Source organism: Dioscorea cayenensis, unplaced genomic scaffold, assembly GCF_009730915.1.
Source record: "Dioscorea cayenensis subsp. rotundata cultivar TDr96_F1 unplaced genomic scaffold, TDr96_F1_v2_PseudoChromosome.rev07_lg8_w22 25.fasta BLBR01000054.1, whole genome shotgun sequence".
NCBI classification, from domain to species: domain Eukaryota; kingdom Viridiplantae; phylum Streptophyta; class Magnoliopsida; order Dioscoreales; family Dioscoreaceae; genus Dioscorea; species Dioscorea cayenensis.
In genome coordinates this window covers 6,484-78,572 of record NW_024086445.1, presented here as the reverse complement: position 1 = coordinate 78,572, position 72,089 = coordinate 6,484, and the positions used below count along the sequence as shown (strand labels likewise).

The window sequence follows — 72,089 nt, the reverse complement described above, 5'->3', positions numbered from 1 at the left end:
GCACGGTGGACTTGGGGTGTGACAGTCAGAGTGCAATTCATTTGGCTAGAAATCAGGTGCACCATGCTCGTACGAAGCATATCGTATCGATGTCTGGTATCATTTTGTGCGGATGTAATAGAATATAGCTCTATCTCCTTACTGAAGGTGCACACCAGTGACAATCTTGCAGACATATTCACCAAAGTGGTTCCAAGGAGCAAGTTTCAATATTGTGGATTCCAATTGCTGACCCCATGGAGACGGAGGCAAGAGTGCCGAACTCCACGTAATTACTGTGTCGTGGTTTGTGTGTGTTTTTCCTTCTTTTTCTAATATTGCCCTATCTTTACATGTGTTTTGGAGACTAATATTGACGGGTTATTGGAACATCTACGGGTGTGTTAGTGTTTCCGAAAGGGATCTTAAGTGAAGCCTTAAGTCCCCCCAACACCTTTCCATTGGCAAACTTACTCAACAACTATAGTGTAGAATCCTTTTCACAACTGAATTTATACTTTACCCTTCAATGAGGAGGCATCTAGTTCTTAGTAAAATTTTCATTCCAGTCTGAAATTCTCTTTCTAAAATTTTCAATTCCCATAAACATTTTAGTTTCTCTTTGGCACAATAGATTGGGTCATTAACCTTTGAATAAAGGCAAATTTCATTACCTGGTAATAATCAAAATTCTGTTGCTTCTATTTTTTGTGATGTTTGTTCTTAAGCCAAGCAACATAGATTGTCTTTCCCACATAGTGAAATCCATACTACCACAATTTTTGATCTAATACATATTGACATTTGGGGTACATACCACAATCCTAATCATGATGGTTTCAAATATTTTCTCACAATCCTAGAGTTCATCGAACAATACATGAATAGTGTGAAACATATATGTATAAAATACCTATTCTTCATGATTTGCTTGAGGACAAGAAAACAATTAGGTGTTGGGACGTTTGATAAGCACCTATATGTATGTATTTTATACATATATTTTTCAACTATTCATGTGTATTTTGTTGAATCGATGTCGTTTTATGGTTTAATTGGTTCCATTTGTGTTGCAGGCCACAAAGAAGCAAGCCTATGTGAGCTCAACGAAGCAATTTAGGAAGAAATCGGCAACAAAAATGATGTTTTAGAGCCCGGGTACTGTAGCAATAATGTAACAAGTACTGTAGCACGAAGGATTGAAGAAATGGCAAAACCTTTGCTTGCGGCTGTGAGAATGCCGCAAGGCAATTGGAATAATTGTGTACCTATTTCTGTAGCAGGTTCACCACAGCATTTATTGCAGAACTTTACTGAAATTTTTGCAGAAATCTTGAGGGCCTTGCGGGCATCCTTGCGCCCCCAAGCCAGGCAGTGAGGAAAACCCGAGAAGACTTTAAAATATGGGTTAGGGTATTATTTTGGGGAGCTTTTTGTTCTTTGGCCTCTTAGGCCACTGCCCTACCCTTCTTGGGGCCATTTTCTAGCGATCTATTGCGCAACGCTTCACCAAGAGGAAGACAAACATTGGTTGAGGAGATAGGAGGAAGGTCCAAGGCATCAAAGCATCGTTTGAGGAGAGATCCCGGTGAACCTTCAAGATCTTCATCCATCCAAGGGGATCTAAAGTTAGAGGGAGTATTTCATGCTTCTTTTCGTATTTATTTATTCCTTGGAGTTATACAAGTGTTCTTCATTCATGAGGAGCTAACTTATTTATGATTTGGACTTGATGAACTCTAGAGTTGATTTGTTGTAATTTTGGATGATCTTATTGATGTATTATAGGATGTTGGATTTATTTTATAGAATCTTGTTTTTTGTTGTTCAAGCTTTGTGTTCTTTCATGTGTTAGATTGCATGAGAACTCTGTAGTTCAACTTCTAAGTTGTACTTGGAGGTGTGTCCAGCATCCTTGTACTAGACTCACTTAGCTTGAAAGAGATTCATGTATGATGAGTACACTGTAACCATCGGATATTTTGTAACCCTCTAACCATTGGGGATGAATCTAGATATTGTGTTTGACCCTAATTAGAGATTTCTCTAAGCGTAATGCAATCATATGAGGATTTGGTCGGAAACAATTCTGAACCAATACTTGTTTGGGTTTAAGGTTTATCGTCGAGACCTTCAGGGTTAATTTACTTTTGGAATCTCTTGGCCCCAACTACTATTGCAACATATCATCCTGAGTTCAGGGCTTAATGACAACCTTAAGGAGATTCCTTGTCCAAATCACCCCTTCTTGTGTTTGGCTCTCCCTTGAATACCAATTATGTGTAGTAGTAGTTAGGATTTCAATTCAGCTAGTTCTTTCTCTTTTTGTAATTACTATTCATCATTTGAAGTGTTAGGCTAATGAATAGACGAAAGGGAAGTAATAGTAGCTCCTTGGCCGCGTGGAATATGACCCCTGTGTCACACACGGGGTATTGCTTGACGACCCCGTGCACTTGCCGGTGATCTCATCATTAGGCAATAAAAGAAATGCCTTCTCTGTTCTTACAACATTTAGTTAGATTGTTGAAACATAATTTCAAGCCAAAGTTAAGCAAACTAAATTAGACAATGCGTATGAATTAGGTTCTAGTTCAGAATTTAAAAAATTTCACTGAAAAAGCCATTCTTCATCAAACTATCTTATGTTCACACTCCACAAGAAAATGGAGCGGTTGAAAGAAAGCTTAAAAATCTTCTTGAAACCTCTAGGGCTTTACTTTTTTATTTTGAAATTCCTCTTAGATATTGTTGGGGTAAATGTGTGCTTATAGCCACATATTTGATCAATATATTTCCATCAAAAGTTTTACATAAATTATGTTTGGTTCTCTAGTAAAATTTTCTCATTTAAGAACCTTTGGGTGTTTATGTTATGTTTCCACTTTAGAAACATAGAAACAGCTTACAACCAAGAGCTAAACCTTTTGCTTTTGTTGATAATCTATTTGGTAAAAAGGCTTATTAAGTCTAAGAGTTAAGTATATCTCAAATAATAGTTTCTAGAGATATTATTTTCTATGAAACAATTTTTCCCTTCAAAATGCATGTTGTCAACCAGTTAAATTATTTGATAATCCTATTGCAAAAAATTATGATTTTGCTTCAGAAAATCTCATACCAATTCCTCCAGTAGAAAATCATCTTTTTCCTAGCACCTTCACTTCTCCACTGGATCTCCTACTATAATTCCACACAACTCAAATTGTCGAAAGTCCACTACAGTAAACACAACTCTTCTTATCAAAATGATTACTTTTGCAATAATGTCAAATCCAATGACTCTCAAAATTTGCTCTCTTGTTTTGTAAAATATTTACACACTTACAAATCCTCATCCTATACCCAGTCATGTCAATTTTGCATCACTACAACCCACAGATAAAAAATTACTTCTGAAGTGATCTCCTGCAAGTGTGCGGGGTCGTTAAGTAGTACTCAGTGTATGACATAGGGGTCGTATTCCACGGGGCTAAGGAGCTACCCTTACTTCCTTTTCACTAGTTGTTTAATCAACATATACGAATGCAAGTGTTTTAAACTATTGCAAAGATTAAAAAGAACTAGTGGAAAATGTCTACATGACAAGGTGATTGGGTGAAAGATCTAGGGAGGAAGATTGTCATGGATGTGGATTCCCATGGATGCTAGGGTTATAAAACAATGATAGTTTGGGCCTAGAGACTCCTAAAGAAGGTTAACCCCGAAACCCTTAGTAATCAACCCTAAATCCCATACAGGTATTGGTATGGAATCTCTTTCGACTATATCCTCCTATGATTGCATTAAGACTAGGAAAATCTATAATTAGTGTCAAACACAATATCTAGGTTCATCCCTAATGGTTGGATGGGTATAAAATGCCCGAATCCTTCAGTATTCATATATGGATCCCTTTCAAGCTAAATGGGCCTAATACAAGGGTGTATCCCGTGCATCCAAGTACTACCTAGAAATTGAACGACAGACTTCTCATGCAATCCAATACATCAATGAACACAAAGCTTGAACCACAAACCAAACCAATTGCATTAAAAGTACTCAAAGCATCCAAACAAGCAAGTTCACCGCAAGCTTCACTGGCATCCGCTGACCTTGGGATTTAGCCATCCATACAACCAAATAACACAATTAAAGTCATACAAACAACTAAAATAAGCATAACAAACACTCCTTCAAACAATTAGAAGAGAATGACGAGCTAGAAGGCATGGAAAGTGATTGAGTCATCGCACAATACTCTAAAAAGAGAACATACGAATCCCCGGCCTCAAATGCACGTGTCGTCAAGTAATAACCTCTCACACAAGCACGAGAGGGTCATATTCCCAAGGGCCCTGAGATACTATTACTTCCTTTAGGAGATCATTGTCTAGTCGATCGAAATGGAGTTGTGGCACGACACTCTAAAAAGAGAGCATACGGCTTCTCGACCGTAAGTGCATGGGTTGTCAAGTAATAACCTCTTGCACTAGAACGAGAGGGTCATATTCCCAATGGCCCCAAGATCTAGTATTACTTCCTTTTGGGGATCACTGTCCAGTCTATCAAAACAGGGTTGTTGTTTGTAAAAATAACAAGCTAAACAACACAATCCCGAATAATTGCAAGGATGAAGAAACCAAGTGTGAAGGAAGGCCTCAGGCTAGGATTCCCCCAGGAGAAGACTATGTGTGGATAACAATGAGAAAGTAGGCGCAAGGTTGGCTTGGTCTTGGTCCGCTAAACTCGGATGTCGACTTCCCCGGAACCTCTGTTGTGTAGCCCTAATCCTGTATGGGTTCCTCCATCTAGAAGATACCCCTACAATGTCTTTAGGAATAGGGAGTCTTGGTTAGAGTAATTCTAATGCTCACTTTTGGCTAAAATTGCCATAAATCTTGCGGGGAGCTACCAATACCTGGAACCTCCAGTGTATTTGGTACAATGAATCCCCCTTCAATCATCATATGACCTAATACAAGCTAGCATCCTGCCAAACAAGTATTATTCAAAATCAATTCCACGAAATCCATCCATTGTAGAACGAACAAGATAATGATAGATTGAAACTAACAACACAAGCCTAGTATTTAATTCAAACAAATGAACATCATCCATATATAGTCTCCTCCCAAGTTTTACTGGAAGCCTGGTGGCCTTGGGAGTCTAGTTCGACATGGAAAAATGAAAGAGCTCAAAACACAAATGAAGCATAGAATAAATGATGAGAGTCGTCAAGTTCCTTGATGCTCTCCTTGATCCTCCCATTCTTTTCTCCTTCAAATGTTCTCCAAAATGGCCTCCTTGGATGATGAATTCTATAGGGTTGCATGGAGGCAGATGGTGATGAAGCTCCCTCTCAAAGCCCTAAGGATGAGCTTATATACTCGTTCATGTGTACGGGCTACTGTGCAGGCAAAACTGAGCCCGCACAAGTCTTTTTTGTCTCCAAAATGTCTCATCCCGAGCCTGTGCAGGCTGGTGTGTGGGCTGCACACCAAGTTGCATAGCTCTCTAGTACAGGTGTGTGACCTTTATGTTGTCCGTATAGTGGCCACACAACCCTCTATCTGGGCTGTGCAAAGCCCGCTCGGGGATCACTTATCTTAGTGCGGTTTGTTTGGATTTTGTTTGGAGATTGTGCAAACTTTGTTTCTTCATGAATTTTCTCCAAAACTACTCGAGTATGGCTCACCCTCTCATAAATTGCATGTCGATGTCCTGAGATAAAATAAAATACATAAAGTACATAAAAGGACATCATCATTAATCAAAAGTGCATGAAAGTGCAAAGAGTTTATAAGTAAAATAAGGTGTATGTAGACACTTATCAGGAAGCTTCCATTGACGCCGCAATGGCCCTTGTCATCTTCAAGCTTCCTCAAGTGAGATCGAAGAAGAATCTTGCCAAAATGTGCTTCTCCACTTGATTTCTACCACAAAGCATCCCCAAATCTGGTCCTCCACCTTGTATTTTGCCTTGGATGGTTGGAGAGCCAAGTGTAGAAGATGATGCCCCATAAATGATTTAGAATCCCTTTTAAAGACCTTCTTGGGTTTTTTCTTCACGGCCTGGCTTGCGGGCGCAAGGATGGCTGCAAGCTCTTCGGGATTTCTGCCAAAATTTTGGTAAAGTGTTACAGTTCTGGTACACAAACCTCCATCTGTCTTGTGGGCATTCTCACGGCCTCAAGGTTTCCGTCAAGGAGAACCCATGGATTTGCCATTTTCTTCAGTCCTTCGTGCTACAATACTTGTGACAGTGTTACTACAGTACTATCGCTCTAAAATGTCATTTTCACTTTCAATTTCTTCCTCAAGGTTGCCGTCAAGGAGAACCCATGCTTCTTTGTGGCCTGTAACATGAATGGATGCAATTAAACCACAAAATGGGCATCGATTCATCAAGATACGAGTGAATAGTATAAAACTTATACATAATAAAATGCATACATTTAGGCGCTTATCAAACATTCCCACACTTAAGCATTTGCTTGTCCTTAAGCAAATAAACATGAAGAATAGGGGCAAGATGATAAATGGCTAAATGTATGACTATTGTCACGCCGCAACCCTAGCCGGGCACGTGGCAATCGTGACTACAAGGAGTGGACCCTACAGCGTCCCACTTCCTTGTCACCATAAGGCTCAAAACAAACCTTCTATCACAGCAACTATACTGGGAGACAAAATCCACAACAAACCAGCTAGGGTTCCAAATACAACTGAAGAAATACAAAATACAAGAACAATACACAAAAGCTCAAGCGTAGTGGATTTGTAGAGTTTACATGCACACTACAACTAACTCCGACAAGGGAAACAGATAAGTAAGTCTACTGCATGCCCAGAACAACCAAGTCAAACATCGCAGTTTGAGAAAGAATAAGGAGAGTGGTGAGTAACAAATGTTACCTAGTGAGTGGTGACAGCATAGATATAACAGAGTGATAAAGCATTTTCAATAGTAATTACCACAATAATAATATAAAAAGGTAGCCCCAAGTATTCAACAGATTAACAGTTATTACAATGATTTATAAATAGTACAGGTAAGTAACATTTTCCCAGTAAATATAAATTTTTATGAGAGACAACCCTCCTAAGAGTGACAGTTGGGCTTCGCCCCCTCATCATAATCCAAAATAACATGTTTTGCACAACTGAATGGTAAAACCAATCTCAAATAACTGGCCTAAAAACACTCCCCGACTTAGCCGCCGTCGCTACTAGGTTGAGAGCCATTATTAAGGTATTCATAACCTTGACGTTGGCCATTGAGATCCCATGTAGTGCTCCCAGGTTTCTTACATAAAAGAACCCCCTGTCAATGGCTCTACAAACCTCTTTGAACAGGGCGAACTCAGGGTGGACCAAACCACCTCCCATCAGGCCGGACTGTGGGACCCCCACCGTAGTGTCAGACTAAAGTCCGCAGTCACCATCAAAACCAAATGCCACAACGTAATTCTTTCCAATTGCAACTTACAGAATACACCATATGATGTTTGAATAACCATATTCCATTTGCATGTAAATACACACACATGTAAACATGCTTCTTTCAAAATAAATATGTATAAGTATTCTAGGTTCAACTCTGCCAAATAAATTCATGCTCAAAATATACATATATCAATGGAATCTGCTTTATCATCAAATTTATGTTATAGAACACATAAAAAAATACTATAATACTCTTATTAAATCTATGTAATTATGAATTTAACCACTCACAAAACCAGTTGTCTCGCCTCGAGACGTGCTCACTGGTTGGCAATTTTCTTCCCCTTGGAGGATGCTTCGCCACCTAGATACAAGCAAGGAATCAAAGAACCAATGAACACAAGAATGAAAAACTAAAATGCATGCGAATGCAATGTTACATGTCAAACATGTAACTCTAGGGTTTTGGGGCAAAACAACGTCATTTTGGACCCAAATGACCTCGAAAAGGAGTAAACCTAGTTCTAATGAATTCCAAGTAAGAAGGGCTTCAATTTGAACCAAAGAAATACAAGAAAAAGTTGAAAATTTTAGGTACTATAGTAAACTCGGGATTGCTGCGGTAATCAAGAAATAGCTACAGTACCCGGCCCTTAAACAATGGTTTCTTCCCGATTTACTCACCAAATCATGAAATTTCTCACAAGCATTCACACAAATGAATCACTATGACACTGACTTCGATTTGAGCCTAAAAATAACTCAATCCATGGGGTATTCTATGTTTTCAAAGATTTTTAAATATGATTAAATACGAGGAAAATATGAAAGAAAACCTTGGATTGAAGTTCGTATCGAGCTCAAGAGGATTAGTGGAAGAAAACCTTGGAAGCTTTGATTCGCCAAAAAAGCTCGCCGAAGATTTTTTTTTTCAAGGTGGGTGCTCGTCCGAATGAAGGAAAGAATGAAAACAAAAGAAGAAAAAAGAATGAGAGAAAGATAAGAAGCTACATTGCTTTTATCCTCTTTTTTTTAACAAGAGAAATGACCAAAATGCTCTTCTAATAGAAAATTAAAGAAAATGGTCCAAAAGACTGAATTGCTCCTAGTTTTCGGCTGGTTTTCCCACAAAAGCTACTATGCAATCATGAAAGGATGCTACTAGTGCTAAATAACCATTTTATCCCTAATGCATGCACAAAAATCTAAAAAGGCCCAAAGTCTAAAATCAGGACAGGGTACAACAACTGCAATCTCAAAAGCGAAGAACTTCACAAGCACTAGTGAAATGAACTCAAGATAGTGAGTTGTAATGCAAGTAACCAAGTAAAGATGACTAGTCATGTTCCATATAAAGTGCTCCCGTGAGTGTGCGTAAACTTTCTACCTCACCCTCCACATTCACTCCACTTACAATGATTACTGGCCTTAAGAATTGCTAAAGACACCCTTAGTGATCAATCAAGAAGCTTTCGGCCCCTATGTAAAACTCTAGCCTCTATATGAATGCGAGATAGACTCCAGGAGATCAATAGGTTTTTTTCATGTGTCCGATGAATGTAGACTGTACAAAATCTTTTTGGAGGATGCACATGCTGTTTAAGCACAAGCGACACCCAACTACTCGATTTATTACAAATCTACATATACATATTCATGCTTCACTAGCTTTTAGTTAAAGTGAATAGATAAATACTATCATAAACTCTCTTTTTTTTTCAACCTATCTCATGTATCCTAGTTCACTACCTACTACAACTTCACTTAGGGCTATAGAAAAACAATAAGGGAACCAAATGTTCTTAAATACTCATTGAGAATAGGATTTAAGAATCTAATGCCAAAATTAAAGTAATGGATCAATGGAAAATGCAAGGTGGAAGTTTTGTGACAAAAATGTGAGGAATACACTAGAGAAGAAACTTGACTTCCTTTCAAGTACAATAAAAAGTTACAACTCACAACAATCATTCAGTCAAGCTAGGAAGTTCTTAACAATGAATCATAGCTATCATAGGTGAATCAAACACGCAATTGCATAAAATGTCTTATCTGTACACCTAGAGTTGTACATTGCCCTCAATGTACATTAAGCAGCAGTTCATGGTAAAAAGAATAACAAATAAATACATGGAAGTGGTGTAAAAAAACTTCCCCATTTATTCAGTGAGAGATGTGCAATACGACATGAACATGGGGTAAGTTTCATCCTTGAGGGGCGGTGAGATTGGAGCTCCTTTCATAATAATTCTGCCAAGATCAAGAAGCCATCATAACTCAAAACTTATAAATGGGGAGAAGCACAAGAAAAAGTACTAAAATGACAAAGTATAGCACCGACTGAACCCTTTCCAATTACAAAGTATAGAATAATAAGTACAACTATAAAATGCAACAAAGTAACTATAACAACAACAAAATAAGAAACTCCTGCATGTTTGAGAATCAAACGAAGTGCTATGTGTTGGAAGGAAAAGGTGGTGCCAATGATGTGGTGGCAGTAGAAGTGGTGCCAACGGATGAAGAAGACCCTCGTATGAATAATAGGACCTCTGACATGTCCCTGGACATCTGGTGTAGTACTATAAAGATCTCCTGCTATCCTCGTCAAAGGCACTGTATCTTACTCTGCATCTCCTATAAAAGCTGCTCTACTAGCTCGGGAATTTCATCAGACTCAGACTTTGTCTCCTGTAAGGGAACGGTGTCACGCTCCCCAAACGCTGGCGTCCGGCAAGAATGTACGTGCTATCTCATTTCTCAACTATCCATATGGAGACCAATGTCAACATCCCAAGAAGGGCGGTGCCGCCAATAATATGCATGCCTCGAGTGCTGATGAGGATATCATGCCCATGCCAACTACACCACATATGAATAGTAATAGTTCAACTGGTATAGAAGAGGAAGCATATCAAGGACCAATTACACAAAGCCGTGCTAAACAAATCCAAAACAAGGTGAATGCTCCCTTAAGCTTATTTTTAAATTATATTGATATGGCGGTGTTTCCAATTTCTTCTACCTTAATTGTACTAAGGTGTACTATAAGTGAGGACATAATTCCATACTTAGTCAAACAAGAGGATAGCAAGAGAGAAGCATTTGGAGCTACGCCACATGTGGGCCTCACACTCACATGCATGTCGAAGAAGAAAACTGTGCCTATCTTTGCTGGGCCATGCAAACAAAGGGAGATGTAGCTTCCTTTTATGACAAATTAGTCAAAAATATCTTTTTTCTAAACCAACCCAATTTCTAGAAGGAAACAAAATCAAATCGGAATAAACCAAGAAATCAAGTATTCTAAGATTAAGAGTGGAGAGATTCGCCTGCCATCTTCACATGCTACAGTATCCATTGGATACTATTCCCATATTTAGCTTGATTTTCTAGCAAATTTTAATTTTCTATTTTTAGATTGTTTTCCTAGCAAATTTTCATTTCCTATTTTTAGATTGTTTTCCTAGCAAATTTTCATTTTCTATTTTTAGATTGATTCTCTAGCTAATTTTAATAAGATAGTTTTCTTGTATCCCAAGTTTAAGTCAACTATAAATAGCATCGTATCTTCTCTTTTGAAAAATAGAACTTTGATTATTATTCACGAAATAAGAGTTGTCTTACTACCATTGTTCTTGTGAGTTCTCCAGGATTCGTGAGATAAAAGTTTCGGCTTTCTCGTAATTCATGCTCTATGCTTCTAGGAGTTTTTTGTGGATTAGTTTTTGGTTTGTGGTATCGCGATTGTTTGGACAGCGGGTCGGCATTCTTGAAGCTTCGGATCATTTCTCCCCAACATACAAGTCGCATCCATCCCCGGCTGTTCGCAGCTAGTTATTCCTCAACCACGATCCTACGCAATGACGATTAGGCCATCATTTAGATCTCCTTCTTCTTCACCAAGCTGGAGCCTATTAAGTGTGCTCAATCAACCCCATGCCTAGAACCATAAGTGTAATGTAAGTTGCAATGAAAATTACCCCAAGGCATGTGAACTGTCCCCGATGTGAGAGCACATTGGCAAAAAGTTGTTTTGAGTGAATAGGGTAGTGCTAAAAATTGCTGTACATCATCAAAAGATCAGAGCATGACACAACTCTCATCGAATCAAGTCTATCTCCAATACCTCTAGTCAGGAGTGTGTGGATGTAATGATGAGCGGTTATCCATTTGGGATGCCTTATTTTTTCTTGACCCCACGATGGTAGCCCAATAAGCAGCAGGTGATATGTGTGAAAGGAAGTCCACGGGCAAATAGTGAAACTCAAGCTTTTGTGTGTAATGATTTTCATAGAACCCCAAGTAAATACCTAGTTGTGCATGAGTTATCATGTGCCGCTTCCCGAATGCTTGAAAAGATATTGTCCATGCTTGCCGAACAAAGTTGGAGTGCTTGACTACCTCTATCATGCTTAGGACTTTGAGAGTGAACTCAAGATAGCCAGCTTCATCAATGGAGAAAATCTTGTCCCATCCATCATGTCAAATGTGCTCCAAGATAACACTGGCCAAACCCAATGCTTCTAAATCATTCCAATTAATTGTCCAAATGGTGGCAAAGGGTTTACGCGCCAAAAGAGCATATCTTGTGTTGTGTGTTTCTTTCTGAAGCATGGTTCACCAATGATAGGTGTATTCATCCTTCCTTGCTCTCTTTGAAACTATGCATTTAGTTGGCATTCCTACAAGACAAGATTGTAAAATCAAATCACAAGCAAAAGAAGCAAGGGTTTAGTATTCTAGGGGTGTCAAGCAACTCAAAAGATGTTAAAGACCCCCAAAATTTTTTTGCAAGATTTCCCCTTGTACATAGAGCTTTTAAAAATTTTACAAAGCTTGCAAAGAGGTCAAAATACACAATTAAAACATAACCATTCATTCAATGATAAGATTTATACCACAAAGGCATGAAAAAACAAGAGAAATGAAGAAGAGAAGAGCAAACCTTATGTTAGGGCTTGTGAGAGTGCCCTAATGAGAACTTGGTGAAAATGATGGTGAAACTTCAAATAAATCACAAGAATGAGGTTGCTGGAGGTAGGAGAGGAGTTTAGAGCAAGAAAAATAAAATAAAATGGTGAAGAAATGAAGAAAAAAGAAGGAGAAATGATGGAGAAATTAAGCAGAACAATGGAGAAGAAAGTGAATAGTGAAAGAAACGGAGAGAGGGCAGCCCCTTAATGGCCGCCAGTGGTTTGCGGGCAGCCTTGCGCCGGCAAGGCTGCCTGCAAGGCCTCTGGGCCAAGGCTTGTAGGTGCCCTTATAGCTGCAAGCTTGGCCGCAAGCCCTGGAAAAATCAGCATTTGCCCATTCCCTTGTTTGCACCATTATGCAAATCAAAGAACAATATCTAGGACACCAACTTGAGCAAGAATTTGCATTCAAATGACACCAAATCAAAGAATAAACACCAAGAACTCAATACATGCATGAATTAAACATCAAATGCAACAATAAAGAGTAAAGACATGATCAACAACACAACAAGCAAGTAACAAAACACACAAAGAATACAAAAAAATTGAATACGAAGAGCTTGGGTTGCCTCCCAAGAAGCGCTTGTTTAATGTCATCAGCTCGACGTACCTTCTCTTACCTTCATGGTGTGTCAAATAGAGGAGAGTTGCCTCCAATATTCTTGAACATGTTGCCAAACAAGTATGGTTTCAACCGATGGCCATTCACTTTGAATTTCCTCCTATCCGGATGTGTTATATTGACAGCGCCATGCGAGAACACTTGTGAAACCGTGTAGGCCAGGACCATCATGACTTTAATTTTCCTGGAAAGAATTTCAATCTCGAGCTAAAGAGCAAAACCTGATCTGCCTCTTTAAAAGTGCTTACCTTGTTTAATGTGCCATTCATGGTACTCTTTCGATCTTTTTTTTGTAATATACCAAATCATTGTAAGCCATGGTGCACCATTCATCTAATTCACTTTTTTGACCTGTTAAGTGTCGATCAAGATTGAGATGCTTGATTGCTTAGTATGCCCTATGTTCAACCCCAACGGGTAGGTAGCGAACTTTTCGTTAACCAGCCTGTAAGGAGTAACCCCGGTGGGTGTTTTATAGGCGGTCCTATAGGCCCAGAGGGCATCATCTAAATGATCAGCCCAATCTTTCCTGTGATCAGCAACTATCTTCTCAAGGATTTGCTTTAATTCTCTGTTTAAAACTTAGACTTGCCCAATAGTTTGAGGATGATATGGTGTGGCGGTTTTGTGAGAGATACCATACCATTTCAAAATCTTCTCAAATTGGGAATTACAAAAATGAGTATCTCAATCGCTAATAATTGATCTTGGTGTGCCAAATCTGGAAAACAATTTTTTAAAAAATTTCACCAGCGCCCTTGCATCGCTCGTAGGGAGTGTTTGTGCTTCCTCACATCTTGATAAATAATTGACTGCCACAAGGATGAACTTGTGGCCATGCAAACTAGGAAACAGGCCCATAAAGTCAATCCCCCAAACATCGAACACTTCACAAACTTGATCCCAATTTTGGGGCATCTCATCCCGGCAGGAGAGATTTCCTCCCCATTGACACCATCACATCTTATTACAAATCTTGTATGTCTTGGAACATAGAATGCCAATAGAAACCTGCATCTAGAATTTTTCTCGCCATGCAATTTACACTGCAGTGACACCCAGTTGGACCCAAATGATAGTGCCTCAAAATGTCTTGTCCCTCCAATTGTGAAATGCACATTCTAACAACCTGATCAAAGCGAATCTTGAAAAAATAAGGATCCTCCCATATATAGTTTTTCATATCCTTTAAAAATTTCTTCCTTTGTTGATAAGTAAGCCATTTTGGGGGAGTATTTTGCAGGCAAGTAATTTGTGAAGCCGGTAAACTATGGAGTTTCTTCTTCCTTGACCACCTTAATGCTATACAACTGCTCTCTTGGGAATGTGTCATTTATGTCCCTTTTTTCCAATACATTCTTGTGAACTTCCTCAAGGCGAGACAAGTGATCTGTAGCCAAGTTTTCCACCCATTTTTTGTCCTTTATCTCTAGATCAAACTCATGGAGCATAAGACCAATCGGATCAAGTGAGGCTTGGAATCTGATTTGTTCAATGGATATTTTAGGGCAGAATGATCAATATACACAACTACCTTACTCGCAATATAGATAGGGTGAAAATAAATGTCTCATCGTTGCCCTAGCATGGCCCCAACTCCATAGTTGCTAGCATCACACAATAATTTGAACAGCAAATTCCAATCGGGGGAAACTATGATCAATGTTCCATAATTTTTTGCTTAAGGGTGAGAAAAACAGTCATGCATTCTTCATTGAACTCAAAGGGGACATCTTTTTCAAGTACTTTTATCAAAGGTCAGGCAAACGATGAGAAGTTCTTGACTAATCTCCTGTAGAACCTTGTGTGGCCCAAGAAACTTTTGATAGCTTTCATTGGAGTAGAGGGGGTAGTTTCTAGATAGTGGCAACCGTAGATTTCACCATGAAATGACATATTTCCCAACTGAGGACCAGATAGGTATCTTCGGACTATGCCAGAACTCACACCAAATTTATGAGGCATAACTCAAAGGTATCACCGAAGACCGAAAAGTTGTCTATGAATACTTCCATGATGTCTTCTACCATATTTTCAAAGATTGCCATCAAGCAAAAGTGCCGTACAGACAAGTGAAGGTCATCTTCTCTTGGTATTTTGGGGCGATGGGGATTTGGAAATACCTAGAAAGACCATCTAAGAAGTAGTAGTATGAATGCCCTACTAATCGTTCGAGCATCTGGTCAATAAATGGCAATGGGAAGTGATCCTTTTGAATGGCATCATTGAGCTTGCTATAATTTATGCATACTCGCCACCCCGTGTCAGTTCTGGCTGGAACAAACTCATTTTTTTAATTGGTGATAACAGTCATTCCATCCTTTTTTGGTACTACTTATATTGGACTCACCGACGCACTATCAGAGATTGAATAAGTAATGCCTGCATAAAGGAGTTTGATGACCTCATTAAGCACCACCTCTTTCATGTTGGGGTTAAATCTCTGTTGAGTTATTGTTGATGGCTATGGTTATCTTCTATGAGGGGATTTTGTGAGCACAGAAAGAGGGACTGATCCCCTTTATGTCTAAATCCTTCCGAGCCATAGCTTTCTTTTGTTTCTTCAAAATGTTTAAAAGTCTACTCTTCTGTTCGACTGCAAAATCTAAAGCAATGATGATTGGGAGTTTTAACCCCTCTACTAGGAAAGCATATTCTAAGTGCTTAGGAAACTATTTCAACTCTATCTCTGGTGGCTCTTCAATTGGCAACCTCATTCTCCCATATTTTCCCAGATCTATATCCTTGAACCCTTTATTTTCCTCCGCTGATGAATTTCCATTGTTTGAATTGTCTCCCATGGCATGACCCCAAAATTTTGATGAATTTGAATCACTTCCTTGACATGACTTATTTCTTCATAACTATTAGGCCTTATATGACCTGTATTTTCCTCATTTTGCTGAATTAATCTAAAGGAGTCATCAAACTCATTCTTTGGTTTCTCTCTAATAAACATCGGGGGAAAAGCTGGAGGATCATGCTTTACTACCGAGGCGACCTCATGTGAATTCATAAACTGATTGAACAAATCTTGGGTGCTTCATTCCCTAAGATTAAAGGTGTTCGCCCTGTTGCAATACTGTGCTTTCCACAAACCATTCTCAATAGGTGAATGTGGGTTCTATGAATAATAGTAATTACTCCAATCATTATCTAAATCCATAATCACAAAGAAGAAAAAAAAATGTATGTAAAGAAATACAATGAGGTGATGAGATACAACAATGAAAATAGGAATAAGCATATATAAAACAAGAGCAAATAAAAACAAGATAAAAAAATGGAATAAAATAAAATGGCTAAATCAACAAGCTACATGTTTTACGACTATTCCTTGTAGTTCCCTGGCAAAGGCACCAAAAATTTGATGTGATCTCCCACAAGTGCACGAGGTCGTCAAATAGTACCTTGTGTGACACAAGGGTCGTATTCCATGGTGCTTAGGAGCTACCCTTACTTCCTTTTCACTCATTGTTTAACCGACAGAACAAATGCAAGTGTTCAAAACTATTAAAAAGATTAAAATGAACTAGAGGAAAATATTTACACATCAAGGTGATTGGGTGAAAGATCTAGGAAGGAAGACGGTCACTGACACACCCTTTGCGTGTGTGTACCGCAAGTGCATAGGTTGTTGAAGTAATAAAGTACCCTGGTGAGTGGGTAGTCGTATCCATATGGAATAGTGCTCAGAAACACAAGAATTTCTATTTAACTATAGTGAAGATGATTTAAGGGTGGTGTAAACAATATTGATGCAAATTAGAATCAAGAAAAGAAGAAAGAGATGCAATAGAAATAAGGAGAGGCAATCGATAGAAAATGGGGAACCCGGACATTGCTTACCCTCAGACTATTGTTTTAAGTGCAAGACTCCTCATTATGCCTCCTAAATGATTTTCAATGAGTCGTGGAAATCCTAAGACACACGGTCCCAAACCTAAGGTCAACCGTGACTAACCCTCATACTATGCCCTTGTGGAAAGGGATACTCTCGACGCCTCACACTGTGTGGGGTTGCAAGAAGCTCTAGGGACTCCAAGTGATAAACCCTATTCCCTAATATAGATCTAACCCTTTAGTCCAAGCGAAAGACCCCTAGTTACAATTAATCCCAGCACTAAGGATTACTTCAACACTTCACTATGTTGCTTGCGCAACTAAGCCCCAGTGGAGTTTGTCTCTCAGTACTTCACTCTATCATGACCGCAAAGAACTCTTGGAATGTGAAGGTAGGATAAATCACAACGGAAGGGAAAGGGGACGTTCCGCTACCTCTCGACTCACCCTCTCGACCCTCTCCAACCTTGCTTTGTCCAACCCTCATGGTGTGTCACTTATCTATAGGGATTACAAAGATAGATTCTCAACTCTAATGTCACTCTAAGGGAAAATCAATGCAATAAACATTCAAGGATGGAACTCAATTAAAACATCAATTAAAAAAGCATAATAAACGTTAAAGAAACAAAATCATCATAGGGTTTACAAGTCCAAGTACCCACCATGGGTTTAGCTCTCCGTGGAGCAATATTCAATCAACAATGAAGTTGAAAGTAAAAGCATGCTATCCATAGAAAAAAAAACCCTTCTAGTTCGTATCGATTGTCTTGTGGAGATGCCTCATCTTCTCTACGGGTTCCCTCGTCAAGCCTAGGGCACACCTCGTCGAATCAACGCCGACGAAAGCTCCCCCAATAACTCTCTTCTAAAGGAACGGGATGTCGAAGGCAGTAGAACCACTCCTAAGACCTAGCCTAAGCTTCTCCAAACCCTAGCCACGAGCGCCTCCAAGGATGGGGAAAAGATGGGAAAATGATAGGAAAGGAATCCCCTTAAAACATTTGAAATAACAGTTTTTATAAGGGTTGGAATAGGGCATCCACAGTGGCGTGTGGAATTTCCAGAAGTTGATTCCCTGCAAGCTATGAATAGTAAATGCTACAGTATTTCGCCAAAATACTCCCGAGTCCACATTTTTCATCGAGGCCACATGAATGGGCACACATCTATGTGGTAGATCGCATCGCGTCTTCAATTAAACCATATTGACGAAGATCTTGCTAGCATTGCACAAGTCGGAACACATGAGTGTGACTTTGTGCCCCTCCAATTTGCGTGTCCGCTCAAGCACAATGGAGGTTGGCACAAACTCACATGTTTTTGAGCACAACTTGTGTTTTCATGTTTGTTCACCCAAGACTTTATCAACAAATGCATCCACGATCTACTTTTGGTTACTTTTTTCCACAATTATCTCCATAACCCTACATGTACAAAAGAACACATATACACAAGAATAAGCAATAAAATCTGAGAAAAGTAATGCTCATTATAAGAAAAGAATACTTTGTATTACTTATACACAAGCACTTATCAGTCACAGATGCGGATTCCCTTGGGGTTACTAAAGCTAAAAGGATTCCAGGGTTACAAAGCAATGGTGGTTGGGCCAAGAGACTTCTAAAGTAGATTAACCCTGAATCCCTCGGCGGTCAATCCCAAATCCCATACAAGTATTGGTATGGAATCTCTTCCTACCAAATCCTCCTATGATTGCATTAAGACTAGGGAAATCTCTGATTAGGGTCAAGCACAATATCGAGGTTTATCCCTAATAGTTGGAGGGGTATAAAATACCCGAATCCTATATTCATATATGGATCCCTTTCAGCTAAGTGAATACAATGACACATCCCGCGCATCCAAGTATAACCTAGAAATTGAACCATAGAGTTCTCATGCAATCTAATAATACATCAGTGAACACAAAGCTCGAACCATAAACCAAACAATTATATATAAAAATGTATTTCCATTGATTCGGGCTAAATGTAATACATCTTGCTTCTTCTTTGACCTACTTCACCTTGTTATTTTTGTTGTTCTTCTTCCTCCAATTTACTTTCTTGTTGGAACAGTCGGCCTTATAATGCCCGAGCTCTCCACAATTGTAGCATACTACTTTTACAATGGGTCTTGACTTTGATCTTGATTTCCCTCTTTGCACCTTCCCCCTTTCATTTGACCTTCCCCTTATAAACAATAATTGTGCTTGCTCCTTGTTCACTGTTCTACCTGTAGCCATCTTCCAAAGATCATCTGATAAGAGTGATGTTCTAATATCGTTCATAGAGAGTGTCTCACACACAAGCATCAATGTCTGTACAAGGTTCTCAAATGATGGTGGCAAATAAAGTAGCAAAAGAATAGCTTGATCTTCATCCTCTACTTTGACCTCCACATCCTTCAAATTTGAAACTATCCTTTCAAACTTGCTTATGTGATCCCGGATTGAAGTTCCTTCATCCATTTTGCAAGTGTACAACTTGGCCTTCAAGTAGATGCGATTTGTCAAGGTTTTTGTCATGAAATTGGACTCTAATTTCAACCACATGCTGGCCGCTGTCATCTCATCATTCACCAAGAAGGAGACATCCCTATCCAAACATAAAATAATAACTATGCGTGCCTCCATATCAAGATCTTCCCAATCTTCATCACTCATTTCTTTCGGTTTCTTTTCCTTCCCCAACAGTGCCTTATGTAGTTTTTGTGATATCATCAAATTCTTCATTTGCATCTTCCAATAGGAGAAATCGTTCTTCCCATTGAACTTTTCAATCTCATACTTTCCAACCTTAGCATTACCAATTGAAGACATCTTTCAGGAATTTTGTCGAACACCTAGTGTGCAGAAATGTACCCAAGCTATAAACAAATAGCTATGATGCCAATTGTTGGGGGGACTTAAGCCTTCACTTAAGATCCCTTTCGGAAGCAGTAAGACACCCATAGATGTTCCAATAACCTATCAAGATTAGTCTCCAAAACACATGCAAAGATAGGGCAATAATAGAAAAAGAAGGAAAACACACACACAAACCATGATACAGTAATTACGTGGAGTTCAGCACTCTTGCCTACATCTCCACGGGGGTCGGCAATTGGAATCCACTATGAAGAATATCTTTGATGGCTTGAACAACTCTCAAGCTCGTCTCAAGAACAAAACAATAACAAAATCCTGACCTACAGTCCTCATCCTCAACACAATGAGAGATGATCTATAAAACATAAACGCATGTGACTAACATGCACATGCCTATAGGGCCCAACACCAAAATGGGCTCCAAATGGGCCCATGGATAATAAGAATGAAATTCTTTCCCATTACTGCCACTCGTAGTTATTTCTTATCATTGTTTCTCTTCACAAATCGAGATTATATTGGAAACTAGGGACCAACAGAACATCAGAAATTTGAAGATTATTAGCAAGTCTAATTGATCCAATTTGAATAACAGAAATTTCTGATCTAGTGGGGAGAGTAACATGTAAAGATTTAGGTAAAAAATTTAAGGTTTCAAAAAGTTTCACCATGCACATATGATTAGTAGCCCAGTGGCAATTATCCAGGCAGAAAAGACAATAGAATGATTGCAATTACTATTAAAAACATAAGAACCTTCAAAAAAAAATGCAAGAGTTTAGCTATTCTACCAGAAAGATTGGTAGAAGAAGAATAGGCAAAATTTGTTAAGACGAGTACGTACAATGTGCCTATTTTTGTTACTGAATTGGTGACCTTGGGGATTCATTGAGCAAAGACATCAATTTTTTGTACTGAGAAGCAATTAAATCAGGTAAATGACCTTGCATGCTATTATGTGTTGTAGTAGTGAACTCAGAGCAACCTCCAACTTGTGTAGCTATTTTTCTATCCTTGTTTCCCTTGACATTATTTGGGAAACCATAAATGTTACAGCATCTCTCCTTGATATGTCCTAATTTTTTGTAGTAATCACAAAATAAATTGTGTTTCTTAAGATCTTCTTTGTTCTTAAAAGAACCTTGCAAAGGTTTTCATCTAGTTCCTAGTACCAATGCTTGAACCAACATTCAAAGAAACAGCTTTTGAGGAAACCTATGAGCCTAAGTATATCTCCCTCTATTTCTCTTCTTGAATTAACAAATAATAAGCTTGTCTTGTACTAGGTAATGGTCTCATTATCAAGAAATTACCCCTTACTGTTGGTAATGGTCATCAAAATTCAGTAGTTCTTGGATAGCTCCACAACATTGGGGTAAACCTTTCAAAGCTTTTAGTTTATCCCAAAGCCTTTTAATATGAAGTAATTCTGCTAGAACCTTGAGAGATTTGGCCATGTTCTTTCTGAACTTAATATAGTTGACCATTTGATTGCTTGAAATTTTCTTCAAATTCCATCCAAATTTCACAAGCAGTTGAGGTAAAAACAACACTCTCCAAAATCGCCTTATCAAGAGCATTTATTATCCATGAAGTTAACAAACTATTCCACACTTCCAAGCAAGGTAAATCAACATAATTAGATCTAAGTTTCCTGCAATCACCACTAACAAAACCTAGTGCATTTTTGGTAGACAAAGTTATCTCTATGTCTTTCTTCCAATAATAAAAACCTAAACAATCAAATGCCTTAGAAACCAAAATCATCCCAGGATTGTCAAAGGCATGAATGTAAAGAGTGGTAGAAGGATCAATAAAAGTCCTAACTTTTGCTAAATTGTATTCAGCGGAAATTAAAGAGAAGCCTCAAAACTCAAGAGAAAAGGTTAAGCTCAAATATAGAACAAATCAAGAAACCTAGAAGACCTTGATAAGATCCTTTTTACCATGTTAATTTCTATTGAAATCAGCTCAGGAAAACTAAGAAAGCAGCAACAGAAGCTTCTTTCTCCACAATTGTGAATATGTAACCCTGAAAAGTAGCTGCAAAGAGAAGATCCACATGTTATGACTTCCATTCAATAAGAAGAAATGAGAGATTGAAGTGAGGAAGAAGAAGAGCAACTAGATTCTCACTCTATTGTAATTAGAATCATACATTGGATTGTAATACAATTTCTATTTATACAAAGCTATGTAATTGCTGATGTGGCATAACTGTTTTAATTGAAATGCTGGCATGGCTTAACTGTCCAAAGATTTATAACTAACATGCTAACATCGCACTAGACTCCAATGATCAAGTAACACGTCAAGCTTCTTCTCTTCCTCTTCTTCAAACTTTAATTTTTAACATAGCAACATAATAATCACAACAATCCCTGAACACCTTCAACACCTTCAACACCACCATTACCCTCTTTAGATGATTTTCTCTTCCTCTTTTATGCAGTGGTTTGTTTGGTTTATATAACTGTAATGACTCATTGGGATAGGTATTCTTCAATAGGTGGATTACAAGAGCTAATCCCAAGGCAGAGGACTATTAAAAGGAAAGAGAAGAGAGCGAAAAAGGTATTGAAAAAGAGAAAAGAGAGTTTTTAGGCTTGACTGGTGTCTCGGACGATTCGGTAGAAGGGAAGTGATTCCCAATATTTTCCTATTTTCTAGTCTATTTCTTATGGATCTATAGCTCTATAAGCTTAATATTTTCATTTGGTGCTTGTTTGCAATTTGATCTCTTGTTCTATTTCTTAATTATAAACTTGAGTATGGATGGGTGTTTAGATAATGGATTTGCTATTTTGTTTGTTGTTTACTAATTGAACAGCTTGATTTGTGGAAGGATTAGATTTACTAAATTCTTCTATGAAGATAGTTGGAGATTGAGAAATCTTGTAGTGAATTCATGGTTCAATTAATTACAGCTTAATTGATCTGGAATTCATTAAATTTTGGTGCTTTCATTGAGAGAAAATCCCTCCATGGCTGAATCAGTGGAATTGTAAGATCTAGAAGCTAAGATCAACACACTCTATGCAAGGGTCCATGCAAGGTGGGTCCAAGATGAAGAAAGATGAGTCTAAGACGAAGATAGACTCATGATGTCCAAGTCAGTACAGTTGCTTGTTTCCCATCTCAGTGTCTAAATTCGCCCATCAACTGTTCGATGAAATTCCCCACTGAGCAGATTGACGTGGTGAAGGGTGATGAGCAGCAGGAATCAACCTATTTTGACAAAATAAATACTTCATTGAAGACAAGCTATGGGCTCAACCAGAATCACTGTGATCCTGTTCTTGTTATTTAGACAATGTTCGATGAGGTGTACTATAGCATGTCTATCTTGCAGCTTGATGAATTTGTTGCTGAATCTATAACTCCTATTACTAAAATTGATGTTGTAAACTTGAAGGCAGCATATGAGATGTTACCAGATGCCATCGGCCAGACTCGGCTAAATGCAAGCATTGGGGATGAATTTGCCAGTCATATTCTCTCAAGGGCTGCAGAAACATTGGGTAATTGTCTCTCTAATGTTGGTGTGGTTGCTGAATTTGCTAATGTGACGCATCAGCTTGAAGTCTTGGAAAACTAGATTAATAAAATGATTCAACTTTATCTATCAGATGCTCTATCAAACATCCAAGAGATCATCAGGGATGTTCCAATCACAAATACCGCCCATGATGAGGCAGAACATGGTTATGTGGTGATTGCAGCTACTGCAAAAGCATTGATGGATAGGTTTAGCCAATTTGATTTATTACTTGAGTCTTATAGAATATGTGTTGTGATGGATCAGAGGAAGGTTGTTTATTGGAACATCTAGTTTTCAGGATATGCTCGTGCCAAGCTAAATGTGCTTATCATGAATCTATATTATTTGATGTGTGTACAAGGAGATGAAGATGCTAAGCCAACCTAGATATCAAATAATGTTGTATTCCTTACTTGTGTGAAAATGTCTTGGAAATCTAGGTTCTGCTCGAAAGTGATTTTGTCAATTCTTGTAAAAGGGGAGTGCTTCTTTAAAAGTCACAGAAGTTCTAAAACATGCTATTGATGTAGGATTTTAGCACAAAAAAAGAATTTGTTTTCTATCATGAATGTATTTGTTTCATCAGGTAGCCATGCTGAGACGCATGATTTCCTTAATTTTCTAAGGAAAAGTGCATCCAATTCACAAACTTTGATAGAAGCTATGATTTTCATGTTGTGCAAAGATCATCAAATAGAAGTTGTTATACCATAGTACAATAAGGTGAGGATGTGCAACTTTGAATCCATTGGTGCTAGTTATAACTTGTATGAAAGCTTAACCATCTACTGTGAAGAGACTGAGTTTTTCCACAAAGCTGCTCAAATATTCTCAAACATGAAATTTCTTGGAATGGAACCTTCTTGGAAGATTTATGAAAGTGTGATCAATATTTTCTACAAGATAGGTTTTCCAAAAACATCACAACACTTGGTTAATCCGTGTTGCACAGGAGGCCGTTACTCAGGACTCATCAAAGGAAGCAGGAATTGAGTTGCAAAGGAGTGCGCGCCAGACTAAAGACGAACCGCTCTCCAAATTTAAAGACTTCATATTATAATGAAATATAGTATAATGTTGGTTGTTTGAGGTTGTTATGGATGTAATTAGGAGAGTATGGATGTAATTAGGCGAGGCGTATTAAGGAAGGTTGTGGTTATGTTACTAGCTGTCCTGGCACACCAGACGTTTGTTGAAATGGCAGACTGGCAAAGTTTGTTAGCATTTGTATTGATTCCATATATATACAGAGTACTGATGAATGGAGAAGGCTATCTTTGGCCTAAAAATCCATTTCCTCTTCCTCTATCTCTCCCATCTTCCTCCTTCAATCTCTCTCTTTCCTTCTTTTTCTCAACCCCCACTGAAGATCTGCAGAATTTTAAATTGGGAGCAACAATTTGGTGCTTTCATTGATTCATGACGGATGGGATGATGACGCGCGCATGTGCCGTTGATGAGCAGTCATTTATTGCCGATCAGCTCGCCCGTCACGACGTTGTTGATGAGCAGTTGGATCTCTGCACCACAGTCCAACAGCATTCCGAATCATTCGATCTATTGCGGAAGAATCACTCAGAGTCCTTTGACATCCTTCGTAGCTCCTGGCAGCTCAGCAATTAGTCATGGCCGAGATGATGGTGAAACTTCAACATCTTGACAAAGCTTCACCTGCGTCTTCTTCTGCATTCTCATCCGGCCAACCTCCATTACTACCACTACCCCCATCCCACCCAGTTACTCCAATCCATCCGTCGTCTCAACTAATGCCTCCATCCCTTCATTTAAACACCTCTGGATCTACAACCCATCAACCCAAAATTGAGATCTAACTTTTCTCTGGAGAAGACTTTCCAGGTTGGATATTCCATATTAATTACTATTTCTTTTTTCATCAAATCCCAGTGGATCAACGCTTGGCCATGGCTGCATTCTATATGACTGGATCTGCAAGACAATGGTTCAAATGGCTTCTTTCTACGGATTAGCTCACCACTTGGGATGATTTCATCAGAAAACTTGAGCTACGCTTTGGACCATCCTCTTTCATTAACCATGAATCCTCTCTGTTTAAACTCAAACAGACGACCACCTGATCTCGGGGCTTTGCTAGAATCCAGCTCTCCTGATGCTGGGTGGGTGATAGAGACTCCCTGTATTTCTTTTCATGCGCTGATGGGTCGCATGGTGCCGTCTACACTTAAACTCTCTGCCTTTATCAACGGCAAGGAGGTAATCATACTCGTCAATGGAGGATTGACGAACAACTTCATCCAGTCACAGTTAGCGACTCACCTCAATCTCGCAGTCCAGCCATCGGCTCATATGAAGGTGACTGTCAAAAATGGAGATGCTCTGTCCTGTGGTGGTGAGTGCTCGGCCGTGAAACTCAAACTAGGAAATGCAATCTTCGCTATCGATTTAATCTTGTTACCGATCTACGGCGCAGATCTGGTCTTGGGTCTGCAATGGATGTGGACATTGGGCCCGATTTTATTTGACTATGAGCACCTGTGGATGGAGTTCTCACATTAGGGTGCGCGCATTCTGTTGAATGGGGTGAATCCAACCCGATGTGACATGACCCGGTCAGCTTCATTGTCTAAGTCAGGAGGTGACGCAGCCCAATATTATCACTTAAGGGTGGAACCTGTTACTTTAGACCCATCTCCAAAATTGGGTCTTGATATACCAGCCATCTTCCTCAATAGAATCAAGACACTCCTCTGCAGCTTCAGTGATGTCTTCCAAACACCAAATGGATTGCCGCCAGCCAGACCTCACGTTCACCGAATTCCCTTGCTTCCAGGGACGGCACCCGTTAATGTTCGTCCATATAAATACCCATATTCCAGAAAGCCGAGATAGAGAAACTGGTGGGTGAGATGCTATCCGAGGGGGTAATACGGCCTAGTACCGGTCCATTCTCATCTCCTGTGCTACTGATTAAGAAGAAGGACGGAACTTGGAGGTTTTGTGTTGATTACCGGGCTCTCAACACCGTCACAGTCAAAGACCGGTTCCCAATTCCAACGGTGGAGGAACTCTTGGATAAGATCGCCGGCGCCAGGGGTTTCTCGAAGCTGGACCTTCGTGCTGGTTATCACCCGGTCCGCATTCATCCTGAGGATGTAGAGAAGACGACGTTCAGAACTCATGACGGGCACTTCGAATTTCTGGTGATGCCATTCGGCCTATCGAACGCTCCATCGACCTTCCAATGTTTGATGAATTCAACCTTCAGGCAGGTATTAAGGAAATTTGTCCTTATATTTTTCGATGACATTCTCATCTACAACTCCGGCTGGGATTCCCACTTGCTTCATCTCCATGATGTTCTTGATCGACTCCATGTTCACAAGTTATTCGCAAAGATGTCCAAGTGCGAATTCGGTTGTACATCACTCGGCTACTTGAGGCATATCATCTCTGGAAATGGGGTGGCCGTTTATCCTGATATGATCCATACTATCAAGAATTGGCCAATTCCGCACTCTTTGAAGATATTGAGAGGATTGCTCGGATTGTGTGGATATTACAGACGTTTTGTGCCATGTTACTCTATTCTCGCTGCACCCCTGACTCCTTTGCTGAGGAAGGATTCCTTCGTGTGGACAATGGATGCTAAGAATGCCTTTCAGAAGTTACAGACAGCTTTAATGCATACTTCAGTACTGCATTTTCCGGATTTCACCAAGCCAGTCGTTGTCCAAACAGACGTTTCAGGTACTGGCATTGGCTTGGTCTTGTTACAGGATGGACATCTCCTGGCTTATTTCAGCCGACAATTGACTCCTAGGCAGCAAGCAGCATCCACATATGGTCGTGAAATGTTTGCGATAACGAAGGCAGTTAAAAATTGGCGCCAATATCTCTTGGGGAGGCGTTTCACTATCCAAACTGATCACCGGAGTCTACGAGCGCTGATGCATCAGACAATTCAGACACCGGAACAACAGAGATGGCATTGTAAACTGGTGGGGTTTGATTTTGACATTGAGTATAAACCGGGTGTGCTCAATGGTCCGGCGGACGCTTTGTCATGAATTGAGCGGGTTGCTTGCAATGCTCTATTTGCAGAATCACGACCACAACCGATTCTTTGGAATGTTGTTCGTCTGGATTATAAATCCCATCCGGAATCACTGCAACAAATTGATAATGTTCTCAAGGAACCAGGAGAGCATCCTAATTTCTCTGCTCGTAATGGAATCCTATTTTTTAAGAACAGGGTGTGCATTCCAGCGAACTCAGCCTTATGGCCATTGCTACTGGCAGAGTTCCACTTAACTCTAACAAGGGAATACGCAGGTGTGTAGTGCACATTGTCCAGATTGGCAGGAGTTTTCTATTGGCCCAGGCTTCAATTGGCAGTACAGAATTATGTTTCCAGCTACTTTGTTTGTCAAGCAACAAAGCCATTCAATCGAGCACCTCAAGGGTTATTGCAGCCACTACAAATTCCCGGACAGATATGGCACTCTATCTCAATGGATTTTATAACCGAGTTGCCACCATCAGGAGGTAAGATGACTATTTTAGTGATCGTCGACCGATTGTCCAAGCATGCCCATTTTTCTGCCTTGGGACCCAGCTTTACAGCACCTCAGGTTGTGGAGATCTTGATAAGGGATGTGATTAAAACTCATGGGATGCCAGCCCAGATTGTATCTGATTGCGATCCATTGTTCATGTCCTAGTTCTAGCGGGATTTGTTTAAATTGCAGGGCACACTGTTGGCGATGAGTAGCACGTACCACCCGCAAACGGACGGACAAACGGAGGTGCTCAACAGGTACCTGGAGGATTACCTCAAGTATTTCACTGGTGACAATTCCTGGCAATGGTCACGGTACTTACCATGGGCCGAGTGGCACTATAATACCGCTTGGCACTCTGCAATTAAAATGTCACCATTTGAAGCGGTTTTTGGTAGATCGCCTCCATCCTTAGTTGATTACCTCTCCTGCTCATCGACGGTGGCATCAGTGGACGAGATACTCACTGACCGTACATCACTCATAGCTTCATTGCAGGAAAATTTAAAACGAGCCCAGCAGAGGATGCGGAACCAAGCAAATGCCTGCCGCACAAATATTCAATTCAATGAGGGTGATTGGGTACTACTAAAACTACAATCTTACCGGCAATCATCACTTGTGCGTCGAACCTCTCATAAACTCGCCCACAGGTTCTTTGGGCCGTTTCAGATAATCGAACGAGTGGGCGCGGTTGCATACAGTTTAAAGTTCCCAGATTAGGCCAAACTTCATAATGTATTTCATGTTTCAAAACTGAAGCGGTTTATAGGTGATCCTTCAGCTGCTCTTAACTCATTACCTGCAGAATTCTTTAATCAACATCCGTTACTGCAGCCGAAGGCAATTCTAAAGTATCTGGATGTTATTAAGAAAGGAAAGATTTTTTCAAAGGTGCTAGTCTAATGGACTCATTAGTCAGTCGAGGACGCAACGTGGGAGGATGGCACTGCATTCAAGAGTAAATTTCCTGAATTCAACCTTGAGGACAAGGATCAAATCCAGACGGGGCAATTGTTGCACAGGAGGCCGTTACTCATGACTCATTAAAGGAAGCAGGAATTGAGTTGCGAAGGAGTGCGCGCCAAACTAAAGACAAACCGCTCTCCAAATTTAAAGACTTCATATTATAATGAAATATAGTATAATGTTGGTTGTTTGAGGTTGTTATGGATGTAATTAGGAGAGTATGGATGTAATTAGGCGAGGTGTATTTAGAAGGGTTGTGGTTATGTTCCAAGCTGTCCTGGCACAGCAGACATTTATTGAAATGGCAGACTGGAAAAGTTTATTAGCATTTGTATTGATTCCATATATACAGAGTACTAATGAATGGAGAAGGCTATCTTTGGCCTAAAACTCCCTTTTCTCTTCCTCTATCTCTCCCATCTTCCTTTTTCTTCAATCTCTCTCTTTCCTTCTCTTTTTTTTCTCAGCCCCCACTGAAGATTTGCAGAATTTCCAATTGGGAGCAACAATCAGGCTGAAAGGACTAGCATTGCAATCAATCTTTCAATTTATATTAATCTGATAGAGACATATGGCAGGCTAAAGATGTCCCAGAGAGTAGAAAGCATTGTTGAGGATGTCATATTACGGTCACTAGTTGATAGGAAAATCTGGAATGCTCTGATAAATGCATGTGCTAAGGAACAACTGTGGGAACAGGCTGAGGAACTTTTTGAGAAAAAAAGATCAAAAGTATGCATACAGGATCGGTTAATTAACCATATAATGATGATGATATATAGAAAGTCCAAAGACCGCTCTAAAGCTGAGAATGTGCTTTCATTGATGGAAGAAGATGGTGTGCAACCATCACTGGCTACGATGCATCTACGTATTGTTTCATATGGCTCAGGTGGTCAACCTTAGGAAGCAAAGAACGTTCTCAATAACCTGAAAGCATTTGGGATAAAGTCTACTACACTACCTTTGAATTCTGTTATTGATGATTCCCTAAAAAATAGAGATTATAGCATGGGAATTACAAAACTTCTGGAGATGAAAAGAGATGGTCTGCAGCCATATCATAGAATTTGGACTTGTTTTATCAAGGCTGCAAGTAGATGTGAGCAAACTGAAGATGCAATGTTGCTCCCAAATGCACTGCAAGAGAATGGTTTTGATCTTCCAATCAGGTCGTTGGCAGATCACATTGGTTTGAAAGGGTTTCTTGTTTTTAATGTTGTTGGTGGTGGCATTGGAATTAGCTTGCAATACTTGCTCATGAAACACTGGTTTGTGGATCATAGAAAGAAATCAAAGGTTGGATTATCAAATTGCAAGGTTGATGTTGTTCAAGATTTAAAATAAACTCTTATTTTCCTGGAGAATCTACATAGTTTGATCCAAGCGTATTTCCACTTTAACCTTGAGGGCATGGTCATGCTTGATGGATGAGGTAATGTAATGACTCATTGGGATAGGTGTATTATGAGAGCTAATCCCAAGGCGGAGGTCTAATCCCAAGATAGAGGTCTATTAAAAGGAAGGAGAAAGGAGCGAGAAGAGAAAACAGAGTTCTTAAGCCTAATTGGTGTTTCTGGCGATCTTCTCCCGTGATCTAGCAGAAGGGAAGTGATTTCCAATATTTTCCTGTCTTCTATCTATTTCTTATTGATCTATAGCTCTGAGCTTAACATTTTCATTTGGTGCTTGTTTGCAATTTGATCTCTTGTTATGTTGCTTAATTGTGAACTTGAGTATGGATGGGTGTTTAGATGATGGATTTGCTATATTGTCGGTTGTTTCCAAATTGAACAGCTGGATTTTTGAGCTGGATTTTTGCATTTTTTGAAGGATTAGATTTACTAAATTCTTTTGTGAAGATAGTTGGAGATTGAGAAATCTTGTACTTAATTCACTGTTCTATTGATTATAGCTTAATTGATCTTGAATTCATTACAATAGCAAGCCAGTAAATGGACTGCAATCACCGGTTCCCAGTTGTCGTTTTGATCTGTTGCACAGTTTTCTTCACCATGAAGCTTATTCTTTGACTTTGGCTACCACCGGCCATCCTACTACAATGTAACCTGAGTTGTTGCAGTGCCAACAAGCAAATGCCGGTATTCTGAGGCATGGTGACTAAGCCTCAGGCAGCAATGTGAAGGGTTAATCGAAGATCTACGTCATTTCCTCCTTGTAGTCTAATCCTTGTGTAGATTTATGCCGACCATCGAGTTAAGAACCTCGGCTGACTTTCAGATGAACTACTGCCTAGTCCGTAAGCTTGTCATCACATGGTTGTTTTAGTCGTGCTTGCTTCTCTTGAGGAGGACTAGTGGCTTGCAAGTACGATAAACCTGGATGCACAAGCCCTTGTTGCTGAAAAGGGTTGTGAGAAGTCACGGGGCCTATATAACCAGTGTTTTTTATACCATATATGAAATTTAATTAACAAAAAAAATAATAACATAAATAAATAAGTGCAATTAAAATTTTTTCAATTATTGAAATTATAAGCAATATAAATAAACACTTAAATGTAATGAAAAAATTTAAATTTGTTCTTTGAAACACTTTGTTATAAAAATAATATAATTAAACAACTCATACAATGAAAAATATTATATACTTTGGATTTCAAAGGTCTTATGGGCATTTATTGTATAAATAAATAAGTACAATTAAAATTTTTTTTATTAATAATATCATAAGTAATATAAATAAAAGCTTAAATGCAATAAAAAATTAAAATTTATTTCTTCAAACACTCTCAGATTATAAAAATAATATAATTAAACAACTCATACAATGGAAACAGTTGTATACTTTTGATTTCAAATGTCTTATGGACATTTATTATATAAATGAATAAGTGCAATTAAAAATTTTCTATTATTAATATCATAAATAATATAAATAAAACTTAATTGTAATAAAAAAATTAAATGTGTTACTTAGGGAGCAGATTGTATATCTATTTTTATAGATAATTTGAAAAAATAGATCTAAAAAACTTTTAGCAAAACACTTACTTGCCTTTTCACTACCTGCAAATTAATCCAAATAAGAAAATATTAGACAATTGTGATATTTGCAATAAAAAGAATACACCCAAACAACAAATGATTGAGCAATCAAATTAAAAAATTAATAACAAAACCATGATAAATTGAACAGTAACATTATAGACACTTATGTGAAAAACAAACCTATACTAAAAAAGAGAATTGTTATTCTTCTTAATTAGAATATGGGTAATATATATTATTACCATCATTAATTTTTTTTATTTAAAATTTTCATCTTTTTTTTACAATTGTCTATTCATCTTTCCATAAACCCAATTTATATCATTTAATAAATATGAAACTATTGGTAATTTAAAATAAATAAATAAATAAAGCACATGTTGTAATTTAGGTGCTGTTTGGTTGGTAGTAAGTATGTGCAAGTGACAGTAATGTAAATACTTTTACATGGAAAAAGGTGTTGGTTTGATGTAAAAATATTTACATGCAAAAAGTTTTACAGGAAAGTACATGTTTTGCTGTATTTTCATTTACAGTCAATTTGGCTGTAAGTGAAATCATAGCAAAAGCAACCTCTTAAAATCACTTTTACCTTTTCAACCTTATTCTCCTTCTCTTCCCTTTGGTTTGCATCCCTTTGGTTTGGAGAAACTTTCAATATCACCGGCCGACCGTGTTTTGGATCCCGACCTTCCTCCATCGCCGTTCGTGTTTCGGAGCACGACCACTGTCCACCACCCACAGTCTTGTCCAAGCTTGCACCGTCTTGTCCTCGCTTCACCTTCTCCATTTAAGTTTGGTGTTTCAAAGTGGAGGTGTTCTTTCTCAAGAGCAAGAGGTACTTTTTTATGCTTATGAAATTAATGGATGGATTGGTTCTCGTGCGCTACTTTTTGGTTCTTATTTTGTTTTCTGCTTGGAGATTGTTTGCTTTGAGAATATGATAATGTTCTTTTTTTATTGTTTTTTTTTAAATCTTATGTTTGTGGGTTTAAAATTGGTAATGGATAAACTGTAACCAAATCAAGGAGCCAAGCCTAAAAATATATATATATATATATAGAGAGAGAGGGAATAAATAAATATAAAAGTCATTATGGATGGTGGATTATGTTCTTAGTATGGTATATTCTGAATGGAGGAGATAAGCATGTGACTAGATATTAGAAGAAATGATAGTCAATTTTAATATATTTAGTATATTTGGAAAAAATTTTGAAGTGAAAACTTGTTAAAACAAAAAAAAAAACATTTAAGAAACTTTCAAAAATGAAACACATGGCATTCACTCACTCATCAATGGATGCACATTTAAGTGGATTTATATGGCTGATTAATATCAATCATTTATCTTAAAGAAACTTAATTATAATAATATTTGATAAATTGATAACTTGGTAACATAGGTAAGGGTTGTCTACAAGCTTTGTTTTATAGACATCCCACATGATTTTTGAAAAGAAACCATGAATATTAATGACTAATTAAGGAAAAAGTTAACCATTAATTAATTCAATAATTTTTTAGTCAAAAAGAACAAGAAACACTAGTTCATATTTAATAGTTGCTGATGAATGTATTGATTTGGAATAAAGGAGCAATTAATTCAATGAAAGGAAATTTCACAACAAATCACAATTAGATTTCATAATTAGATGGGACAAAAAAGTCATAAAACTAAACACTAACATTCAAAACAATCATAATTAAAGAAACCCATTTAGATGGAGAAATTACATGTCTGTTTTGTTAGCAAATGATAAAGTATCCTGTGATGAGGTTACTATCATCTTTACCAAAACGCTGTCATATATGTAAGTTGAGATATATGTTGTCTAAATTTTGGTAATTTGTTTGACAAGTTGAAAAGATTCTAGTTGGTATATATGTTTGGTCTTTTTCTAAGAGTAATGGTTTATTTTTATTTAATATTTGCTTTATAGATGGATTCAAATTGTGAGAGTGTGCATGCATCGGCCGCAACGGTCTTGTTTGTCTCTATTTTTGCTTCAATGTGGTATAAGCAAAGAAGAGGACTCCATTTAACATTGGAGCCTTATTATAATAGAGATGAACAACGCACAAATTATATTGTAAGAATAGTCCATGGATCGGACGAGATTAGTATATCGATGTTGAGGATGAATAGGGCATATTTTTTTGGATTGTGTGATACTTTGAAAGCAAAAGGAGTACTATACAACACTTTACATGTAAGTGTTACAGAACAAGTAGCTATGTTTCTTTACATTGTTGGGCATAATGTGAGGAATAGGGTTATTAGCGTTAATTTTCTATGCTCTGAGGAAACTGTTAGCCGATATTTCAACCATGTTTTACATGCTATTGGAAAACTTCAAGGTGAACTAATTCAACAACCTAGCACAACTACTAGTCCACTCATGACACAAGATCCAAGATTCATGCCATATTTTAAGGTAAATATTAGAGGATTAAGTATAGTTAAATTCCTAATCAAACATTGGTAATATAATTAACTAATTTGTTAATTATATAGGATTGTATTGGAGCGCTTGACGGTACTCATATCCATGCATCTGTTCCGCATGATATTGTAGCCTGTTTTCGTGGAAGAAAACCCTATCCCACTCAAAATGTATTAGCCGCGGTTGATTTTGAATTAAAATTTACGTATGTATTAGCTGGTTGGGAGGGTTCCGCACACGATGCACTGGTCCTTCAGAATGCTTTGGAAAGAGATGATGGACTTGTAGTACCGGAAGGTATTATATCATTCTATAAAATGTTAAAATATTTAATTTAGTGCAATTACCCAAAACCTTGTAACCATTTTCTTGTAGGGAAATACTATCTCGTAGACACCGGGTACTCTACAAGGCCGGGGTTTATTTCACCATTTCGTGGTGTTCGATACCATCTTAAGGAATTTAGTGCACGTACACCATCAAACATGAAAGAATTATTCAACTATAGACATTCTTCATTACGCACTTCGGTTGAACGAGCTTTTGGAGCTTTGAAAAATCGTTTCAAAATTTTAACATCAAGACCATTTTTCCCTTTTGGCACATAAGTTGATATTGTCATTGCTTGTTGTATTCTACATAATTATATTTTACTAAGAGGTCAAGATATATATATATATATACCAAACCTTGAAGAATGGGAACTAAATGTGCGTGAGGTGAGAACACAATCTCAAGTTCTAGAAGAAGCTAGAGAATGGCTATCAATTCGAGAAGTAATTATGAATGATATGTGGAGTAACATGTAAAAAACTTTCTATGTTTTATGTGTTTTTTTAATTATATTTTTGTGTGCCTTTTGAAGAGATTATGAAAGATATCTTCAAATTTTGTTATTTTATATAGAAAGCAAATTATGTAATGAAACTTATTCTTATAGCATATATATATTTTTTTGTTACCTTGCTTTTAATAATGGGGATATTGTGTATTTTGCAATTTATTGAATGCTCTTATGTGTGAAATAATTACTATAATGTTAATTATGATACTTAGCAGATGGATTTTGAAGATATGACACAAGAGAATCATGAATTTCTTGGAAGGAAGACGTTAACTAATTTCCGATGGGCACCTATGATAACCTTGTTTATGTTGACATCTCTAGTTGAGCAAGCAAACCTTGGGCTCAAATCTGACAAAGGATTTAAGAGTGTTGCTATCAATTCCGTTGCTAGGGCAGTTGGTGCAAGATTCAACTTGGTGGTAAGTGGCACACATGTCAAAAATCGTTTGCGGCATGTGAGAAAAATATGGTTAATAATAAAGAAGATCAAATGTTTAAGTGGTGTGTCATGGGATGATGCGGAAAAAAAAAATAATTATGGGGGAGGAAGAATCCCGAACATACATAGAAAGTTGAATTTTATAAGTAATATATGGGTTTATGTAATATTAGCGCGTTGACCAAAAATCACGAAATGTTTATTTTATGTTTGTAGGCATATCCTGGGGAAGAGATTTATATTAACAAAGCAATTCAAGACTATGAAGAGATGGCAATTGTATGTGGAAACGATCAAGCAACGGGATCTTTTGCAAGAACAGGTTCTCAAAGCTCTAGAAGCTTAGGTGCGCGTATGGAACAACAACCACCAACACCAATAATTGACCTTGACAATCAAACCCAAGGGCTTAATGATTTTGATGAGATGGCACAAAGTCAATCTCCTATCAACGATGCACTGGCAAGTTCTACCTCCAAGGCTAAGGAAAGTAAAAAACGAGCAAAATGTGCCAAGGCGGATAAAGAAATCATGTGAGATGTTAAATTCGAGTTGGGTAGGATTGCAAATGCACTAGAGGCGGATAAGAATAAATTTATTAGCAAATATTTATTTGATGAGATCATTACTTTGAGTGATTGTTATACCAAACATGATCTTGGACGAGCATATGACTATTTGCTTCAAAATCTCCCTTTAGCTAATGGGTTCATGAACAAAACCCATTCCTTTCGATGCATTTGGATGGATGATTTTCTTGATCAAGTAAGGGGTGGTCGTCGAGCTTGAGTTGTTATAAAAAAATTTGGGTGTTAACTAGAGTGCTATTTTGTGTTGTCATATTTGGCATAATGTTGTGACATGAACAATGTGGTGTTTTTTTTTCTTGTTTGGACAATTGTGATGCATTTTTTTCTTGTTTGGACAAGTGTGTTGTACTTGGGCAATGTGATGTTTGGACAATTGTGATTTTGTATTTTAATTTGATGTTTGGACAAGTATCATGTTATTTTTATTTTTATTTTTATTTTTGTTGGTTGGAAAATGCCATGTTGACCTATGAATGTTAAATGTTGTATTTTGTAGGAATGTGGTAACAAGATTAATAGTGAATGTTGAATGCTTTATTTGAATGAATCTTGATATTATTTAATTATTTTTAATTTGAATGTTGAATGTTTTATTTGAATGAATCTTATTTATTAAATTTATTTGAATAATAATGAATGTGGTATGTTAAAAACACCATTTAAATGAATCTTGATTATTAATAATGTCGTATAAAATATATTATTTATTATTTAAAGTAAAAAAATATTTTTAATCATTAATAAAAATAATTAATATTTTTATTGTGAATAAATATCTCATTAAATTTATTAATTAGATTAATTTTAATAAATAGTATTAGATAATAGGGGTAATAATAGATAAAGGGGGCAATCTCACCATCCCACTTACATGGTGACTATATCCCTTCACTTACATCAAACCAAACAAACAAAAGTAATTTACAACATTTCTAATTATAACAACCAAACAATAGTGATGTTAGTAAAAATACAGTATTTTTACTTACACTGTAACTGAACTTACATGTAATTTATAATATAGTATTTTAATGTACTACCAAATAAATGACGTTAATTTTTTATTCATTTAATTATAATTTTTTTTATTAATAACACAATATTTTTTATTTTTCATATTTTATGTAATACCAAATAATGTTGTTTATTCTTTTCTAAACAAATAATTCCAAATAAATTTAGCAAAGATTTTCAATTTCCAAAGGCCATTCGTTTCCATGAGTAGGTCTTATTAAATATTAATATAAAACTGATTTAATGCCTATGATAAATCAATTTTGTTAAATCTTATATATTCATAATGTAATGGGGTGAATATTTTAAAAAAGAGTTTAAAAATCTTCTTTGAAACCCTCTCCAATCAGATTATGTTAGAGAAAGCAGAGAGTGAAGAAGTGGGATTTAGTGGATTTTGAGGCGTGTAGGAACACTATCTTTTAGGAAATTATCGCGCTCAGATCTGCACCAGGTTTTGCAACAATTTCCTCATGATACAACAAAATCCCAAGATCAAACTTTGCAGAAAAAGTAATGATCTTCTGTGAGAACTTTTTGTATTTAAAGAAGATGAAGAGGTGTGAACAACGGTTGGATTTGTCTATTAGAGAAAACGACTGACATCTCTTCATTAAAAAAATAATAAAGTATTTAATTCAACCCAAGATGCCCCAAGTGCCCATTCATAGATTAAAGAAATAAATATATAATTATAATAATAAATATATATATATATATATTGGAGGGCCTACTTGCATTTTTCTAAAATTTAATTATTTAATTTCTTTATTATCTTGTATTATAGACATATGTTCGTTTTTCTCTTTATCCGATGTGCGACTAAACTATTTACAATTATTCACACATACTACACTAACAGATTATCACCTATTTTCATTAGAGGATCGTATTTAATATAATAATATTATGTATTAGTCTCCTATATTTTTTTTTTTGCATTTTAATATTTATATAATTAATACCAAATAAATATTGTTAAATCTATACATACTATTAAAGTAGATGTACAATCTACTCCAAGAGTGTTTTAAGGAACAATTTTAATTTTTTTTAATAATATTTAAGCTTTTATTTATATTACTTATAATATTAATAATTAAAAAATATTAATTACACCTAATTATTTATATAATAAATGTCCATAAGACCTTTGAAATCTAAGATATAAAATAATTTGAGTTGTTTAATTATATTATTTTATATATGATATTACCTCAAAACTCCTCATAAAATTTTAAAAACTCTGATGTGAAGCCGGGGAAAATGCCTAGTATTTTTTAAACCAAAAACTTAAAAAAAAGGTTTAATATAAAACTGATTTAATGGGCATGATGAAATTAATGCCATTTTAAATATATGAAAAAAAAAATTAAAAATCTTCCTTAAAACCCTCTCCAATCATATTACCATTCGTTTCCATAAGAAAATCCTATTAAATATTTAATACAAAATCAATTTAATGCCCATGATGAAATCAATGCAATTAAAATTTTTAATATAAATGAAAATATTATAATTATTTTTTGAATCACTCTCAGAGCAATTTATACATCTACTTTAATAGTATGTATAGATATGAAATTTAATTAATTTGTGGTTTTAAACCAGAGTAAATCAGCCGATATAATAAGTATGTTGCGTAGTAAATAATAAGTAATTATTATATATTATAAAAAAGAAAAAATAAAATATTATTTTATAAATTACCACTTTAATTAACATAAAATTTTTAAAGACTTTTATAAGTTTAAAATGTTAAATTAAATTAAAAATAAAAAGTCATAATTCAAAGTTTGTAATCCGAATTTAAAAAGTAAAACATATAAAGGTAACATAAATGGTAAAACCTTTTCAAAAAATAAAAAAACATAAATGGTAAAAAGAATATGAAAGGTGAAGGGTATTGAATATCACCCCACCACTGAAAGAAATAATATTTCATTCTAAAGATGGGTGATTCTTTTTTAGCAAAGAGGAGTTACATGAACTAAGCAAGAGAAAAAAAACAGAAAGGGAGAAACTGAAAGAAAAACTAGGCTTAGAAGACAAAGTTGGTGTTTGAGCAAGCATTTTCAAGCCATCTGGGACAGTCTCTCCCTTGAAAGAAAAGAAAGAGCTGAGGGTTCAAGCGACCATGATGAGCAAGATGATCAGTGACAAGATTTAGATCTTTGCTGTGGTGATCAATAATGAGATCCGGACATCTTGAAAGAGATTGGTGTATGCTATGGATTAAGTTTGAAAATCTCCAACCCACCGCATTATCAAATCCATTAATCATATTGACAGCCGTGAGACAATCAGTGAAGAGCATGTCTAGAGAAAGGTTTTTTGAGTGGCAACAGTCAAGTGAAAGGCGGATGGCCTGAAGTCCAGCTTCCACCGGAGTGTTGGAATGGCTAGCCGAGGCACCTGCAAAAATGATTTTCTTAAACTTGGTGTAGATAATAACCTAGAATTTGTCTTCTCTGTTGACAAGTGAGAGGATATGCTTAGCCATAAGAGCAGTTCTGGAGTTTTTAAGGTTGCGCAGGCCAAGACCCCCCTCAGTTTTATTTAAAGTGACAACATGCCAACCAATTGAGTGAAAACCTCCCCCACTGCCATTCCTACCCCAAAGAAAATTGCGGGCTAACTTGTCTATGGAGTCCAGGATTGAATCAGGGAGGAAGAAACAGGAGAGGAGATAAGTGGGAAGGGAAAAGATACATGAGTTAAGAAGGACCACACGACCAGCCTAAGAAATATGAGCATGTCTCCAATTGTTTAGGTTGTTTGGATTGGCTTCTAAGAAGCCCAAAAGCACTTTTTTATAAGTTAAACACTTTTGGAAGGAAGAAAAGATGTTTGTATTAGTTTTTCTAGAAATCGAGTCGTTAAAAAGTTTCAGAGTCGAGTTTTTCAAAAGTTTAAGTAAAGAGGTCTTTTGAAAAAACAACTTTAAAAAGTTCTTTGGGTATTAGTAAATTACTGGGCTTACTCCCTCAACAATTAAACAAATTAATGCCCTTAGTCCTAGCTTATTAAACAACAACAAACATGACAATAATACTAATACTAATACTAATACTAATAATAATAATAATAATTATTATTATTATCATAATACATTAAGTTATAATAATAATAATAATAATAATTGTAATTGTAATTATAATTATAATTATAATACATTAAGATATTATTATTATTATCATTAATGTTTTCATTATCATTATTAATAGCAATGTATAATAATAACTCAATGAAAAATTAATGAATGCCCACTTTAGTAATTTGCCACTCCCTATAAAGCGACTTTTTAAAAAATCCAAATTGAAAACAACTCGCACATATAAAAAGATCTTTTTACATTTGAACTACCTAAACATAAAATACTAAAAAGCATTTAACTTACTCTCAAAAGCACTTTTAAAAAAAGTGCTTCTATAATTTGAAAAATACTTTTTTTAAGCTAACCCATAGTAATAATAAAGATGGGTGATTCTAAAGATGCATGGTTGGAATCCTAGTCCTGTCCACATTTATCGGAAAAAATATAAAAAAAATAATAATAAAATAAAATAAAATAAGGTAAAGTTAAAAATAAAATTAAGAATTGAATATCAAAAGGTGATTGATTCATCAATTTCAAATTTTAAAAAAAAACTAATTACAAATTTATTATTTTTTACAAATTAAAAACTAAATTAAATGGGAAAAAGCAAAAGCGTTCCCGATTTACATGGATTTTTCTGGTATTTTGATCCGTAAAGCTTTTTCGTATCCGATATAACCAATTAAACCACCAGAGAAGCTTTTTGGTACCTCTTGCAACTAATATTCGCTATAGTTACGTGATATATTAAAATAAGATGAGCAGAACATTAGAAGAACAAAATTATTATAATAACGTAACCTCTCATTTTTTACAATACAACTTATTCTAATTTCAATGTCTGCCTTAACATAAAACTTTAGGAACGGACCCATTAAGCAGCTCCCTTCCTTTTTATAATAGAAATATCTTCCTGAGCATTAGTATGTAGCCTCAGTTCATGGAATGTTTCTTTTATGGAAATGGAACTACTAAAGTAAGAAATGAATTGCTTCAATAGATTTCATAGCGAAGCCAAATGTGAAACTTGTCCGAATTCCAATTTAAAATACCCAAGTTCCTCCCTCCGAACAAGTTCCAACCAAAATATCATTTACATATATCCCTCCAGAAAAGTTAAAAATTATATATATATATATATATATAATATTTTTGCATGCGAATCCTTCAAAAAAATTAGGCTTGTATGAAATTATATTTTTTTGAATAAGTACATTAAAAAAATATAATCTTTTCTAGAGTCGTGTATGCAATTTTTTTTTACCTCCATCACCCTCGTTGAACCAAATTACCTACTCTTTCCACATTCAATTGAATCTAATTGCTTTTCCTTTGTGGGATATATATATATATATATATATGCAAATTTTTTATATATTTTTCGTACAAATATTTTTCATAAAATTATGAATAAGTTTAATAATGATCACGTCCCACTTTTGTACACTGCTTTCATCATTAAAATAAATAAATAAATAAATAAATAAAATAAAGTAACCCTTTTTATATCTCTAGCTCCATTATTTAGTATTTACCAAGCATCTAAAAGTCATAAATGCAACTAAAAGTCAGACTGTCAGAGTTTTATAAAAGTGTGACTTCACCACCACCATGACTTCACTCCCATCAACCAAACACTTCCTAAAATAAGTCGTGTTTACTTTCAACCACTTGTCTGCAATTCACAGGTCTTCCTATTTACATGTTGGTGAATTACAGTAAAATATGAATAAGCCTGGATTAAAGAAGAATAAAATTTAAATATATAGAGAAGAATAAAGAACAAAGAATGGATAAAAGATGGTTAAAAGAAACAAATAGAGTTGGCACATTTGGGTAAAAACCTAAAGATCAAGTTAACAAAATTCTTCAAGCGATCAACTCAGACAAAAATACTCAATTAACATGATGCAACTTATTCAACATAGTGGTACTGCCAAAGACTAAACTGTAAAGGGTTACAACAACAATAAGATGGTGAGAAATAAAATCATAATTGCTTAATTTAGCTTGTATGGAAGTTTAAGAATTCTAAACCTAGTCATAGAATTGGAACCTTTATTTGCACATACATTTGTACACTTCATCCCAGAAATGTGAAGAGTGCATTGCATAACCTCTTGCAGGTTTCACAGGCATAGCCCCGGTAAAACATCAAATTCTGTGTAACAAGAAAACTGGAATTGTGTCTATATCCCAAGAGTTATCAATATGATCATTACACAGTGGAAAAGAGACAGAAATAATGTAAAATTCCCATTTTTGTCTTGAAAATATACACCTTAAAATGTTCACAGAGCCTATATTTGCATGTATGCCTCTCAAAAAATGAATCAGCCCTTTCTAAGAATGACATGGAAAGTGAAAAGGACATACATGAAACTCTCAAGGGGGATCTGGTTCAGGACAAGGATTCCCTCAATTTATCAAGTAGGGTTGTGGTGAGTGTGCAACCATGAAAATGTACATACCTAGGTAAATATGCACAATTTCAATTTTCCCATGAGAATTAGAGCAGGTTTACGCTTTTTTTTTCGATAATTTATATTTCCTTCCATTAAATATCCATTGTTCCTCTTCTCACAAACAAAAACATTATGTTTCACATTACGGTCTTTGTACCTTTAGGTTGTTCATCTATGCCTCATGTAATATAATATGTTGATCATTCTTTCTTTCCTCCATAGTTGTCTAAATATATATACAAACGGCTCAATCTCTGAAGTATTTTTGAACACTTAAAATTACATGTAAGTTTTAACAAGTATCTTTGTGAAGTCAACCACAATACCACACACTCTCAGCTCTTCTTTTATTTTATAACTTAATCAACTTCTCTATCGTACCAAACAACATGTTACTACAGTGGTTGTAACTTGTAAGCAGTGCCAGACATTTAAGTCAGAAGATTATCCTAAGATAGGTATAACAAGCGAAAAAGTTTGAATTGCTTCATTTTAGTTTCATTTGACATTGTTTTCCAGAAAGTGATATTGTTCTGAATAGAATCTGTCTCTACTTGAGCATTTCAATGGCTTGAATTACATGTAAAATAAATACAGGGCTGCACAAGACACACTATGGAAAAAGAAAATTCGAGAATATTCCCTGGCAGACTGTTAGAACAAAATTTGGTAATTACTAATCTTCCAAAACGAGAAGATTGTGCAATTGGATATTTACTTCAGTGTTTTGACCAAGGAACAAGAATAATGCCACATGAATATGAAATATTGACAATTACCTAACAATTGATAACATTATACATAAGACAATAATGTATTAACTTTTACCAGATTCATTGTCACACATGCACTCAAAACACTCAAGTTATTCAGGCTTCATTTTGCAAGCTCATATATGAAACATATTCATATAGATAAGATTCACAATTATATTGGAAAGTAATTTATTAAGCAGGGAGTTATCTGAAACTTAAGGTTGCAACCACCACAAGGCCATGAAAAGGTTAGCCATAGCTCTATTAAGCACCATCATCCAAACTATTAATAGCGTTTTTTGGATTCATCTTGGATCTTGCCCTTGCTAAGGGTCAGAAAAATCAATTTACAAGTTTTCAAAATATATTGACATAAATCCGTATTCCGTAACCATCTTTAGTCATATCTTCCTCTTGACGTTGCTTTACAAATATTCACTACTTAATTCATTACAGCCAGCATTGGTCTCCATTCATCAATAAAATAGTTCCTTGGTTTTCTGTGATACTTTATTTCAATCAATTACACTTGTATAGTTTTACCACTAAATTTATTAGTTTCTGCATTCTCGAACCACTTGTACTTTACTAAGTGAGAGACATCACACAATTGTGAGCTTTAATGAGATATGATAAACTTGTCAAAACCTTTGACTGTTAGAGATAGATCCTCACAAAGTTCCCACTTCCTCCAACTCAATTGTTGGTGAACGACGTGCTATTATGATTCTGGTAGAGAAAGTATGATAATAACATGCCCTGAAATGTTATTATGCTTTTTTTTTAATTTGCTCTTCATATAAAATGGATTAGCCAAAAACATTTGAAAATGTTGAAAAAGAAAAAGAAAGAAAAAAAACATTTCAGGTCCCTTCACTAACAAATAATGAGCAAAGAGTCGCTCAATGAGTAAGAGTAGCTTAATACTTTCATCTAGGATTTTCAGAAAATATCCCCTGGCTCTCAAACTTTTGTCTCCTAAATTCTGCTTCAAGATTTTCAAGAACAAGTTATGTTATGGACAAAATACATCATCAAGAAGATTACATTTTAGTATAATAAAAGGTATAATGTTGGCAGCAGACCACCAAAAAATAAAATAAAATAAAAATAATGATGAAACAAGAGCTAATCCATACACACATACACAGACCTTAATGTGTACATAGGCAAATATAATTTTCTATGATTGATTTTGTTTACACCTGCAATTTGTTTTATCAGGAAGCTTAAGTTACAGATAACATATGACATTGCTTTCAGAATCAACAAAAAGGATAGGTCATGTAGCAGACAAAATTTTGCATAAGTTGAATAAAAGTCACCTGGATTAATAGTTGCATCTTTTGTCCAGAACATTAAGGTCCCCATTACCAATCCCCTTTTGCTTAATGCAGGGCACGGGCACAAAAGTGAGGTTTTTTCACATCCAATTCATTGAGTAGGTATGGGACAACTTCTGCATCAGACACGTTGCAGTTCATGTGATCCACAGGTCTGAAAACAACTAAAAAGAGTGAGATGTTGCAGCAGTTTCAGCCAAAGTAGCACTTTGGAATATATATTGTTTCCTTCACAAATCCTAAGCAAATTGAACAAAGTTATGATAGACGAATCTACTCCAAAATGGCCAATTATTTTATGACCAATGTGGAAGCGTTGTCATCCAAACATGACATGGCATTAACAGCCTCAATCCATTGATGCACACCACTTTGAGCATCATTCTTCCTGATCAATTCCAATCTGTTGGCAGCTTCCTTTGAAGCTCCATGCCTGATCAAAATGGTTGCTAGCAACTTGAATGTGATGTCATCTGGTTGAGCACCAGAGTCCACCATTTGCCGAAAACATTTAATTGCTTCCCATGATCTACCATCTGATGTATACAACCTGATCAAACTGTTGTAGCTTAATGTGGCAGTAACAAGCCCAGAATCATGCATTTCATCAGCAATCATATATGCTTCATCAACCAGCCCAATTTTCTTGTATAAACAAAGCATCATAGCATAAGAGAACTCGCTTGCATCCCCTCTATGCTTCAGATAGGTGAAGACTTCTTCTGCCTCTTTGACCATAGAATTTTCACAATAAAGATCAATCATACAATTTGAAGAGTAGACGTCAGGACCACCATCTAAAGACTTAGCTAGCTTATACGTTTCCTGAGCTTCTAGCAAATATCCAGCCTTAGTATAAAGCTTTATCAAGGAGTTGCAAATAATAGAGTTCAGGGCAAAACCAACATGTTTCATTGAATCAACATAGTTCAAAGCCTCGTCAATACTTCCAATATCTGAAAACGCATTTATTAGGATAGAGTAGATAACAATGTCAGGCTCAATGCCTTGAGTCACCATTTCATCAAATAGGTCCTCCGCCTGTTCCAACTTGCCTAGCTTTGCAAATCTAGTCATCACCATAGAATATGGAATGCAATCACTTACCAAGCCTGCTTCTTGCATCTTCCTGACATAGGATGCACCTTTCTCAGGCAGTTCAGCTTCTGACAAGATCTGTATAAGAGAATTATATGAGCATTTATCAGGTGAAACACCATAGTTCTCCATGCTATCAAATAACTCACAAGCCTTATCATACTTCTTGCCAATTCCATATGCCTTAATCATGACATTGCAAACAAGAGTAGACAACTTCTGTTTCTTCAAGCAACAAGAGAAAGCTTTCTCTGCTAAATTGAGGTGCCCATGCTCACCAAAGGCATCAATGTTAGCAGAAAAGCCTTCCGAGCTCATCCTTGTATAAAATTTCTCAAACCAAGACCATGCTTCCTTTGGTAAGCCTGCCTGTACATACATTCTAGTCAAAGCTGAATGTGTATACTCATCTAACTTAAGGCCATGTTCTCCCATCTCAAAGATTAAAGTTTCAGCCTCACCAACCATCTTCCTAACAGAAAATGCGTATAAAAGTGTTCGGTAACTTACAATGTCAGGAATCAGACCAGCCTCTTTCATCTTTGAAAAGTAACCAGCAGCAGTGGTAATGTCATCATGCTTTGCATAGAGAGAAATAAGAATATTATACGTCCTCGTATCAGGATCACAACGGATTTCTTTCATCAGTTCCATCAAAGAATCAACTTCTTCCAGCTGACCATTATTACCAGAAACATGAATTATGGTATTGAAAGTAACAATGTCAGGAACAATACCCTCTTTTAACATCTGAGCAAATGCATCTGAAGCTTCTTTAAGCTGCCCGGCCTTCCCATATGTGTCAATCAATGTGTTAAAAGTATACAGCCCATAAAAATTTCGAGTTTGAGTCGCATCGTTTCTGTCAGACGACCACTTCTTAAAGAACTGCTCCGCCTTTTGAAACTCCCCAGCCTTTTTATATGTTTGAACAACAATTCCCATGGTGACCTCATCCGGCTCCATCCCTTGCTTGTACATCTCGCCCAGCCAGAGCAATGCTTCCTTGTTCAACCCACCTTTACTAAAAACATCAATAAGTGTGCCATAAGTTGAATTTGTTGGGGTTATGCACTTGAATTGCATTTCACGCCAGAGATTCCTTACATGATCCCATCTCTGAGCTCTACCAAGAATCTTCAGCATAACATTGTAGTGAATCACATTCAGCTCATAACAACCTTTGTTCTTAAACCAATCAAATATACTCAATGCCCGCCTCCAATTCGTCTGCTCCTTGAGAATGATAGTCCTCTCCTTACAGCTAAGATTCCCTTCCCATGGCTCAAAAGCATCATCAAGATCCGCAAAAGTTTCAAGTGCCACAAGGATAGAAGGAATACATCCACCATAGGAACCCCATTTCAAAGGACTCTTAGTCTGCTTACTACTAAAACCACCATAGCTTGATGATGCAGGAACGAAATTTGGAATTTTGCTGTGATTTCTACATCTAATACATGCAATCCTTGGATTCAAGAAAACTGAATTGTTGCTAAGGGTTCTTAAGCAATCAGAATGTAACATCTCCCTAATCTGCCACTAAATTCCGAAGAAATCCAGTAAGAAGAACAAAGAAACACCAGAGTTTATCAAAATAAAAGAATTGGAGGATTGAATGCGCTTAGATTTGGCTTTCGATAAACCTCCTGTCCACTACCCTTCACTTTATCTAGAGAGAGAATAAGACCCAACAATCATTTTTGTACCCCACCCCTCCCAAAGTCAAATTTATTCGGAGTGGGCTTTTCTTATATACCCACAAATCATTATTATATATAAGCCCTTGAGACTGATATATGAATAATTCAACCTAAAGATTGCCCTTTTGGTTTGGGTTTTTTTCATTTATTTTTAATACAATACACAAAATACACATACGTTTTTTCAAACATGCTAAAAAACCTTTTCAATTCCTTTCTTAATTTTACTTAATCCCTAAGATACTCTTATTGGCTGTTTGTTTGGTCGGATTTGAAAATACTTTGATTTGAAAATCTTTGGATTTGAGAAATCCTTTGTTTGTTTCAATAGATTTCAATATTCTTTGTATTTTCAAATCCAAAAATCATGGGATTATGAAATTCGGCCAAAATAACCGAATTTCAAAATCCAATCCAGTGAATCCCATCTAGTAATTAATATACTAATTATATTAATTACTTATAATATTAATTACACTATAATTATATTTTATAAAATATTAAATAAAATATAATTATAGTATAATTGATATTAGTAATATAATATATAATTGAGATATTATATTATATTATATTAATTAATTATTAAATAATTAATATATTATATTTTATTATAATAAATTAAGTATATATTAATTATATTAATTACACTATAATTATATTTTATAAAATATTAAATAAAATGCAATTATAGTGTAATTAATATTAGTAATATAACATATAATTCATATATTTTATTATACTATATTAATTGTTTTAATAAATAATTAATATATTATATTTTATTATAATAAAGTAAGTATATATTAATTATATTAATTACTCATAATATTAATTATACCATAATTATATTTTATAAAATATTAAAGAAAATATAATTATAATGTAATTAATATTAGTAATATAGTATATAATTGATATATTATATTATATTAATTATTTTAATAAATAATTAATATATTATATTTTATTATAATAAATTAAGTATATATTAATTATATTAATTACTCATAAAATTAATTACCCTATAATTATATTTTATAAAATATTAAATAAAATATGATTATAGTGTAATTAATATTAATAATATAATATATAATTAATATATTATATTACATTAATTATTTAATAAAATCTAAATTAAAAAATCTCTCCAACCAAATACAAAATTTTGTGATTCAGCATTATAAATACATCCAACCAAATACTGGATTTGACTCTCCTGAATTTTCAAATACAAGGATTTGTATATACAAATCCACTGTATTTTCAACTACATCCAACCAAACGTCCTATTAATATACAACCAATTTCAACTAGAGTAGGTACTCTTGCCAACTTGGATTCTAATAAATACCCTCTCAGAGGGTCCTCTTATAGGTCCTTCTTCCTTAGGTATGATTCCATGATTTTTTTCCTTTAATGCTTTCATATGTTTTTAACACACGCCTTGCTTGACTCCAAGTGCACGGATCATCTAGCAATAAAATGTACGCGAAAGATTAGGTAGTCAAATCCACAAGCAACAAGAGTACTATAAACCTCATTATCTAACCTCAAATGGGGAGGGAAATGATCAATTGTGTAAGTAAATAATGAGAAAAAAGTAAGCAAGCAATAAAAGAAATGGAGAAAAATCAATCAAGATAATGGGGTACCAGGACAATGTTACCCCTAAAATCTTATGATAAGTGTTGGACGAATATTATGCTTCCTAAATAAGTATGGTTGAGTCATAACAAATCCAAAGACACACTGGCCCTATCTCTAGGCAACCGATGACTAGTCCCCTACGAGGTCCTGACGAAGAGTTCTCTCGATGCCTTACACCACACATATGACTGCTTGGAGTTCTAGAAATCCCAAGTGGTTGACCTGATTCCTAATAGTAGAACAAACCCTATCTCTAGACGAAAGATCTCTAATTCCATATGAGGTCCCGGTGGAGAATTCTCTTGACACCTACACCATATACAATTGCAAAGAGCTCTTGGAATATAAAGGTAGGGTAAATCAGATAGGAAGGGAAAGGGGACGCTCCTCTACCTCACAACTCACACTCTCAACCCTTTTTAGTCTTGCTACATCAAAGTCTAGCGGTGATCTCACTTGTCACTATAGTGATTAGCACATACAATCAAAGTAGATGTAGCTAATAGGGATTGCTTGGCTGACAAGTGTTTGTTGTTACATGTTTCAAGTGAACATTTTATATTGTAAGAACATGATTTTTATCAGTTATGGGCTCATCTATGTTTTTTATTGTTCATTTGTGTAGATAAGATGATTGAAGATCGTTAGTTGAAGAGATGAAGCTAAAAAGACAAGTTTTGAGGAGTTCAAAGGGGTACAAAGCAGTGTGCCGTGTAAAGGTTAGCCAGCCTAAAAGTAATTCAGATGATAGTAACATGCACAACAGTGTGGACTGTTATACACGGTCGTGCGAAGTTTCAAGTATTGTACTGAGAACAGAAAGATGCACGGCTGTGTATAAATGTGACGAAGGGGTATTTAAAGCTCATTTTTGAGAAACTTGAGGGAGATTTTTGGCAGAAAGACAAGAGGTGACTGTTGATCCAACTAAGGGAGAATCATCTAATTGAGAGGGAAACATATGACAGCAATTTTTACCAACATCCATCATATCTGATGTCTCCTCCGTTGCCTATGAGCATGGATAAGCATTATTTGGCCATTCAAGGGAGAGCACTTGTTTTCAGATTTTCAGTCACAAATTTGGAGGGAGTTTTTACTTATCTTTATCATGTATTTCCTTTAGATTGTTATGCTTGGATTGTATTCCTCCATAAGGAGCTAAACGCCATTGTGGGTACTTGAACTTGTGAACCCTATGATGTATTAGTGCTTGGTTTGTTTATTTCCTCTTAATTCCTCATGATTTGAGTTTCAATCTTGCGTTTTCTTTGTCTCAAAATCCTTTTTGGTGAGAGCTTGATTATGTGCTTAATGTGAATTAGTGACGAGTCGAGAGACCCACTAGGGCTAGATCTACTAAGATTGGAAAGGGTTGAAAGAGTGAGCCTAAGATAGAGGAGTGCCAACTTTCCCTTCGACTTGATCACGCCTAACTTCGCATTCTAGTGTGCACCTAGCAATCATATAAATCTTGGTGATGTAAGAGATCACTGTCGGAGTTTGTATAGGATTTGGGGTTAGATATCTTGAGATAGTGTTTGATCTATTTTACGGAGTCTAGTCGATCACTGTCAAGGTTTGTATAGGTTTAAGGGTTAGATATCTTGAGATAGTGTTTAATCTATTTTGCAGAGTCTAGTAGATTAACCGGGGTCCCTAGAGTGTTAAACATCCATAGGTGGTTCAGTGACGAGAGAGATAACTAATAGAATCTCTTATTGGGATAGTCATCGATTGTAGTGAGAACATGATCAGAGTCTCACTGCATCCCCGCAGCTCATTTTTGTTGAATTAGAGGAAGTAGTCAAACCTTATGTGTGAAGTCAAAATACTAGGGGGATCAATGTTCAAGTACCCATTCTTTCTTGATTGCATTCTCTCTTAATTGTTCACCAGTTTAATGGTCTCTTTCATTTCTTTGCCAATTTGCAAAACTTTACAACTTCTTGAATAGGGTCAAATAACAAAGTTAGTGTGGTGTTTCCACTTTTTTAAGTGCATAGAATCAAACATTTTTTTAGCCGGTTTGTTGCTAGTCAATTAGACCGATTCTGTTCGGGTGTGTTTGAGTTGCTTTGTACTCACACGGTGGTGCGTGCGCTTGCGTGCTCACCTTTGAGGCATGGTCCAAGGGCCAAATCGTGTGCCCGGACTCATTTGGGTCTCTTGCGACCATGAGGTGGGTGCTGAGTGCGCCGGGGCGTGCCCCCGGGGCTGCCTGCGCCGTCGGACGAGTGCTAAGTACGCCTAGGGGTGCCAGGCGGACCACCTATACATACAGGTGCGCCCAATCAGGTGCTTGCGGGCGGCGTGCGCCCGCACAGCGCCAATGGGGCACTGCCTGCTTTATTTTGAAGGCTTTTTTAGCCTTCTTTTTGCTTTGTTTTGGCTGCCCCTTTTCTTCTCCTTTCTTCTCCTTTGATCCTCCTCTCTCTTATGTTTCCATTGGAGATAGAAGAGGAGTTTGCTAGCATTGTTTTTGCACCCTTAGAGCCAAGATTCATCCATTGAAATCCTTAAATCCTTGAGGTAATTATCTTCTTCCTCTTCCTTTTTCTTTATTAATTGGTTGACCTAGGATATGGATGGAGGTTTAATTCTTGTTCTCTTTCTTGCTAGGGGTTGTTGTAACTTTAAAGAATGTTTTGTATTGATTTCATTTCCTTGTTTGAGTGTATCCATGATCCTTGGCTTGTTAAGGTTCTTGGGCACTATAGCTCGGCTACTGTAGTTAAACTTAGTTATTTCTTGAATTTCTTTGTTTAGAGTGAAGCCCAAAACCTTAGGAGTTAATTGGGAATCTTGGAAACCAGCTTTGGGCCAAAAATATGGTCAGTTTAGGGTTACACGTTAGTGTAACCTAGGGTTTCATTTGTTTGGTTTGCTTTGTTTAATGCTTGTTTGTTGCTTGTGTTTGTGTTTTAGCTAGGTGGTGAGATCTCGGCTTGAGGCAAGGAGCTGGCTGAGGATTAGCGTATCGAGAATTTAATTGCCTAAATTGTAAATGGGCTTTGTGATGCATAATTCTATTAGAATGTTACCTATATATTATATTACTTGAGTTGAAGATTTCCATGGTTTTAACACTTTGAATTGATGCTTTGATCATCTTGGAGTGAACTTCTTTATTAATGTTTCATACTTGAAAAATATTGATGTTCGAGTGAAGATATTTAGGATGATAGTTGTGAGTTGAATTGTTTTATGAAGCTTTTCTCATGAATATGCTTTAAGCATTTCTATGTGTGGAAATGACAATTATTCTGGTTATTGAATATTGTCCTAGCTATGGACTCTTTATTGAGATATGCATGATTGCTTTAATTAGATGGTGGTACCCTACAACAGTAGGCGGTCTTCGCGGCCAACCTTTTGAGGTAGCATGGTAGACTGGTTGATCTTTTTCGTCGAATTCAAGAGGGGTGTAAGACCCTGATTGGATGGTCATCGGAGAGCCGGAGGCACCATACTGTGAACCAATGGGTCAACGTCAAGGGCATGAGTACCTTGGCGGCTCTTATCCTATCTGCGACACGATGAAAGTTTGGAGGGATTTCTAGACCATTATGGGTTTGCTTGTGATGCAAACTTTGTATTTATAAAGAGTTTATGTTTTTATGCAAAGTGAACTTTGAGATGTGATCTCTCATCAATTATTGGAAGAAGTAAATTGAATTGATGGCGATCAACATGTTTTACTATTTAAAACCTGTATATTATATTTTAGGAGTTTTGATTGTTGAAACCCTCTTTTGAGAAAAAAGGTTTCTTCTATGCTATCTATGGTTTTATTGCACCTGTGCATATAGTTATTTGTTATTATGTTCTACTCTTGTTGTATTATGGTAAAAGCCTAATTTTGTAGTTTATATCGAATATTTTGTATATTCTTTTATAATTGTGCTAACCCACTCACTTAGTGACTTAGGTTACTCATCCATCTTCCTTCTCCCAGGCTTTAGCAGACTGTAGCGTGACAATGAAGTAGTGTGCTAGGCATTCGTTTGCTTTTCTCTTTATTCATTTCCTATTTCATCTATGTTTGTTTTCTATCATGAACATGTTGTAATAGAACATGGATCCACTAGTGTGTTGTACTCTGCTTGCATGGTTGTTGGTCAGTATATTTCTCATATTCTTCTATCTATTTATGTCAAGGATGCTTCCCTTGCATTTGTTTGAATTTCTTTATTCTGCACTGGTTATTTGATGTCATTGATTCTAGGGATTTTGTTAGCCTTGGGCAACTCGAGGATAGAGTGGTGGGGTATCCCTCCTCAGGTTGTCATGGCAATTGTTGCATCCCGAGCCCATGGGTTAAGGTGTGACAGTTAAAGTTCTAGCTAGTATTCTCATTCCCTATAAATAAGATCACCCGACCTTCAAGTGCTTTTACTACTTCATACACAGTTGCATTTGCGGTGCATATGCAAAGGGCATATCAATGGCAATGAAAACATGAGATTGAAAGTCAATATCAAACTCAATTAAAGGAAGCACAATAAAAGTCGATACAAGACTAGATTGGAGGGTTCAGATGTTGATAAGTGCTTAAACATGCATATTTTATATATTATTTGCACTACATCTAACATGAAATCTTATATGTTTAGTACCAAATTAGTAAAAATTTCATTCTTTCATTCACTATGGGATGTAAATGCATTTTAGGGCCAAAGAAGTGAATATTGAGGTGATTCGATGTAAATTGGACTAAAATACAACCTTCCAAACATTATCAGGGCCTCATCACGGTTGTGGTCCGATCGTGCCAGTGTGTAAGTCCACAAGAAGGTGTCATAGAAGCCACGACGGCCCTCACAATGTCCGTTATGCATAAATGGCCCGTGGTCAATGTACGTAACACCCAAAACCATACTGTGATAGGACGCAAATTATGGCCCAAGAAATTAAATTTTGATCACAATGGCCATTGTAACCCAGTAGTGGACTCGAGCTATAAATAACCCTAGGTTTTACAATTCAAAAAGGATTCTTTAGCTGAATTTGGTTAGAGATGGACAGATTTTTGGAGAGGAATGCGACTGGAGATAAGGATCAACCTTATTTTAGCAGATTCCAACAGATTTCTCAAGAGGGAGTCAATGCGTACTGATAGTGAAGGATGCACGAGGACATTTGGTGCCATCTTGACGTCCTTGGGATCTTCTCAACCTCAACCATCGAAGAACTATTGAACGGAATTAGTTTTAGGATCTTTATACTTTCCTTCTAGATTTTATATTTTTTTAATCTTTATTCTTTATCCATAGGACCCCAATTCGAGGGGAATTATATATCGATGTACCTAGGCTTTTTCTTGTGAAAGTTTAACTTTCATTGGCAATATATTTTTGATCTAGTTGATTGTGATTCATTACATGGTTACTTGTTGATTAACTTGTTAATGTTGTGAGGAAGAGATTCCTACTCATTGAATACCCAATGACTTGTTAGATCTATGCATGCATCAAGAGATTAGGTATTGCTAGTTTTTGGATTTGGGTTTAATTACCCTTTTAGAGAAGTTCTTGATAAGGCGAACATAGGAGGCTGGGATTAAATAGATTCAATCTTAAGTTCCTAGTGCTTCAGACCTAGTTGCCAAGAGATTGAGACTAGTAGGCCCCTGAATTCCCCCGGTCCATCAATAGATAACATTGTCACAATCAATCTCACATCACAAGTAATCACCAAAGGGACTACCCATACGGGTTCCCACTCCTTCCAATTGGACTTCATGATCCTATATTGTATTTTAATAATTAGTTAGTAGAAGTAGATCTATGAAACACTATAAAACGTTAGGCTATTGATTAAGTGAAAAGGAAGTAACAGGTGCCTCTCATCATTCCCTAGGAATACAACCCGTATCTTGCAGTGTTACACACATCAAAACCATTCTCGTGGTTGGCGTGCATCAAGTTTTTGGTGTCATTGCCAGGGACCAATTAGTCAAGAGATTCTATGAAAACTCATAGCTTAGTGTTTTTGCCACATAATTCTTTTTTTTCTTTAAATTCTGTTGCCGCTCTCATATTCTTGTAAATTCTTATTCATTTTGTCACATTTTCTCATTACTAAAAAGTACTGCTGAATATTCATTTCTTCATGACATGCATGAAAGGTTAGTTGGAAAGAGTGCTAGATTTGCTCGATAAATGGATTGAATATCATATAGCTGCACCCAACACCCTATGATCTTAATGAACAGATGAGATTGGAAGAAGATTACTATGATATAAGGGTTGAGGAGCAGGAAGAGGAAGTTTGGCAATGAGTGTTTGATCAGTTCATGCAATCAAATGGATATGAAGAAAGAATAGTGAGCAGTACAGTGGAAGATCATAACGGATTTGACAATTTGATAGTGGGCAATACCCACAAGGAAGAACAAGTTTTCTATGGAATAGAGGATGAAATGATGGATGATCGGACTCACGATGAAGAAAGAAGCACCACTGGAGCCACTCTGAGCATGGATAGTAGACTTAGGCCGTCTCGAGGAACCTCCAGACTTAGAATTGAAGACTTTGCCAAAGCATCTAGGGTATGCCATTTTGGAAGAAGGATTAAAACTTCCAATAATCATTGTAGCCAATCTGACTGTTGAGCAAAAAGTTGTTAGGAGTTTTGCATAAGCATAAGAGAGCCATTGCTTGGAAGATTCTGTACCCACAAGATTCTAACGGAGGATGATCACAAACTCTCGGCCCAATCATAGCTAAGATTGAATCCGAACATGAAGGAAGTGGTGAAAGCAAAGGTAATGAAGCTCTTGGATGCAGGCATCATTTATCTGATTTTGGATAGTGCATGGGTGAGCCCGGTGCAAGTTGTACAAAAAAAAAGTAGGATAACCGTGGTTACTAATGAGAAGAATAAACTCATCTCCACTAGAAGAATCACAGGATGATGAGTGTGTATTAACTACAAGAAGCTTAATAACGCCACTAGAAAGGATCACTTCCCTTTGCCATTCATAGATCAAATGCTTGAGAGGTTAGCGGGAGATTCTTATTATTGCTTCCTGGATGGATTCTTCGGGAATTTTCGTATTCTCATTGCTCTAGAGGATAAAAAAAGACCACATTCACCTGTCCATATGGCATTGTGTACTATCGCATGCCCTTCGGGTTATGTAATGCCCCAACCACATTTCAAAGATGTATGTTGGGTATCTTCGAGGATATGGTGGAGGATACAATGGAGGTGTTTATGGACGGCTTTCGATATTCGGTGACTCCTTTGATATTTGCCTCAAGAATTTAGAATGGCTACTAGCAAGATGTGAACAGACTAATCTTGCACTCAGTTGAAAGAAATGTGGACATTTTTTTCTGCACCGAACATGCTTTGTGTGAATTTTTTTTTGAAAATGGTGCTTGTGCTTTTATATACATGCTACTGTAGACCTTTGAAGGCAGTGCACTTACTTGTTGGAGTTTCTCTAGTCTAGGGAAATGATATATGTTAGTTTAGCAATTTTTTTCCATGCTTCTCGAGAGTTAGGATACTATCTGAGTTTTTGCTCTACCTTTGTTCTTTTTAGATACACTTTGCACCTTATGTCCAGAAAGTGATTTTGACTATTGGCAATCCTTGTTATATAGGACTGGTTGAGAAGTGATTTTGGGATTGAAATGGTATCTTGGAGTTAGACTATTACCAAGTAAGTAATCCACTGAGAACTTCATTTTTTTCAGTATTTGAGGAATTAATTTTTGGCAAAATTATTACCTATTATTTTATTATGGCATTTTTTCTTATTATTATTAATTATAAAATTATCTATTGTTGAATAGGTATTTTCATGCATTTCTAATTTGTGGCCTTAATAAGTTATGGAATTAGTAATTATGCCTTGGTATGTTATTTTTAAAATGACTACAACTTATTTCGAAACGTTAATGCATCCTATGTATTAGAATATTTTGTTGTAACCAGTTTATTATTTATCTATTTGTTCTTATGTGATGGGATTGTGATCATGTTATGGTATGATGATAAGATCAAAGTTCATGAAGTTAATGTATAGTGGATGCTATATATGTTTCGAAGGATGTATGTTAATTATAGATAATGTTAAGTCGATGTACATGTTTTATTGGCATATATGTGTATAGAGAAAATGTTAATGTGGGTTAATGTTAGAAGTGAATACGTCAAGAGAAATGTTGTACTACAACCCTGAGGCAAGGTAGAGTCCTGAATTTCAGGTTTTGTCTTACTATCTAGGGTGTAGATCATAGCCTTTCCTTGATGATATCTTAACTAAAATTGTGAGGTGGGTACTTGGGAAATAAATTAAATCATTTGGTGGTTTAGAGCCAATATTTCAAGGTTTATTGGGCTTGATTGCTACAAATTTGAGACCTTGACAATCTACGTTCATGCATGAAATTGCTAGAGTGAATTTTCAAGTTATGATAATGAGTTGAATGTAAATTGTGGCCTAAATTCGGAGGTCATAGAAGCATAATTTGTAGATGATTAAAATTGAAAAGTTTTAATGATTTGTTTGATCTATCTGGCTACAAAATTTCATGCTGATTTTTTTGATCTATCTGGCTGCCAAATTTCATACTTATTGGGTATATATTCTATGAGATATGATCCATTTTAGTTGACATATCTTGGAGGTATTACTATGTAGACATGCAGATTTAGAGGCAAATTCTAGATTTAATAGGTACAATTAAGCAAAGTGCTCAGTAAAGAAAATATTCATTATCACCTTAACTTTCAACTTGCAAAATTTCAAGTTTATTGGATTTGTAGATTAGGAGTTATGATCCATTAAAAAGACTTGTGCATGATGATGTCTATATGCAGAATCTTCAGGTTTATCATGTTTTCTCACTCTTGAAGACTAAATTTAGTGAAATATTAAACAAGGAAAATGTTCAGGAGTGTCCTAAGTTTTTTACTGCAAAATATCTTTGCATTTGATAGTATGTTCTTAGAGTTATGCGTTTTGGAAATAAGACATGCTAGAAGTGTTAATATGCAAAGGTTGTGAGTTGTAAATTTACAGAGTGATTGGTACTTAGTAATGATTTGGGTAATTATTTATTAAATTTTGTAAGTAATTTCTGTATATTTAGTTATTTTTCCTAAAGGGGATTCTAAACATTTTCTATTTCCATTTGTTTGAATACTTGGAAAATTTATGAATATTCTGCACTTCGACTTTGAGTTTTTCTCTCAATGTTTTGGCCTCCAAATGAGCGATATGCAACCCTGTCAGTGGGGCTTAAACCTTGACCTTGTCAACAAGAAATTCTGAAAAAATGAAACTGCAGTTTCGCACCATGTCCATTCGGTAAAATAATTAATGGCCATCTGATATTCATTCTCGGGTCACCAAGGGTAAATAAATGACCTCTGTTATTCTGGCTCAGGCCACCGAGGGTAAACAAATGACCTCTGGCATCTATAGTGAATTTGGAGACATACATTGGAATTTGTCATTTTTTGCTCTGCCCCTTTTGATTTTGATTTTTCCTGTAAAGACATATAACTTTTGTCTTGCCTTGAAGTTTCTCTATTTCTGAGATTGTGTTTTTGGGTTTCAAATTTTATTGAATGACATATTTGGAAATATTCCTTTGTTAAAATATTATACTCTGTATTATGTTTAAATTATGATTTCAGAGACTTGTATTATTCTGAAAATCTGGTATACTTGAAACACACTTCAGTAATTTTTGGTTTAATCTAACTATGCTTTAGAGGGCTTATGCTCATATTTGGCTATTTTGTATATTTTTGATTTACAGCTTTGAAATATGATATTCTTTTTATTACAATATTGTTGAACAACGGTACTACTTGGGAATTATACCTCTATTGAATTATTTATTTTGTATTTGTTTAAACTTTAAATTATTCTTAATATTTGAAATCATGATTTATAAACCATGTTGTTTTAAACAATTTCTGGATTACTTACTGGGGTAATGAGCTCATGGATTTGTCTTAAATCCTTTTCAGACCAAGAGTGGTAGATTGGTGTGTTCCTTGAAACACTGTCTATACGTGTTGTTTTGTTCTGTTATAAAATTTGAGTTCTTGTTATTGTCTGTCCATATACCCCTTTATTTTGTATTTTAGAGTTCTTGTATCCCCGTATTGTATTCTCTATAGAGTTTGTAATCTTGTAACTCAGTTGGTCTGTTATAATTTATCTACTTTGAATCAGATTCTAAGGCTTGCGGGCTTACGGGGTTTAAGCCTTGTGGGTCTACGGTTGTTTATCTGCTCACTGGGTCCGACCGAGCTGGGTTCGGGGTGTGACAGGTACAAGAAGAACCTTTGTATGGAAAGCTTCATTAGTAGCATTAAGATCAAAAGGGGATGTTGTATTGGGTGTAGCATGAAGTGGTATAGCAACTCTTCTTCTACTAAGAGGTAGAACAACTCGTTCTAGATTGATGAAAATGAAGTTGGTAAGTATAGGAGCTCTATTGGGGATGAACATAATAGTGACAATTATACATAGAATACTAAAGCAAGTAATAAAGATATTTATTTAAAAGATTGCAATTTGGAAGATACCCCTACACAAAGTGCAGAATTTATGATGCCACTATTTAACCTCTAGCACATATAAGGGCACTAGATTTTGAAGCAATATTTGTGGGAGAATTCCCAGAGTATCCTTTCTTGTACACGCATATATTAAGAGGGGTAATGACAGATGGAGAATTGAATATATACATGCAATTCAAAACTAAAGATGATGGCATCACAACAATTAAGCATAACTACTTGCAAAAGTCAGTGGAATACAAAGTGATCGGATCTAATCTGACTTGGTATTCAGGAAGATGTAAATTATATGGGATGGATACAATTGGAGGGTTTGTGCATTATTTAGCAAGACAAAGAAAATTTGGTAGATTACAAAGTATAACGGTCCTCATATGCATGCTCAACAATGATCTCCTAAGATCATTCCAAACTGGTTCCTAGCATGATTTGTTGGCATATATAAGCTTTGGTAAAAAAAATTGAGTATCAGTGTATCTATTTAGGTGGTAGAGATCAGAAATTAATATGGGTACACACCAACATATAGAAAGTTATGGATTGCCTAGAAAAAAAGTTGATGCATTCCTCAAGTACACGAGTCGTTCAAGTAATAAAATATACCCAAAGATCCACAAGTCGTATCCATAGGGACTAGGAGTATTAATACTATCTATTCTTCTACTATCTAACCAAATAAGAATAGTGGGTGAAGCAAACAAAACAAGCAAAACTAAAACAAAAAAGGACTTGACTACTGACACGTCCGAATATGCGTGTGTGTACCGCAAGTGCACGGGTGTCGAAGTAATAAATACCCGGTGAGTCGGGTAGTCGAATCCACAGGGAACAGGGCTACTAGTACTAACTTCTTCTCTGCTATCTAGCCTAATGATAATGGGATAGTGTGGTGATCTAATGTGCGAAGAGATGAACACCGGAGACAAATATGCAAGGGTAAAATGGAAGGAGAATCTCAATCAGTAAAAGTGGGGTATTCGGGCAATGCTCCCCTAGGATTCGGGTATTAGGTACCGGATAAGCAAAGTGTTTCTATGATGAGTAAGTTAAGTCGTGGAAATCCAAACATAATCGGGTCTATCTCTAGATCACCGATACTAGTCCCCCTACGAGGTCCCGGTGGAGAAATCGCTCAATCTCAACACCTCACACCACATATGACCGCAAAACACTCTAGGGATTCCAAGAGTTGTATCCAATTGCTAAAGATTGATCCAACCCTAATTCCCGTGAAGGATCCTAACCCCCTACAAGGTCCCGGCGGAGAAATCGAGCAATCTCACGCCTCCCACCAAATATGGTTGCATAGAGCTTAGGGAATGGAGATAGAATACACCAATCGGAGGGAAAGGGGACACTTCACTATCTCATGACTCACCCTCTCAACCCTCTTCAATCTTGAGGTTCTAACCCTAATGGAGATCTCTCTCCCACCAAGGCAACAAATCATGCAAACCAAATAACCATAAGATCAATAAGGCAAGCAAGCATTAAACAATCAAGAATGAAACTTAATCAAACTCGGATTAAATAGAAACACAAAAGCAAATCCACAAAAGATGAGAATCCTAGGGTTCACAAGCCCAAATACCCTCTAGGGTTTTTAGCCCTCCATGGAGCAACATACAAAAACACACCATCAATGAATGAAAGTACATTAAAAACCATAGAAATAAACCCCCTTATATATGAGCCGATGGCCTTGATGGAGAGCTTCGACGTCTTGAAGGACCCACTCCGAAGCTAGGTTCACCGGTGGCTTCCTTGATGCTATGACGGAGGAGGAATCGATCAAAGTTGGTGACGAAGCGCCTCCAAAGCCGCAAAGACCTCCTCTCCAAAACCCCTAGCCGTCTCACCCCTCAAGAGCCGCACAAAAGATAAGAAAGAATAGGGCAAAACGGCTATTTATAGGGCCCTAGATCGCGTCGTCACGCTGCCCTCACGCGCCCGGCGTGGGCTGCAGAATTTCCACGCGGGCGCGGAATTTCCCACGCAGCCGCGTGAGCGATGATTTCGCTACGATGCTGCTACGATGAAAATTGCTACGATTACTACGAGTAAAAATTTGCTACGGTACTTTTTCACAAAAGCGCGATCCGAAACACTCTTCTCTTAAGGCCACATGTCCGGGCACACGTCCCATGTGGTAGGCTATAAAAACTTTTCTTCATCGACGTATCTTTGAGAGGTCTTGCAATCTTCACAAAGAGAAGGAATATGAAGATGTGGCTGCCTTTGTGCCCTTCCAAATGGTGAATTGACTTGAATCTTCTTGGAAGTTGGCACACATCTCCACGTTTATCAAAGCTGCTCTCGTGTCTTGGTCCTTGAATTGAACAAGAACTTCCCAACATTGATGTCTTTATAGCCCTATCTTTGCTTCCTTTTTTTACTCTTCAAGGCATTCACAACCTATATGCATAAAAGAACACCAAATACACAATATGGGACATAAACCACAGTAAAAATGATGTTCAATGCAAGTAAAACATATATAAAAATATGTCTACTCAAGCACTTATCAACTACTATCACACCTAATAAGTACGCAAGGAAGTGTCACACAAGAGAAGGGTGTATTCGGACAAAGAATCCCCCTACAGCTTCACTAAGGTACAAGACCTAACTACTGTTTCCTAATTGAGGTAATTTGAGTCATGGCGATCCTAAGGTACTCCAATCCCGCTTTTAGGGTAATCGATGACTATTCCAATAGAAGCCCCGTCTATGACATGTCACATCACTATGGCTTGTATGAACGCTTGACACTCTAGGGATCTGGATTGACCGACTAGGCTCCCAAAATAGGTTATAGCTCTCTTGCAAGGCAACCAACCCCTAATCCAATTGAAACCATAACTATGACCTGTCACGTTAAAGGAATTTGTATGATTTCTTGAACAACATGGGAGCATAGGGATAGGCATGATCAAATCGGAAGGGAAGTGATACTCCTCTACCCTAGGCTCTCTTCTCCCCCTCTCCAATCTTGGTAGACCTATTCTAGTGGGTCTTGCAACTCTTCACAAGAACATTAGAACACATAATCAATGCTCTCACTACAAAGATCATGAGACACAAGAAACACAAGATTGGAACTTAACAAGATCTCAATTAAAGGAAAACAAGAGTTAAATTATACAAAATAAATAGTCATAGGGTTCATACATGTCTAAATACACAAATGAGTTAGTTCCTCATGAAAGAGGAACACATCTACACACCAAAGAATGAAGTGCATAAAAAGAAGCAGAAAACCCCCTCTCTACACTCGATCCCCTCGGATGCTTAGAAGGTTCATCGATGGCACCACCGAGATCTCTCCATAACAACTCCTTCAATGCCTTTGACCTCCATCCATGCTCCTCCTCTTGTGCTTGCCTCCCTCTTGGTGAAGATGTGCAATTTTGCCCTAGAATCACAGCCAAAGGGTGGCTAGAAGCCCCCAAGGTGAAACCCTAACTAATGGCCAAAAAGCTCCCTCTTTAGGAAAAGAAACCCCTTTTTATAATGGTGATGATGGGTTTTTCCACAACCGTGGGGAATTTCGCAACGGCCGTGTATCGTTCTGTCTTTTCCTTTCCACCGGCTACAATATTATGCTACAGTGTTTTTGCTACAACACTTAATTATGCACATAACTGTGGAAAATTTTCCCACAGTCGTGTTGTTGATGGAGTGGTCTTCTGCCTTATGAAACTAAATTAATCTTCTACAAAAAATGCTCCAAAATCGGTCCATACCACCAACTATGCTCCAAAAAGATCCTCACACACCCTAGATGCACAAAAGAATATAAATACACCACTTGAGTCCATAATCTTGATAAAAAATCATGCTCGATCCACATAAAATGCTATAGTAAAACATGTATAAACAAGCATTTATTAAAAGTATTTGAAGCAACATTCGGTAATTAGGAAGAGTCATATAATAAATTACCAAAATGGCTATCAACATTTTAGTAATTTGTCTCTAAAACAATAATTGACCTCCAAACTTTTTAGGAATTTTTTTAGTCATGGCTATCAACATGACAAAAGTTACTTGGTTGTGATAGTTGTATCTTTCATAGGCATTTTTTAAAGTTTTTTCTCATGTGTAGAGGCTTTCAAATATTGCAAGCCAGTAGTGCAGATAGACGCCACACACCTTTAAGGAAAATATATAGGGACTATGCTTATGCAGTCACTCATGATGTTAATTTAAACATCCTCCTCATTGCATTTGCCATCATAGAAGGGGAGACATTATATGGCATTTCTTCCTGGAGCATTTTTGTATGAATGTGACACCACAAGAAGGATAATTTTTTTGATTGTCACAAGACTATCAAAGTAACATTTTTGAGTAATTGATTTGCGGATGAATCCTCCTTAGCCTACCATTTTTATTGCATTAGGCATATCTCTATAAACTTCATGCGCCATTTCAAAAATAAGGAAATGTAATGGATAATTGTTACTGCTGGTAAATTATTAAACTTACATTTCATTTGGTTTAAGCATATATTCTTATTATTTGTTTATGTTGCATACTTTCCTTATGGTGATTAACATATGCTATTAGAAACCTATTCATGATTTTAACTACTAGTACAATTTAGTGTGGGAATTCAATGTAGAGTCCACGTGGCAGCTAGACAATATATCACGGGAGAAGTAGGCTCAAGCTTTGATAATGACAGCCGAAGGTATGAGCATATGACTACCAACCTTACTAAATGCGTTAATTCAGTATTGAAGAGGATAAAAAAATCTTCCTACAACAACTTCAATTAAATCAACATACTTTCATTTGGTTGATGAAAGCATCTCAAGTGGCGATGGAGTCAACAAAAAGTGTTATAAGGGAATGATTTGGAAACCTAAATCAAATCCATGATTATGATGCGTGGGGTATGCATATGGATTTAGGGATCTTACAATGTTTTTTGACTGATGCATATATGATCCTAATTAGAGATCCCAAAGTGTTGAAAGGTTTCATTAGATAACCGAATGAGCATTATAAGTCTTTATTGTTGAGGCTGATGGGCCATGATCAAGAACCACAAGTTTATAGTGGAAGGTTAGCATCTTCTTCCTTACCAACATTGAATAATTTTGAGACATATTTATTTAAATCATAACATCATTTTTGTTGTTTTTATAGGAGGAGTTGATGGATGCATATTGACAAAACAATGGTTCATCACCAAATGATAAGGATTTTTTGCTTTAACTTGATGAAATAATGTGTACCTTGCTTTAACTTGATGAAACAATGTGTATTTTTTTTTGCTCCCCCTCAAATTCTAACACTTAGCCTCAGCCTTAGTTTATTTAATCTTTAGTTTTTTTTATTTTATTTGGCATTACATGTCAGCCATTCACATATTGGCATTCTCCTTTTATGTCTTTTTTTTTTAAATTTATCTGTTATATTGTTATTATTCTTGGTAATTTTGTGTTTCCTGATGCTAATGTAATATTCAAGGTGTTGTCTTGTAATTTTTTAATATTGTGTCTTTTGGTCTTTCAAAATTTGCCTAATGGTAGTTTAAGCTCTTTTATATCCTTTCTTTTAGTTGAGTAGATCGGATGAAGTCCAATTTTTAGCCTTTGCTTGGGTTGTGCAACAGAGAGATTAACTAAATTTGTGACAAGTTAAAAGTAACACTTATTCAGAGATTCATTGTGTGATTCTAATCTCCTATTGGACTTGTGCAGCTGAAGTGATCAAGAATGGTCACTTATTCAAAAATTTATAAACTCAACACTGATGACTACCCACAAGTTCAATTTCCAATAGCGTTGAACAGATACTAATAGTCATACTATTTAAGAATGGAGAGAAAACACATACCTTTAACTTCCTTCATCTTCAATCTAAACACAAAAAAGGTGCATAACCTTCCTTTACTTTACTCTTGCCCCAAGCAAGATATAAGTTCAACCCTTATGTTCCCTTCCATTTCCTTTGCTTACCTTTTAAACCCTCACTACACTGGAATCCTTATTGTGGTCCAAGTCTATGTCCTAACCTTATGATATGAAGATATTTGAAAGAGCAGCCTAAATCCACAAGGATTCATAATGAAATGGACATAAGAGAAGAGGCCCAAGGAAGCGTTGTCGTATATGTCGAAATAAAGGTTATAGTCATTGAATATTGCCCAATGTACTTAGTCCAAGTAGTCAGTCTGCATATAGTCTAGATGGTGTAATTGTTGTAGTCTTTTTATAACATATATAACTGTTTTCATCTATTAATAATATGATATAAGTTTGTCATAAGTATTGTTACACATCATTAGAGTGGAATGTAATATTTTTATTAGAAGTTGTAAAAGAAAAAAGGGGGAAAGTTAAAAAAAAAATCCATGTGGTTTCAAGTTTTTGCAAATCATGGCCTGTGTGTTTTTTTTACATTTAAGTACCATGTGATTTTTTTGGTTTTGGCAAATCAAGGAAAAAAACCGTCCCACTCAGTCAATATCTCGCTTACGTGGCAGGGCAAAACCGACATTTTACATAAAAAAATATTTTTTCATCTAAGTTGGCGATTAAATTAGTTCAATCTTCTCTTTAAGTTAGTTTAATTAGCTTGACTTGAGATTCACCCTGAGCTTCAACAAAGTAACAAAAGAGACTTCTCCCTGCATCTAAATCCACATCAATATACCCAGCATACTGTTTGAAGGAAACATCTGGCTGGCCAGGAAGCTTCTTTACTAGATCCTCATCTGGTGGATAGCCTTTCATTAGTATTCCACCATTGATGAACACCGGCACCATCACCATCAACATTAATGGCAGCAAGAACTTTATGCTACTTGCCATCTCTCAAAGTTCAGTTTGGAGTTCTTGGGACTGTGAGGTTTGCTAGTCTGAGTGCATGACATTTATAGTTTGGAATCTTGGAATTTTATGGGAAAAGTTTACCTTCGGAGTTCTACAAATGGTTCAAAGAGATATTGGATTATATATTATTTATAGAGGCGGTGGAGCTTGGAAAGGAGAAGAGCCCACGTGAGAGAGACGAGGGAGAGGAAGCCAGTGAGAATGGTGAAGGAGTTGGAGGAGAAGTTGGAGGAGAAGTTGGAGTAGAAAGAGCATGAGAGGGAGAAAGAAAGGGAAGGAAGCCAGTGAGAATGGTGAAGGAGTTGGAGGAGCATTGGAGACGAAGGAGTATAAAAAAAATTAATGTGAAATACCAGTTTTGCCCTGCCACGTAAGCAAATATTGATAGAGTGGACGGTTTTTCCTTGATTTGCCAAAACCAAAAAATCACATGGTACTTAAATGTAAAACAAAACACACAGGCCGTGATTTGCAAAAACTTGAAACTACATGGATTTTTTTTTAACTTTCCCCAAGAAAAAAAGAACAAGTGAAACACTACATAATTAATAACAACTTGATTTAGAAGCCGGTTTCATAACAAAAGTATGTTGACATTAACTTTAACAATAATAGCAAACTAACATATGTGAAACTAAGTATTCTAATAAACAACATATTTGTAGTTACTTCTTAATTTGATTATTAATAATAAAATAGAACAAGTAATACGATAGTGTATTATCGGTAATTCCACCTCTCTGTAAAACATTGACGAGGATGAATATCTCTGTTCAGTATTCTCCATGGTCTATGTCATCTTTGCGGTTTGGTAGGTGAATCATCATTAGATAAATCTCCTAACTCTTATATAGCTAAAGATGGAGTGTTGATGTTTGTAGCAAAATATGATTGGTTCGCAAAACTTCTTTGAAATAGATTCTATATAAAGTCCATCCCTGGAGCCATTGAGCATCTACTGGGAGCAGATGAAGAAATTCCAGGGTGATGAGATGATTGGTTGATAGCAACATCAACTGATGATGGAATTAACTAATAAATTTCATTTTGTTGTTAATGCAAACTAGTTCATCTTCACCTAGGTGACAAGAACCACAGCTATGACGTCTTAGTTTTAAAGGATAGCATCTGCTTTAAGCAAGGCTCGAAGTAAAGCTAGAAGAACATTACCTCTTCTTTGAGGGTCTAATAGGTCATGATCTCATGATAAAAAAAACTATAGTATTGGTGATATACTAGTCATAATATAGCTGTGACATTGCGTTTTCATTGGCTAGAATGTTAAGATGAAGACAACATGATGCTTTCTCTCCCCAATATCTAATCCATCTAGCATGTTTTATCTCCCAATCTGTGTCTACTCGACCATGAAGGTTATTATCATGAGCTTGTCCAGTGTCGAGTGGAGCTTGCAGAATGTCTTGGGCGAATCTCAATTGTCTTGTTATCCTATCTGTTTAGTACCACTCAGCAACTTGTAACACAAATTAATGATGTTAATGTTGCCCATAATAACCTGTCCACATAAATTTCAAGTGGGACCTTTCAAATTATTGATAAGTGTCTAAATGTACGTATTTTAGTTCAAATATTTTATACACTTAGCATGTATTTTTGTAGGAATGGATGGCCGTTTTATGCTTAATCATGTATTATTTGCATTATAGGGCATGGAGGAGCCATGGAGAACACGAGGATACGATTAGGGTGTAAAAGAGAAGAAAACCAGGTTTTGTAGTGCTGTAGCGTATTCACTGTAGATGGTTACTATAGATGGAGTACTGTAGTAGTTACACAGTAACAAAATCACTATAGAAGTCACTGTATCACATGGAGAATTTTCGGGACAAAAGGTTGGTCTAAGTCATATGGCTTCAATGCCACCCAGTATTGACCCCGGTATTAACCCCGGTATGCCTTGAATCTTGAAGGTTTTGGGCTCCATATGACATCTATACGACCCCCATACGGCCTGTATACCCTGGGGGTATAAAAACACATTTCTAGGGTAAGAATAAGGGGGGCCTTCAGCCACCATTTGGAGAGAAGAAGAGGAAGAAAGAAGAAATCTTTTATAGGTGACATTTCGAGGCTAGAGAAGGAGGCAAGAGCATCATCATCAAAGGGAGAGATCTATCACCAAGGAAGGAAGGATTAGGGATCGAGAAGCGGCCTTCGGCTAGGGGAAGCATCATTCGGCACTTCTTGGACGGGGGAAGTGCCATTCGGCCGGATCCCCATCTCATCCTTCATCATTTTAACTAGGGAGTGTCATCTATGAACACATTCTATGTTTTTCTTGCTTTTGTTGTTATTATTTATATGATGGCACACTAGACCCCCAAGGCCACCGGGTGTTAGTGAACCTTGGGGAGTTCATCATGTATTTTGGATGCTTTTTACTTAATTAAAATGCTTGGGTTGATTTACGATTTAGTTCATTGTTCTTCATGCCAAGAACGACTCAATGGAGAGATCCGTAGTTCTTTATTGAGTTATACATGTAGATATGACATACGCTCGTGTATTAGATCATTAATGAAATAAAAAGGGTTTGCTTGTATTGGCATACCGAGAAATTGGATGCCAATAGCCCTCCGATGTATAAGGGTAAACTTAGGGCAAGTTTACCCTTATCTTGGGATCTTGTTGTACTCAATTCAATTGTAGGGATGATGGTTAGGGAGAAATTTCAATCAACATTTGTATGGGATTAGGGTTCAATCGCCAAGAAATTGGGGTTGATCTAATCTTGAGATCCCTTGGTCTAAATCACCCTTGCTATCCTTTATTGTTCATCCATATATCATGATGACCCCTCAAAGGGGATCCACATCCATAGGCCTTTGCATATTATTGTAGCTCTTGCAATAACTTGTCTTGTTCTTTAATTCATATAACCGTATTTTATTTATTTTCTTGCATCTATTAGAGTATTTCTCCATGCTTAAGATGTTAGGTTAGATAATAGGTTATGAAGGAGTAATAGGAGCTTGTTAGCCCCGTGGAATACGATCCTTGTGTTTTTACACAAGGTACAACTTAGCGATCCCGTACACATGCGGGAATCAACCAATTACCTTGTCCATATCATATGGTCTCCATATAAATTGTATATTTTTTGTTTAAAAGGTAAGCAATGATAATCAATGTACAAAGCTATATATATGGAGTTTGCATTTTTTATATAATTTACATGTTGTGTTTCCAATTAATCGATTAGCTGTTTATGCACCCTAACATTATGGTTGTTACTACATCTGTCATTGTCCACTTGAATATGCATCCACCTATAGAACCTCAAGTTATTTCTGTTATCACATCTGTCATTGTTCACTTGAATGTGTGTCCGCCTGATAAGAAGAATAAATTATAATACAATATAGTCACTTGACTAAAAAATGAATAATTAATAAAAATTGTTCTTACCTAGGGACTAGAGGAAATAACTCGCCGGATTGAGTTCTTGGAGATATTATAGAAATAACATAAATGCCCATGACCGAAGTAGTATCATGGATCCACTAATGTTCTTCATATCTTTATTACATGCATGACATAGGGACTGTATAGGGTTGTTAGGCATATTGATCCCCAACTATATCTTCCGACTTATGTGAAGTCCAGCAAAATTGGTAACCACTTCAAATCAGCCCTATTTTGTGACATATCTAGCATTAGGATACAACCAATAATCCTTAGTATATAAGCATGAGCATATTACTCAATTTGTTATTGGCTTACATCATATGGCAACACATTAAATGTTTCTTGGAGCCAAATAAGGGCTATTGTTTGGCCCCTCCTTTGCTTAGGAAGCAAGACAACACTGAGCAACTCATTACAAAAACAATTCCTAAGCCAAATGTTTGCCTGATGATTTCATTGCCATTAATGGGTAAACCCAATAACAATGCCACATCCTCGATTGTAATTGTGGCTTTCACCATAAGGCAAGTGAAATGTGTGTATTTCTGATTGCTATCTCTCCACAAATGCATTGATAAGAATAGAATCAATAACAAAATGATGAACTTGAGATGCATACCATAATTTAACTTCTCTTAAAATGCACGTGATTTTAGTAAGCGGCTTAGGAATAGAGATTTGTCTGCCTTAGAATTCGATCAGGTTGTTAAGAAAATAAAATAATTAATTTGAAAATAAATAATGAAATAAAAAAATAAAATATGATGACATGAAAATTAGACATTAAATTTAGTATGTTTAAACATTGAAAGATAAAATAAGATGTATGAATATACATTAAATTGGATGATATTTGTTTACAATGAAATAATTAGCAATGCAAATTAAGAAAGAGCATCTACCAAACTTTATGTTGGCAACAAGTTAAGCATTGAATTTAACATATTTAGACTTTTAAAAATAAAAGTATACGCACAAAGATGAAGAAAATATAAGGTATGAAACTAGGTATTCGATCAAACACTTTATTGCCGTTCTCTCAAAAACCTTAAAGGCATTTTATGAAAGACTTTGTTAGCATTCTATTATACACTTTTTTTTAAGCCATTCTATGAAACATTTTCTCTTATGCATTCTATCAAAGACTTTGTTAGTATTCTATAAATAACTGTCTTAGGCATTTTATCATAATCTACTTAGTAATAATACATTATAATATAACAACTACTAATTCATAAATTATCAAATTAACAAAACAACATGTTCACAAACAAGCATAATTATATACTGTCTCATAAATCTAATATAATAACATTGTATACAATATAAATTTATCTAAAATAATTGCATGAAATATTTACTAAAAAATACTTCATTTAATCAAATTGAAGAGATGTGCTAATTTTGATTTCGCATTAATGTCATTTTTTAAAAAATAACAAAAATAGGAGGAAAAGTAGAAAATAGGAAGACACTAAGATGTGATAAGGATAAGGTTAAGCGTGATAATATATAAATATGTTTTGAAAATAAAAAGAGTTGTAATTAAAAACCTGAGCCAAAGTTTAATAAAAAATAAAAAAATAACCTGTGTGGGAAAATAAAAGAAAAGGACAAATGGTAGAAAGTTCACCAATTTTTTTCACATGTTAATTTAGAAATCGGTAAAAGTTTGGCCCAGTAAAGGGTAAATTATTCTAGTGAGTGTCTAAGTTTGGCCTTATATCAGTTTGAACACTAACTTTCAATTTGTATCAAAATGAGCACCAAGTTTTAATTTCATTTCTCCGGCGGGGTAATTGGGGATTTCCAGTGGATTTTGGTGATGTGGACGCCGGAAAACTTGCGTGGATGCCCTAGGTCCACGTCACCGACTTGTCAACTCAGCTACTTAACCAATGTGATCTTTTTTTGTCCACGTAGGAGGTACACGTTAGCTATTATATGTCCTACGTGGACCGAGAAAAGCCACATTGGTTAACTGGCTGAGTTGGTGAGTCGGTAACATGGACCCAGGGC

General features: G+C 36.3%; 2 protein-coding genes across 4 annotated transcripts; one reads left to right on the top strand and one right to left on the bottom strand.

Annotated features, from left to right (window-relative positions):
- The first annotated feature begins 22,213 nt into the window (after positions 1-22,213).
- On the top strand, positions 22,214-23,578 carry LOC120253342. Of its 2 annotated transcripts, XM_039261676.1 has the most exons (3): positions 22,214-23,048; positions 23,139-23,244; positions 23,353-23,578. In XM_039261676.1, the coding sequence occupies exons 1-3, from the start codon at positions 23,037-23,039 to the stop codon at positions 23,553-23,555; spliced, it is 321 nt and encodes a 106-aa protein (XP_039117610.1). In that variant the 5' UTR covers positions 22,214-23,036; the 3' UTR covers positions 23,556-23,578. The 2 variants fall into 2 exon arrangements, with proteins under 2 accessions (XP_039117610.1, XP_039117609.1); XM_039261675.1 differs by having other exon boundaries at positions 22,219-23,244.
- A 21,015-nt stretch (positions 23,579-44,593) lies between these two features.
- On the bottom strand, positions 44,594-47,570 carry LOC120253343 (pentatricopeptide repeat-containing protein At3g23020). 2 transcript variants are annotated; one of them, XM_039261679.1, is made up of 2 exons: positions 46,391-47,570; positions 44,594-45,958 (listed from the first exon to the last, which is right to left on the bottom strand). In XM_039261679.1, the coding sequence occupies exons 1-2, from the start codon at positions 47,405-47,407 to the stop codon at positions 45,074-45,076; spliced, it is 1,902 nt and encodes a 633-aa protein (XP_039117613.1). In that variant the 5' UTR covers positions 47,408-47,570; the 3' UTR covers positions 44,594-45,073. The 2 variants fall into 2 exon arrangements, with proteins under 2 accessions (XP_039117613.1, XP_039117612.1); XM_039261678.1 differs by having other exon boundaries at positions 44,594-47,570.
- Positions 47,571-72,089: the final 24,519 nt, after the last annotated feature.

Bases quoted from the DNA above. Each gene is read 5' to 3' on its own strand.
- LOC120253342 (XM_039261675.1), top strand. From the start codon at position 23,037: ATGTTCGATGAGGTGTACTATAGCATGTCTATCTTGCAGCTTGATGAA. The intron at 23,245-23,352 runs GTAATTGTCTCT...TTTATCTATCAG, and splicing joins AAGGGCTGCAGAAACATTGG to ATGCTCTATCAAACATCCAA.
- LOC120253343 (XM_039261678.1), bottom strand. From the start codon at position 47,407: ATGTTACATTCTGATTGCTTAAGAACCCTTAGCAACAATTCAGTTTTC.